The sequence below is a fragment of the Tetrao urogallus genome, assembly GCF_951394365.1.
Source record: "Tetrao urogallus genome assembly, chromosome: 15".
NCBI lineage: Eukaryota > Metazoa > Chordata > Aves > Galliformes > Phasianidae > Tetrao > Tetrao urogallus.
Window position 1 is genome coordinate 3,184,671 of NC_136828.1, and position 72,089 is coordinate 3,256,759.

General features: G+C 42.8%; 1 protein-coding gene across 1 annotated transcript; it reads right to left on the reverse strand.

Annotated features, from left to right (window-relative positions):
- Window positions 1-18,071: 18,071 nt before the first annotated feature.
- Window positions 18,072-57,981, reverse strand: GSG1L (GSG1 like; the record flags this gene model as incomplete). Its single annotated transcript, XM_079543080.1, has 5 exons — window positions 18,072-18,351; window positions 21,813-21,924; window positions 24,731-24,883; window positions 40,791-40,838; window positions 57,681-57,981. The coding sequence occupies 5 exons, from the start codon at window positions 57,979-57,981 to the stop codon at window positions 18,072-18,074; spliced, it is 894 nt and encodes a 297-aa protein (XP_079399206.1).
- Window positions 57,982-72,089: the final 14,108 nt, after the last annotated feature.

The following is a 72,089-nucleotide window of genomic DNA, read 5'->3' on the forward strand; positions in this document are numbered from 1 at the left end:
TCTAGAGTTAAGAAAGGACAGAAAAATTATTTGGTTCAGTATTGGCTCTTCAGACTTGAAAGAATGTACTAAATGAAAAAGAATGTTACATAGTTTAATGGAGAAGAGGGTGAAGCACAACGGGTTTACAGACTGATTTCTCCCTGTGTGTCTGATTGCCTTTTCTGTCTCTCTCTGCAGGCGGAGGTGACAAAATTTTGGAGAGAAGGCTTATTCAAACAAAGGACCAAGGTAGGCACAGTGCAGATCAGGATGAGTTGTCCAAAAAGAACAATGGATGATTATTTTTTAACTCTTGGAGTAATTACACAGTCCTGTTGCTTATCTGACTGAGTGCAAGGCAGTGAGACCTAAAGTCTTAAGGCCTGTAGCAGGACACTTTTCAGGTGAGGGTAGGATGTTAGGAGTGAAAGCCAACAACTGCTTTCAGGCCCATGCACTTAAGATACTGCTATCTTATTTTTATTGTGCTGACTCAGTTCTGTTACCCTCCAAAGAGGACTCTTTCTGCAGGTGTAGGCACTTGGCCCTCACCCTTCTGTTGTGTTAGGAGTGGGTGGCCAGAGAGAAAATAAAGGAGATGCTGAAAATTTCATGTGGGAGGATAGCTGTGCTTGTCTCCCCAGAGAGGCCAGGTAAGCACAGCCAGCAAGCATGCCTCTCTCCAGCAAAACTTAGGCACACCTTGCAAGGAAAGCTCATGGCTGCTCACCGAGTTTAACTTCCAGACGTCATCTGCTTTATCCTAACCCACAGGTTCTTGCACTTTTCCCTTTTCAGTTCTTTTCGCCCCTCCCTATGGGATGTGAGAGATGATGCTCTGTGGCCCAAGCAGTGCTGCTGGTACATTGTTGAAGTAGGCCATGTAGAAATAGGATTTGTTTCCAGGTAAGCAATAGCTCCAGACTAAGTTTATGGTCTTGGGGCATGTTAGAGTCCCCATGGTCAAATACAGCGAAGCAGAAAATTAAAGCCACATCTGAAGAAGGGCAGAAGAGGGAGAGCTTGTGTAGTAGGTAGATGCTGCCCAGTTAAATTTGATTTATTCTAAAGAATGGACGAAATGCAGAAAAATGAGCTGGGAATGGTTGGGGCTTCCCTCAGCCACCTATTCTTCCTACCTTCATCAGCTGGGTCAGTGTTGCGAGCAGGCTCACAGTGTGCTTGTGAGGTTTTTGAGGTTCTGAATGGAAGGCCTTGAAGAGTATAGGATGGGAAGAAGGAATGAAAGGCAGTGTGATGGCAGGGGTACATCTCAGTGGGTGAGCTCAGAGCCACCTTTTATGTGTGTAACATTTAGTCGTGAGATGGGGCTCTTAGGGCATCCTGTGAAGCCACAGCCTGGAAGGTTGGCAAGAATGCAGAATTATTAGAAGAAAGTGGAAAGCCCCTTGTTCCCCTTGTTTGTTTTAGCAAGGATTTATGGAGCATATGTGCTCCTTCTTCAGTCAAGGCCATCCAATTCGAATCTGAAACAGCTTTTTCAATACACAATTTGTTGTTCATACGCAGCAGTGAGAGTTAGTGTTGTTATACTGCATGTTGAGAATTATGAAAGCAGAAGAACTGGACTGCAGTCAAGCTACTCTTGTTCCCAAGTGTCACTGCCCCTGATCTCACACAAATGTCTACTATCCTTCATAAAATACAAGGTCCTGGGCTTGTGTCACAGGTGCTGGATTGCTATATGGCAAATGGCATGGGCAACCAGCACCAAGTAGGGAAGATGCACACCAGAGATGCATCACTGCCATGTGAAGGCAAAGCAGAGTTGTGAACTATTTGCGCAGTGCCGTTGTCAGAGGGTGAGAAAATAGAGGTCACAGGCTCCTAGCTTCACCTGTTTTGCTAGTGGATTGTTTTTCTACCATGCATGAACTGACATAAGGACTTTCTGCACACTTTTATGTTTTGGCTTACCAATTAACTATAGTGGGGACCGGGTTGCTGTGCCTGGGCTTTCTTCCCATGTAACCCCAGGATGCTGCTGCACATGGGAGGTGGTGCTACGTGGCTCATGTTCCATACCAGTATGTATTCAAATGGTGATTGATTTTGATACGCAAAATATTTTTAGACAAAAAAAAAAAAAAAAAAAAAAAAAAGACAAACACAATTTTCTAACAAGTAATGTCATTTAATGAATGGTGTAGTCTAGAAAATAGAAACTACCCAGATGCTGGTTGGTTGGTAGGTCTGTTTGGGGTTGGGGAGGCCCTTGCTTGAGCACACGATGCCTTGTTTCAATTCTTTTGGCAGCATTTGTAGTTGCTGGAAACAAGGAAACATCCAAATATTGAAAGATAGAAAGAGACACTAAGGGGGCATTTTTCTCTAAAATGTGGTAAGTATGCAGAATGTCTTCCCACCCTGTCTCATCAGGTGATGCGAAGGGCTCAGAGCTCACCAAGGTGTTATGATGATTTGTTCCTAGAAGGGATAGACTCAACCAGCAGTACACGCCACAGTCCACTGCTCAAAAGTCATAAGGGACTTCTCACTTTGCAGAAGGTTTTGTGGGCTCTGATGTTATTGCGCTTCTTTCTGGGTGCTTTTCTGCACGTGTTGTGTCTGTTCCCTCAAGGTCTGGCTGCTAATTCCAGGGAATATGCTTTTCAGAATGTCACAATAGACTGTGTACAACTCTGGGTCTATTTGGGGCCTGGGCAGAGATCTGGCGTTGCTTGCCTGTTCGGTGGCCGAGTGCTGCAGCAAGTACACATCACTGAAGAGTGCAGTCAGGATTTTGTGTGCAGCTTTGTAAGGATCTTCCTCAGATTGCACCATTGCCTTGAGCTCTGTCAGGGTGTAGCCGTTGTAGCGCTTGCTGTCTTCTGCCAGGGGCTGCACAGTCTCACCAATGTGTCTCACTTTCCACTTCAAGCATTTCAGTTCATCTTTTACATCTTCTAGTTCTTTCTCCATGGCTTGGAATTCCTCTGTGGTTACAAATCTCCTGCCAAGAGAAGTGGTGGACACAGTGTGGAACTCAGAGGCTCAGTAGGGTGAACTCAGTCTGACTCGCAGGGGGCCAGAGTATGGAACCTGAGGTTTGGGATGGGAGGCAGCTACCATGTCACTGATTGCCATCTCCAGCCCTTATTTCTCAGACTTCCTAAGAGCAGTATATTTTCTATGCTGCTGCAGGGGTCGAGGTCCTGATCATGTAATTTAAAATGAGAGGTAATGGCCTCAAATAGCACTAGGGTGAGGCTCAGGTTGGATATAAAGGACAATTTCTTCTAAGAAACAGCAGTGATGCGCTGGCACTGCTGCCCAGAGAGATGGGGGAGTCGCTGTCCCTGGAGGTACTCCAGAAATGCTGGGATGTGGCACTGAGGGATGTGGTCAGTGAGCATGGTAGGGAGGGCTGGGGTTGGATATGGTGAGCTGAGAAGTCTTTTCCTACCTTAATGATTCTATGGCTCAACTGTAATGATGCTGAGCTGTGCTGTGGTAGTTTTGCTTGCTAGGTGGCTGTGAAGAATGTGGGGAGAGATGATTTCTCACTTGAAAGGAGACGAGGGCCGCGTTTAAACAGCCCTGTGCAAAGACCTGGCTTGGGTGTGATCACATCCAAAACCACTGGAAACATGTAAATATAAAAGATATTTAAATTGTTTGATAATCATTTGAGGGCTTAAATGTGTGTAGTCTGGATACATACCTTTCATGATCAGGATCTTCCAGATGTGATTGAAACCCCTTTCCTATAGTTCTTAATCCAGTCTTAAAAGAGCCAGGAGATTGGGAACTATCTTCAGGAGTCGTTGTTGGAGGCCTTGTGCTTTTCCTGGTTGGGGTCAATGTATAATCTGATGCTGAAGCTTCCAAGCTGTGTGCTGTTTGAGGACAGAGGGCATAGAAGGAAGCAGCATTGGTCCCTGGACTGGCCTGAGAGGAGTCCGAGTATTGCCGAGGCTTGGCTGAGCTGGGTGTTAGACTGAGCCTGGGGCTGGCTGGGCAAGATGCTGGAGGAGTCCTTGTACTGAGTTGGCTAGAACATGATATTGCTAAGCTTTTTTTTCTTTGCTCAAATGGTTGAGGGCTTGGTGATTCTCCTGGGGCCAACCTAGAGATGGAAACAATGTCCAGCTGGGCTTGATCCTGAACCGTGGAGATCTGGCATGTTGGTTCTGATGAAAGTGAAGAGCTGCTTGATATGTTGCTAGAAGAGCTTGACATAGCAAATGGGGGTATTTTCTGAGTATTATGGTCACTCCTGTTCCTCTGTGTGCTAGTGACATTTAGAGCTGGGTGTTGTGAAGCCCTGAGGAAAGACAAAAACACACTTTTTCATCTAGACAGGGCTAATCGCTTAGAGCAATTTCAGTTCTATTCTGAGACAATCTTAGGTCTATTTCTCATAACCACGTTTTCCCATAGCCTGATTTGCTTCTCATCTCAGTATAAAATCCTTTGTTTCGGATAACCAAGAGTTTTGAGAATATTTAAGAATAAGGCACATAAATTGAGGACCAGTTCCTCCTGGGTGCCAGCTAAGCTATCGTCAGCTATCATCAGTAATCACTGGCACATCAGTGTTCTCCATTTCAGAGTCGTACAGCTCTGTGAGAAGCAAGCATTTGGTATTTGGGAAAGGACAAGGAAGGCAGAAAGTTGCTGGGATGTTGATTGTGACAAATTCCATAAGAATGCAAGGGGATGAAGCTGGCTTGCAGGTTGCCACATTGCCTGCCCTTGATCATCCTTACAAAGAGTGAAGAGAGGCCTTCACCTTGGTCCTGTGTGCTTTACGCTCCTGCTAGCTCCGCATGGTTGCCCAGTGAATTACAGGATGAATAAACAGAGAAGATAAAAATAGAAGAACTGCACCGAGTGACATCGTTGTTCCTGTAGTGACGTTATAGGACACTTACAGAGCACGGAGTGCTAAGAACTTGTCTCTCCACCCTGAACTGTACACTGTATGTTGGGCTTTCAGGCGCTTGAAATGCCAATGGCATGGGATGCCAGACCTCCTCTCCTGAATGTTGTTTCCTGCTCTTCCCTCCTGGCTGCTGTGAAGAAGTCTTTTTTTGCTAGTACCAGTGGTCTGAACTGTGTGCTCACTTCTGCCTACACCTTTCTCAGGGTTGGATGCAATTGAACTCCAACTTCTAAGACCCTACAGAGCGCACCTCACACCTACTGGCTTCACTAGGGCTACTGAAACAAGACATTTGCTAGATCAGAGCATAATAACAATTTTAAATCAAATTCAGATTTTTTATAACTGGAACAGCAGAGGATAATAGAGCAACTAAACAAAAACAGAGCCCTCCAAAAGGCAGAATAATGTGACTTGTATAAAAAGCATGGGAGAAAAATAGACTGCTCATGTCAGGAGAAGCATCCTTCTGCAGAAGTCTTTGCTTTCAAAAACTGGCTGAGCAGGGGTTGGAAAGATGTTCTCAGCGGGGTAATTAAAGATGCTGAAGACACAAAATGGCAGCAGCTGGGTGGTACAGCAGGATCCTTCCTGCCAGGACCAGCTCTCATCCAGCACAGCAGAGGAGAGGGTGGTGGGAACTCCTGCTGCACATGAGTGCCCATTCAGATGTCAATGGAGAACGTGGCATGCCCGGAACAAGGTGCTGGAGGTGAACTGGCAAAGCTCTGAATGGGCCACAGATGTCAGGAAAAAAAAGAAGCCTTGATGTAGCTGGAAGAAACACGAATCTGGGGAAGCATGGATGTTTTTTGCAGGCTCACTGCTCCCCACCCACCACTGTCCTACCCCTTCATGTATTCCCCATGACCCCTTTCCTTGTATAAAATATTTTCTGGTTGGCTAACAGAGTATTTTTTCTGGGGCTAGCTCCTGCCCACAAGCTGTATATAGCATAAAAGGGCTGGAATCCTTAGTAGAGAAGGCTCAGCCAGTGGCCTAGGGCTGAAATCAGTCCCGGGGTCTTGCCATTACTTAGGCATCATCAATGACATCATTCCTTTTATCGAAGAAATTACGACTTAGGTAAAATGGAGACACCAGCTTTTCCTGTTCTTGTGATTGATGCACCGTCATAAACGGGCAGACACTTTAAACAGCTTCAAAACTGTATTCTCCAAAACCAAACCCAGAGAGGAAGGCTTCCCAGCTTCACAGGTGGGTTCCAATGCTTAGTTCCTCCTTTCTACTTGTCGTGTATCTTTTTTGAGACAGCCCAGGATGTCCCTCTAAGTTCCTTACTCACGTGCAAACACGTTTTACAAGTGCTGTAATAGATAATTCCTAAAAGTGACCACCTTTTACCAATTCTAAAGTTGGGGTTTATTTGCTATCGAAGTTAAAGCATTTTTAGTAGTTGGACTTGCTTGAACAAATTCTCTTCAGGGCAGCGTTAAAGAGAATATATTATTTCTGGCCTTCAGTGTTTGGGTGTTCTGAATAGCTCCATCCTTAAACAATTATCTGAGGATCTGAAATGTCTCAGAAAAGTGAAACCTTATCAGGTGCTTTTGAAGAACCCTGGATTTTTCTATACTGCTCTACTGCTCATTTTCTGATGGGGCTGAAGGAGACATTTCTTCAGATCTCCCAACTTTGGAGTTAATACTTTCGTTCTTTATTCAGCTGGAAAGGTATCTGCAGCTGAAATGCAGTATGATACACAGCAACTCTGACAATCCTGTGAATTCAAAGGATAATTCCAGTCATTTTACAGAATAAACTCCAGGACAGGTTTTTCAAATGTGTTGACTCATGGCTTTGATTCAGGTCACTGGCACTTTACTTTCTTCACTACAAAACCCCATGATCAGAAAATACGTTTTGCTGTGGAAAAGTGAAAGAAACTTATTCTGAAAATAGCAAACGTTGTTTTAAGCCAACTGAGATATGTGGTGCAGCTTTCTTTGTTGTGCATTTGTCCTCAAATATGGTGTAAAACTGTCTGAACATGAAATGAACCTTTGCCTACATATTATGAGAAATGCAACACACACTGCAGTTGAAATACTGTTTGGGTGCCTATATGGTTTGAAGTACTTACTATTATTAGCAGTATTAGGTAGGGCTGATTGGACCTTATGCATCCCTTCCAACTTGGGGTATACTCTGATTTTATCACTGGTTTTTCTTTTGCTTTGTTTCATTTTGGTTTGGATTTTTTTTTTTCTTAAGTCCTGCATTAACTGTAGGAGATGGCATGGTTATGGAAAGATATTTACTAGAGTGATAGAAAGCAAGTTTTGTAACTGATTTCATGGATTTTTCTACAAGAAACTATCTCCTTTCACTGGAGCACTGCAGGAAAGAACAGGTATGACAAACTATCCCTTAGTTTTACTTTGACATCCTTCAATTTCCCCTGGCCCAGTGCTGAACACGGGACTGAATTTGCATTTACTATCGTGCTGATCATGGAAACAGAATCATGGCCTAGGAAGAAATCTGAAGTTTGTTATAGCAAAATGTCAGTCTGAATTTTGGCAGAGGCAAATGAAGACACAACTGAGACCTCTTACTTGGAGCTTCCTAGTGCACACGGGTTTGTCTGAAGACAGGAGTGAAATCCCCTTTGCTTTCAGCGTAGCAAGCCCAAATCATAGCTCTATAACCACAGTGCTTTATCAGAGGGGATTTTTTTTCATGTAGTGAATCACTATGAACTGAATAAATTACAGGAACAATTGCAGGACTCAGAGCTGAAATCAATGCTGACATGAAATAGGAGGGTGATTGCAGCTGTCATGTGCCTCCACAAGGATAATCCTTGACTCAACTTTGAGCAACATTTCAAACGCATCAAGCCCTTGTTGTCTGCCTTCTCCCAGCCCTGTGCTGCTCAGCATATCAAGCATGTTCCCTGTTGTTAGAGTGACCTTGCCTGCCGTCTGTGCCTTGCCCTCTCCAGCTGAGCTTGTGCAATGTACTTTTTGCAGCACTGAATTTGGAAATGTACCGAAGTTTCCTGCAAACCCAGCACTATCTTCCTCCTGTGGCTCTTGCAACTAAGAAAAAGCAAAAGATTTGTGTGAATCATTTCCACCATATTTTAAATTTAGAGTTGTGGTAGCCTTATTTAATTAGAAAAAAAAAACCAAAACGCTGTTTTATGGTGAAGCTGGTTGTGCAAAGCTAATTGTAGACAGGCAGGGGTGGGAGGATGGTAGAAGAGCTGTGGGGTGGACCCTGGGAACGCAGGGTGGTGGTAGGAGAACAAACTGCTTTTTTTCAAGGCCTTCTATCAGTCAGGTGACCCTCTTAAAAACGCCCACACTGCCATAACAGTGACTAGATTGTATTTTTTTTAATGCCAATTTGATTTTGAACAGGCTTTCAGTTTTCTACAAGAAAAGGTACTGTTCTGGGCCCTGGGTTAATCTGCCTCAAATAACAGCCAAGGCTTTCAATCACAAACAGTGAGCAGTAAAATGGAAAATATTCTCCCTCCTGCTAAGCTCGTGGCTTTTCTGAGCTACCTGACTCTTCTCCAGCTCTGCCAGCATACAGACCCCCTCCTTGTCCTCTGTGACATTTCTCCAGCCTCTTCCTGTTCCATGTCCTACCTCTGCTCTCTGTACCTCGCCTGCCTTTCCTGCAGACCCTGAGCAGCAGGCTTGTTGTTTTAATGCCCAGTGATTTGGGGGGAGGCTGAAGGAGAGAGTGGAAGTGGAGTGAACATAGAGATGTCACAAATCGGATATAGGGGATGCCTGGAGTGTAATAACTGAGCATTTTTTGGTGACAACTGCAGGACAACAACAAAATATTCTGATTTCTTTTTTGTATAGTGACTGTGCATCTGACAGGGAAAGTTGGGGCTTGGAAGGTCCAAATGGACAGCAAATAGGGGACTAAGAGCGTATAGACATTTGCAGTAGAAAGAGTAAGTCTGTTATGAGCAAGATATGACTGGGGATACTTAGATGAGTAAGTGCCAGCGCTGAATGTTTGCAGAGGAAGCAGATCTGGGAAGAACAGAGGATACCAGCTTATGGATCAACTCCCCAGCTCTGGAAAGCTTAAACCCTGTTAAGGGAAACTTACAGTGTAGTGCTGGACGTTACATGGTTTAATGTGTCGTTTTCAAGACTGGCTATTGCACTAGCCTGATCAAGGCTTCTCTGAGCTTCTGAGAGATGAATAGCTGATGGCCACTTTCCAAAACTTCCAGCCCCACCGGCAGGGCAGCCTGAGCTCTTGCTGCAGCCTGGGCTGCCAGAAGCCCTTTGTGCTACTGCACTGCTCGTGGGCTGCTCTCAGCCCTTAATATTTCTCTTCTGAAGTTTCCTGTCCGGTGGCTGTTTGTCTTCTGCAGCTGCTCAGCCTTGTGCTTTCAATTTTTTATGTATATGCTCTAGTGTTTTGCTCTACAGTGGCACTCAGTAAAAGCCCTTATCTCTCAAGAAGGACCAAATGTTTTATTTTGTCATCATGGAAGGACAGGAGAAAGAATGGGACCTGAGAATGTGTGAATGTTAATATGCTGTTTGGTCCAAATAAGAACATCCTTGGAGCACTTCTAAGTGAGGCCAGCTGGCAAGTCCTCCAGGGAATGCCAGGTGAAGGAAACAGCAGGAAATAACTCCTGGTTCTACCTCTTTCTGTCCTACTGGGACAGGACAACCTTTGTGTCAAGAGCTGGAATATCAGATGTTGCTGACATTTCCTCTGCTAGTGCGATGCAGGTTGTCCTGTGCAGAAGACTTGGTCATAATGAAATGTCCTCTTCCTAAATAGAGGCAGGCCTCTGTGGCTGGTGTGGCTTTAGCAAGGCACTTCTTGTGCTGTGCTCCTGACATTAACGTTCTCTGCTGGTCCGGAGTCCTTTGCAATGCTGCCTTCTCACCAAAGCAACAGGCCTGTCCTTGGAGCCCCTTGCCACTGCCACAAGACAAATGCATCAGAATCAGTACAAATATTAGAAGGTAATGTTAGCAATAAATACTCATTCTCCTGTTTTCTCTCTTATTTTGTGACTTGACTGCCTACCTCTGGATTTAGTGCTTCCTTGTTCACAAAGTACATACAAAGTTAGATTTTTTTTCAAGTGCAGAACCTGTCCCCAGGCTGCACTTCAGAAACTCAAATTCCACGATAGCCCACTTACCAAGACTAAAGAAGAGTGCCTAGAAAGGTAAGTGTGATGCTGGGGTATCTCCTGTTTGTGACACTGGAGATGTCATCTCATTGCTGTCTGTCTATCTATCAGTAGAAATTATGATGCTTGCCTATCTCAAGGGGGTTGCAAGCCTCACCACTGATTCTCTTGCTGCAGTGCTGCATGGTACCTCTTATGCAGCTAATATAATGAGCTTGATTGGATATCTGCAACTCATTAGTAACCAGAAGGATGCACTTTAGAGAGGGAAAAAAAACAAACAAACACTCTTGCCAGGCAAAGGAAGGAGTGAGTCTGAAGTTTATCCTGCAGTATCCCTCAAAAACAGGGAACTGGGATATTTTGGGGAAATACTGGAGGGTAAGGTAGCAGGAGGAAAGAAAGGGAACTTTTAGTGGCTTGGGAATGATGTTGGATTTGTATCTACTCCTATATTAGCAGGGTGTGATGATGGGCAAAAGAAGAGAATTTCTGACTGGATTTTGTATCAACTTTTCTGTCAGGGTTTTGCTCTATTCTGTGTCTCTTTTCACTGAAATGCTGTGATGATCTTTACAAATCAGAGCAAAGCGTTGCCTGGTTAGCTGATAGGGTTTTTTTGTTTTTTTTTTTTTAGCATTTTGTATAATGTTACCTTTGAAGTACTAAGCCATAATAGCAGCAGTAAATGTAATTTTCCATGTTTGCTGTCAGTAGTAATTGGCTGTAGTTCAGGACACTGGCATGATCACACGGAGTGAAGCACAACCGATGATTGAGGTACCTGACTTCTCATCTACATTTTGCTTTTAGAGGGCAGTCAGTACACCTACTGAGGCAGCTGTGTGTACTGTGAGGGAAGCACCGGGGCAGGGCTGGGCATAGAACCAGTTGGTTCTATTCTTTGGAAAACCTAATGAGATCAAGGGTTGTTATTTGTTCTTCATAAAAATCAAAACTGGAAACAAAACCAACCCACCTTTGGACAATCTCCTTAATGAAATAAGCACATTTGAGCACTAGTTGGTAGCTTGGTAGGTAGAGAATTTTCTTAAGAAATATGACTTGTCAATTCCATACCAATGGATTTTTTCAGGCCAGTGAAAATGAAGGATGTGGATCTGCCTAAGGAAAGGTTTACAAATGCCATGGAATCTTAAGGAGCAAGAGTTACCAACTGTGCTGATGGCAAAACAAGCTTGAGAGAAGTGCTAATGTGAGCCTGTGTGGAGACCACCGGAGAGCAGTTCCAGCAGGTCTGATACAAAGCAGCACCATCAATTTCTAGGCTTGTGAACACCTGACTTCTGTATGTGGCTGAGATGAGCATCTCAGAAAGCCAAGAGCAACAAAATGCCATGAGGTTTCCAATTTTTATTGGTGCACAGTTAATCTTAGAGCTCTGCTAAGCAAGTCATTTTCCCAACTCGCCTCCTGCTGTATGAAGAATCGCTTGCTTTCTTTGCAAGGAAATTGATGGAGACACAACACATCTTTCCTGGAGAGTAAAGGCAAAATATAATATTCAGAGTAGGACAGGAACCATCCACCAATATTGCTCCGTGCATTGAACGAACCATTGATTCCTGGAGCTTAAAGTAAGATTACTTTTTTGTGAATGCTGGATAAAAGCATAACAATCTTCAGAGTAAAGATTAATAGAAGTGGAAAAAAAAAAAAAAAAGGCATTTATTATACTAGTGCTATTGTCTATTAAAGCTGCCTTCAGTCACTTTTATATTCAGTAGCATGCATCATCATGAATTTGTGATAAATATAGATGAAGAAGGGTAGTGATAATGAAACCTATACAGGTGTAAATTATAGCATATCTTTAAACTACTATGAAATCACAGCTTCTTGAGACAGCATAAAATTATAGGGTATAGATACATCTTCCATTGAATCCTTGAGAATTTTGTACTGTTCACATACTAGTTGATTATCATTTGGGCAGCACTGTCTGGGAAAGTTACGAACCTCTGCTTACAGAGCTTCCTACTCCAAACCTTGTTCTCAACCCCAAGAAACCGGTTGTGGGGACAGTACAAGCCATTGTGCATCGGGTGTATCCAGAGCCATGGTCACTTACTATTTGGGGAGCAGCTATGGAGGCACTGTAACCTCAGGTCCCCAGCCTCAGCCCTCTCCTCCTCAGTCCTGGAAAAGAGAATATAGAAGTAGCACCTTTAACAGAAACAAAGGCTGCTCCCAAATTTACAGAAATGGAAGGAATGGAAGGGTCAAAATAAATAAGGGGACAACATACCTGGGCTCCTCCATCTATAGCCAGCCAGGCCCACTATGGAGATTGTAATGGTCTCAGGAAGGACTCAGTTCCATCAGCTTTGCCCCTCTATGGGGAAAGCTATGTAAAGAGGCCATGGGGAATAGAAATGAGGGGCTCAGGGCTGCTTCTCTCCCATTCTTTTACTTTTTAGGATGCATCAGGGGCTAACAACATTGTGTTGTGCACATGTGTGTTGAAGTGGATAGGTTGCTAGTTCTACACCATTTAAATGCTAGTCTGGGTAATTTTCCAGAGGGAACAGCTCTGCGGATGAACCTTTTTGTGCTGCAGAATAAAGTGCAGTGTAAATCTAAGGCAGAATGTTACACTTATCCTTGTGTGCTAATCAAAGGTGAATAGCTAGATTTGAAATTCTTATTGGTGTCCGTAACAGAAGATACTGACAATGTAAAGGGGAGGTGCTGTAGGTCAGTAGCTTAAAACTTGTTGAAATATATAGGTGAACCAGTTAGAAATCAGAGCAAGAAGTGAGTGTATCTTTGGACAGCATTTTTATGTGAATACAATGAAGTGAGAGGAAGAAAGGTCTGATTAAGGTGCATGAAAGAAATGAACAAAAGGGAAAAAATAGCACCTATAAATGATGAGTGGACGAGTTCTGATTCTCAGAGCTAGGAACAGTCCTGATTTATTACTTCTGCAGTAGTACTTTTGGTTCTGGCATCTGTTTCAAACTACTCCCAGTATTTCAAAACTGCATTTTCTAGCCCTGCAGAGACAAGATTTCTGCACTGGAATCAGTGTCTGTTTGTGCTCTGCTCAAGTTAGAATGTCACCAGCAGCATCTGCCTGAAGTTTCAGTGGTTTTGCAGATCAGAATAAGGTCTCAGATAGCAAGGAAAACACTGTGAGACCAGCTGAGTGCCACAGAGGGTGTAGATGGACAGCTGCAAGTTGGCAGTTACAGTGCTATGGATGAATTCACTGTGGAAGGCTGAACTTTCCCGATTTACTCGATAAATTTGTATGTTGGCTTAGGTCATTTGTAAGTGAGATTTACAATGCTTCACGGGAGCAGAAGTTGGATGTCAGACTGGGGCCTTTCTGCTACGGTGCCAGGATGGCTGACTCTGCAGTGGCTGCACTGCCAGTGGGACTCAGCACCTCTCCCACAGCCTGACCAGGCCTGGATGTGTTTCAAAAGCTGCTCCTCTTCCTCCTCGTGTCAACAGTAGAAGAGGTCAGTGGCTCATTCATGTTTATTCATATCATTTCAGTAACCTCTTATTCCTTATTTTGGGTAGTGCTTGTCCTGCTCCATGCAGAACCCACCTGAATGTGGTTTCCACCCTTTCAGCCCCCCCATCCTTCACCCTAGGCTCCAATTCTTCCATACTCTCATCTAAAAGCCTCTACTGTTCCTTTGCCTCTGATCTTCCTCCCTGGAGCTTTAAAGGTCTGCGTTGTGTTCACCATAGCTGAGGTGGATCAGGTGTCAGGGCTGGGAGCCATGTGTCGATGTGTCTTATCCCCTGTGTGGGGGAGAATGTGTGCATGCTTCTTGAGTTAGGAGCTCTCAAGGGAACATCACAGCTCTTTCATCTAACGTGTGGCTGGTGATTCTTCTGGTGGTATTTTAGGGGGTCCTCTTGAGAAGGTAATGCAGTTATATGTGGTAAAAATCAAATGCAATACAGTGGTGCTGTGATTGACAAAGCACATTGGAAGATCAGTGCTGTTTTGTTGTCAATTATCTTTTGTAATACAGACTTCTTCATATGTGGGAGCAGGGGCCTACAAACATGTGTTCCAACGAATCATCATAGAATGGCTTGGGTTGAAAGGGACCCCAAGCCAAAATGGGGGTAACTCTTTTTTTTTTTTTCCCCCTGTCTCCCAAAATGATGAATTGCAGCTAACATTAAGACTTTAACTTTCACAAAAAAATAATTTCCTCTTAGAAAACTGTCCATTGCACTGAGTCATTTCAATGTGGGGGCTAACTGTGTGTGTATGTTGGGTGCTGAATGTGAACTGAGGCAGAGAAACATGCAAGGAAGAGGGAAGTGATATGCAGAAATGCAAGGGAGAAGGGCTGGAGGGCTTTATTTATAAGGTTTGAAAAGGAACGTGGAGATGCAGGAGTAGGAGGGAAGGAAAAATATGCCTGGATATATGCCCAGGAAGGAAGGAGAATCTAAGTTAATTTCTGTTCGTGCAAAGGAAGATCAAAGCCAGAGGAAGTCACGTCCTTGCTGGAGCCGCCAGCACTTCCCTGGTGACACAAAGAATCCAGAAACACTGTGCTGCTAATTGGTGCTGCAGCACTGCTGCATTCACAGTACACCCTGATCACAGTGCTGGTGCTCGCTGAAAGTGCTCTAGCATTTAAAAAACAAACAAACAAATGCCTGTATTGCTGCCCAGCTCTAGATCTCTTCCATGGTAATGCTGTCTCTGCACTTCTTGTTACATATTCAGACACAACAGATATAATGCAAAAAAAAAAAACCACAACAAAACAACACCCAAACATCGTAATCACGAAGCACATTAGTTGACAGGGAATCTGAGCTCAAGTATCAACAACTTGCTAATTAAAAACATTGCAAGAATGCTGTAATTACCAGTACAGAAATGTGAGGCATTGGCAGCTGAGATGGGTTTGCGGAGGGGTCTGTGAGATTTCACTGCAGTGTGAGTGGGGATGTGGCAGAGATGCTCATTCTGCATGAGAGGTGACAGCTGGACTGAGGGCTGCATGTGTGGTCAGGGCATGTGTGTCTCCCTGCATGGGTGGGAAGAGGATGGATGCCATGCATGTGTGTGTTTGGCTATATTATGAGAAGAAGCAGCTTCATTTCGGGGGTCCATTGAGGGACCTTCAGTTGTCTGCTGCAGCTGTTATATGCATGTGGTGTGATCTCCCTTTGGAAACAGGCCGTGCTTGGGCTGTGTTTGCCACACGTGTGCAAAGAAGAATGGAGGATGAGCAACAAGTGAATTGTTCACACAGACTCAAAATGAGCAAAGAAGCCAGAAGGAGTGAACAAAATATACAGTCCTGCCATAGAGCAAGTGGTAGAGACAAAAAACATGAAATTCAGAGCATCCCTGACCAGTACACAGAGCATTCACAAGGAACAGACTGTTCCTACATGTGTTGCCTAGTATGGAGCTCGTTTTGAGTGACATATATGTAAAAGAAGAGTTAACAAACATGAATTTATACTGGCTAAGGTATCACCTCTCTCTTTTTTTCTTGGCCATGTGTGTTAAATACCCTACTAGTAGCATAGGCAAAATGAAACCTTGCTCCCAAGAGGAGTGAGACAAACCTGTAGTGCTGCATTCAGCTTACTGCTACTATGGACTAAGACCTGCTCGTCTGGTGTGTTGGTGTGAATGCAGGAAGAATCCAAGTCAAACCACACAGTGCAGGTGTGGGATGAAAAGGGTTACAGTCCTCTCTTCAGTTAATGTTTAGTTCCTGTTCTAGAAATGGCAGTGGTGATATTTTATCAAGTTTCCTTAGCACCTCTCAATGTGACAAAATACACTTTGTTGCTTACGATCCTGCTGGTCTCCCATCTGTAATTCTCAGTTCAGTAATTCTGCTGACCGTTCTCCCCTCACTTGGTGTTCCCCAAAGGCACAGGGTGATCCCTTCCCCTTCCCTGTGTATATTCATTTCATGTGAAGAGTTTTTAAAAGTTAATTGCCATCTCTAAATGCAAAATTAAGAAAGTCACGGTTGGTTGGGTCATTTCTATGGTCCTTCCAAGATTGTTTGAAAGGTAGAGTGAAAACTCAAGATCTGACAGAGGAACAATTGTATCAGCACGGACTATTTAAGGTCAACTAACCAAAGCAATGTTATAAGCAGCAAGTTCTCTCATTCTTCCTGCTCAGGAGAACTCCTCAATTTGCTACTGAGATGTCTGATCCTGCCAGCTTTCCTGTCTCCTCAAAGCTTCCCAGCCATGTTCTTCCACCTCTGAGAACCTGCTGCTTTGGTCAGAAGAACAAATGCTCATTAGGTATGTTTTACCCAAAATACTTCTATGTTGATTCCAGCAACAGGCTTTTGGTGAGGATTCTCTGAACTTAGCAGCTCCTTGTTCCATGGAGGTCCCCTAAGGAGCCTCTCTCACCTTCCCTGTTGTCTGAGATCAGTGTTTTTGTATTCTTCACATTCTGCTGCTTTAAGTAAAGCCTTAAGCTTCTTGTCAAAGAAGGACAGCAAGTATCTCAGTGCAGCCGCTTCAGCTAAGAAGAAAGTTACAGAACTCACAGTAAATTAGCCTACTTTCTAACATACCTATGCCCTAGTTGTGAACCCCCAGTGCCCTTCAGAGGGATCCTACAAAGTTTAAGGTCTTTTCTATGCTTTTTCTCGAATAATTATTGCACGAGCAATAAACTAAGTTATGTGACATATGTCAGCACCCTCAGAGCGGTTGATCTGCTTCCAGCAAGTGGAATTGCTCCAATGGCTCACATGGGCTGTGTTCTCAGGCACAACCCCACCAGTGACAAGCACAAGGTGTGACTGACTGCACTGGTAAAAGCAAGAAAAGCAAGCTGGCTAACAGCGGTCAGGGCACAGGGCTTGGCTGACAGTAGACTGACCACAGTGTTCTTTGGAAAGGAGAATGACATTTAACACAGATGGTTGTGATGAGCAAGCAGTGAGGTGAAGGTTGCTGCTGATAGGTGTGTATATGTGTATGGGGAAAGTCTTTGTGTATCTAGAAGTGCAGGGGAAGTGAAAGGGAAGGCATGGACCAGTGTGTCATGGACCAAACATGGAATCACACAGGAGGCCAAAGAGTGTGTGAGAGGCCAGTCGTGCATGAGAAGGGAAGAGCAGTGCATATGCCAAGATTGAACATAGACTGTGTTTGTACCTCTGCCCTGTAGCCCTCTCACTGCTGGGGAGGAGGTGGCACTACTATGCAGCAGGAATATACAGGGGTGAAATGCAGAGCAGAGTGATAGATCTCATCGGAAGGACTGGAAGTAACTCTTAAGAAGTGGAAAATACCTGTGAGAGGTGTTGCTGGTAGCACTCCTCTTGTCATACTGATCAAGAAAAGAGCTGAATACGGAACTTAGATCTTTGTGGTCAGGACCAGCTGGTTACTGAGCAGTTGGCTCTAAAGAGCCACCCAGGTCTGCAGATGTGTGCACTGCGTGCCGATGGGCCGTTAATGATGATGGGCTCAGTGTGCAAGGACAGCAGCTGTGGGGTGGGAAGTACACAGGGACAGGCTGTGCTCGGGGGCAGAGCAAAGGAGCATTTGTGGGTTTTCAGAGCCCAGCCAAGATCTGAAGTGAATCCAGGACCTTGGCAGCAGTGTGGGTGGAAATGTGGGTGTGTATGCAGAGGAGCATAGCACTGCAATGTGACAGATGCACGATTTTGTGAGGAGGAGTTCAGGATGAGTTGTAGCATGTGAGTGTGGAAGATGGCAATGCCAGTGGTGATTGGAATATATCTCAGCAGTTATTAGGGATTTTAAGTCATTACCTATTACACACTCTGAGAAAGGACAGCTGTAACATTTTCTATACCCCCCCAGTTTCACCTCATTCAGGGAAAGAATATCTGCTTGCATTTGCAATACAGCTTCGTATGAATTTCTGTGAATTAGATGCATAAGGACTGGTCAGCCTTGTGTCTTAATGAGTAGAGGAGAACAAGCAGGCACTGGGACATCACAAAATTTAAGAAAAAAAAAATGGACCACGTAGGATCTTTTGTCTCTTTAACACGCATCTTCACCAGGTATCTCCGGGACTTTCCCCACGTGCCTGGATTTTCTGAGACTAGCAGAGTCCATGAAAACCTCCACTGACCGAGAGGCTGTCTGCACTGACCTTTCTCTGAAGTACTTGATGGCTTCCTGGTCTAGGAAGTTCTGTTCTTCTCGAAAGCCCTGCTCAAAGATTTTGCGCTTGTGTCTGAACTCAATGACAGTCTTAGTGTAAGAGTTCAAGGTAGTAACGGAGGCCGCCATGCAGCAGGTGAAAGAACCCCATGCCAGACTGTGGAGAGAGAAACCAGCAGACAGCTGGGTTAAGACAGTAGCTCATGTTATGATTCTGAAGCCAAGAGACACACACACACACAGGATGCGACCGGGCAGGTAAGTCAGCAGTGACAAACCCATTCTCCTCATCTTACCTCCAGCGACCTCTGGCACATACTCAGTCACGCTGGCAGGATGCTGAGCTAAGGGCTGGGCACAGCTTCGATCCCATCGGGAACCATATGGAAGAGTGCTAATCTTAACACTCTTGGGCACTCTGACAAAATTCCAGCGTGTCTTGATTTCTCTTTGCAGTGTTTCAGATACTAGCAGGCAAGTGCTAAATGCAGTATGGAATTCCTGGAAGGAGCTGTGCAGAAAACTATAATTCCTCAGAGAGCATGGACACTAACTCCCAACACAACTTGACGGGTGGTTTCTACTCCATTTTACTTTCATCAGGTTAATATCTTTATGCTGTTCCTGCTTCAGGGTCATTTCTAGCATTTCCGGCTTACATCCAGTCTCCAAAAGCCCAACCAGAGCAGAAGACAACAGTTGCATTTTGGAGAGAGCCCCAACCTAAGGGCCGTGACCCAAGCATGCAGGCGGTGCTAGTCAGCCTTGGGCAGCCCATGGTGTGCATATGCAAGTGACAACCAGGAACACGGGGAGACAGCAGGAGAAGGAAGTGGAAATAAAGTGACCGTGGCGGTGCCAGGCTGGATCAGCAATGTTAGCATGGGGCTCCTAGCATGAAGAACTCCTTTTGTTTGCAGAAATTATCCATATTCAGGCTCCCCTGGACATTGCATTCAGCCCATCAGCTCCAGGTATGTGTTGTTCACATTGAATTTTTAACAAACTTAGATTAACTTAATTATCTGTCAGCTACACGTTTAACCTGCTCCTTTCTTTCATCTTTTCTATAACCAATTTTAACACTGTTATAAATTATGCAGGAAAGAAAAAACAGCACAATAGCATTACCTCATAAATAAACATTATAAACAGAGCCCTCAGCATGAACTGTTTTCCCATTCTGCATATGTTCTGCAGACAAGGAAACAGTTCTTCGTTAAAAATTAAGCGAAGAACACGTATTCATGAACTGCAAAATCTGGGGGAAAAAATGGTTCAAGTAAACAGAAATGTCTCATTTCAGTGACTCCAAAATTCAGTGCATAACAACAGTCCTTTAGGGACTCCCGTGGCAATGAAGTGTGTAGAGGCAGCTTTTTCCTTGGGATTTTTGAACCTGTCCGCCAGATGCAACCAGATGAGATAGAAGTGCAGGGACTCCTAAGGGGATGAAGCTTTGTTAGGGTTCTCGTGGTTGTGTTGAGAAGCGGGAAGGAAACTTGTGCTGTGTGTGTCCAGAATCGCAGGCACAGGGAAGCCTTGCAAGTGGCTTCAAACAGTGTGTGGAGAATTTCCAACATCCCCAAATATTTCCAGCTGGTCTCCTAATTGATTTCAAGGAAGAAGCCAGCTGAAACCACACGCTTCACTGTGCCTGCTTAGTGCCTGGTGAATAATATATGGAGACACTTATTTTTTCTTGAAGGCTTGTGATAATTCCTAATTATTAACTCAGAAATACTGAAAGGTTCAGAGAAGGAAATGCAGAACAAAGACTCTGGTTGTGACCTCAGGTTTGGCATTTAGCAAATCATCATCACAAGACAATTATGACTGATATGTTTTAGCTTGTATGGACCCTGGTTAAATTTAAATGTGAAGGGTGCCGAGTTGCATCCTACCTTAGCAGAGACCTCTTTAGCAGCAGTGCCTCCATGCCAGCCGTGGATCAAGTGTAGTGGGACTGCATCTGCACTGCCTCTGGTGGCTCAGCTTAGGGCTGTGCTTGGTTTGTGGCTCAAACAGCTCCAACTTGTGCATTTGTTTAGTTTCTGGAGGGGCCATGCTTGGACATCCATTGATCCTCTGGCCTGCTGAAATTCGCTGCCTGCAGGACATCCTGCTCCACTCCTGACTTGTGCCTTTGTCAAGGGCTTGGGAAAATGAGGTAAGGTAACATGGACCAAAGGCCACACTGCGAACCCTGTGACACAAGCAACTATTCCTCACTTTGGGAAGTGTAATTATCATTCCCATTTGATAGAGCAGAAATAAAGTTACGGGAGAAATAGTTTTCCCATTGTTACATGGAAAGTGAACGACAGCCTGGATCTCCATTCGTGCCCTCTGATTCTTAGCCATGGCTCCTTCCAGTGCTGTTGCAATTCTGTGTGCTCTAGCAGGTGGTTTACCAGGATGCCATACAGGACCTATGAGCCTCTGATGGCATGGTGCCTCTTGTCTTGCATGGGATGAATGAGAATACTCTGACTGATTTGTCATGCAAGATGTTTAGCAACAGTCTGAATGTTTAGTTCTCTCATGATTACTAAAAACAGATAGCAAGCATTACTATTTAATTACAATAATAAATATACAATGATTATTATTATATATGTTATAAACACTTATAATAATTTTATAAGCTCATTATTGTATGCAATAATGAATATTTACCATTAATGCAGATAATAAGGTGCGCTTTTAAAAAAATGTTGTTTATATTTAATGATACGTTACTAAAATGTTTATAAGTCCTCTCATGAAACATGGTCTACTGAGGAGAGGAGAGACTAATAACTCCCTGCAGTGCTGTGCCTAAGATGTATTTGTATTCATTTATTGGTGTTTGCAAAGATTGTTGTCTGAGCTTTGAGGTGGAATTAAAATGATGCAATATATTCAGAAATGAAAGAAAAACTCAAGTATTTTCCCCATTAGCCATACAAAGAGGATGATGCTTCTGAGGGATGTGAATGTTGTCTGCAGTGTTTGTCTTTTTACTCTCTGCATTCTCCTTTTCTTATCAAGCTTCTTAGAAACTTGCAAATGATGTAATGCAGTTGGTACATCTTGACCAAACTATTTTTATGTAATTTTCAAAGATAATGGGAAAGTTTCAAATATATATAAAACAACAATTCTCCTAAATGTCTATTGTTCCAAACCTCCCATGACTCACAGGGAATGACCATGGTGCTAGGAGTGCTATGCATTCCTCTGCAGCTGTGTCAAAAATTGCACTGTAGGGTTCAACAAAGACATTAATTATAACAACAACAAAACCCCCCTAAAACTCTTTGAAATGCCACGGTAATTATGTACCTAAATTGAACTTTAATGAGAGTGCTCAATCTGCATTGGTAATTGTGGCTGCTATTTATTTAGAAATGCTATGTACCTGCTGATATGCACAGCTGCTGCTGCACAGTTACTGATAACTGTCCTCTAGCACTTCAATGATAGTATGGCCATGGTGGAGTTTTGCTCGTAGTGTTTTGGCAGCTGGAAATTCACATGCATGTTCCTGGCAATTTGAGATGATATGTACTGTCACCCAACAGGTTGATGGACCAACTCAGAAATGAAAAGATACTAAGAGGTGGTGACACTTACCAGAAGGACCATCCATAGTCCCATGAATGTGGCCTCCAGTCCTCTGGCCCGAGGCTGACTGTCACTTGGAACACTTGAGTATACATCATGTGTGCCACCATCCCCAAGAGACCTGAGAAGCAGAGAGCAGAACAGCTGAATTTTTTTTTACAGTTCTTGAGACAGCTGCTGCTGGAAGTGCTCTGAAAGCTCCGCCGCAGGCTTTGCTGTATTTTCATGTCTCCTGTTCTCCTGCGGAGGTGCGTGCAGAGGAAAGGTGTGACTGAGAGCTCGCTATTTTACATCGTAATGAAACCTCAATTAAGAGAAAAGTTAAAGAAAACCACTGAAGGAAATATGGCACAACCAACATCACCACCAACCTTGCTGCTGCAAAACAGGGGATTGCCACCCAGAAGGCATCTCACAGCCTGACCCAGACAGGCCTCAGGTGAGAGAAAGAGAAGAGACGCTTTTGTAGACAATGCTAGGGTGGATGTGTCAGTTCCAAACAGAACTATATTTCGGCTGAATAATTGATAGATATGTAAATTTGTGCACTTATAAAACGCTTGGATGTTACACAGGAAAGTTAACAGCATTCTTAGTAATGTATGATGAGACAATCATAGGAATACTTTTAATGATGCTTGCATTGTGGCGCAACTGTATTTTGCTGAGAGAAGTGCAGCTGGAAGATCACGCAGTGTATTACAGGCATTGTGCTCCCGTGATGCTAAAGAGCAGAGCTGCAGGCAAGTCACAGGGTACATTACCACCAGCATGGCTCTTCAGCAGAAAAATCTGCCTGTATTTTTTACATCTAGACATCCCACTGAGGAAAAGCAAACGTCACTTTTCAAGAACTGGTGGCAAAAAGCAGCTCTGATGCTTGGAGAACTTTCTAGCTACAATAGCTAGAGATACAGCTGCTTAAGTACTGAGCAGTGCAGCTGAGCTCACCAAAAGCATAAGGTCAAGCAGTTAGCTGAGAGTAAGGCAGGACCGTCCATTTTCCTACAGATGTTACAAAGCACCCCATGCTGCAGCAACAGCTCCAGACACTTTGAAATATGGATGTTCTGCCCCAGCAGGGTGTATTACACTTTGCCCCTTAGTTGAAATCACCTGATGTCTCAGACCATTCATGTTTTTTCACTGTGCCCTTCCTCCAGGTGGCAGATCCCAATTTTCTCTCCCCTAGACCCAAATTTTGGCTCTTCTAAACTTGACTCCTGCTTACTTCCAGAATCAAAAGCACTTCATTAGTCTCACATCACACATGTGGAATGATGTAGGGCAATTCTGGGGGAGGCAGCCAGGGGAATTATGTGTTTCTGTTGCAGGTATGTTAAGCAGGACCTTCAGCAAGACAAAATTTATATTTGCTACAAACTGCTGCACAGGCTGAACGAAGATATTTTATTACAGAAAACTGCAGGGAATTGCTCAGCTGCTTCATGTCAGTGTGACACACTGGGTAGTCAGGAGGAGGAAAGAGCAGATCCCACAGGCAGAACTGGGATTTCAGCAGGGTGGGAGGCCTCGCAGGAGCACAGCATGCTGCTGCACACCTTCCCTGTCTCTGGCTACATTTAATTTCCAGAATTCATTGGGAGCTTGCTGTACTTCTTAAGTAAATGGATTTTTCTCCAGCTGATAGGTATGATATTGATGTTAAAAATTGGTGCTTTGCTGTTCCTATAATTTCTGCCAGTAACTTTTCAACTTTGATAAAATATTACAGACTACCCTGAGGCATGTCACTGTCACTCAGTCACCAGGAGGTTTGGCACAGCCAGGACTAACTACAGCAAGGCTGTTCTGTTCTTTTCTTTCCTACAGAACTTAGATGGATGTTTCAGCAATGTTCAGCCCGTTTGCTGAGTGGGAGGCCAAGATGACAGTCCATTGACTCAGGTGAGTAGGAGGTCGTGAACAAGGGCTGCTGGAACACAGGGATCAAATTGAAGCTGGCACTTATTACTTCTTCTGCCTAATGGGAAGAGGGTTGGGAGTGACATCTGAACCAGAAAATTATGCTTTGGCAGTTTTTAGCAGACTTTTTTTTTGTCCTCTCAGATTCGCTTCTGATCCAAGTTTTATATCACTAACTGCATTTCAGTTTGAGGCGGTCCTGAAGATTGACACTCCTTCACAGAAATGTGCATTGCATGTTATGATGTCTTTCAGCTTGAAACACACCAAAACAAATTCTCTTAATTCAGATGTTCTATCTGCCAGAGAAGTGCATCCAGGTGTGCTCACAAAAGCCAGCTGTGGCTAGTTGCTTGTATAAATCCTGGGAAGCAGAGCTCTGAGCCAGTGTAGAAGTGAAGTGGTCCTTCATTACGTGGTTAGATCTGATAACTTTTAGACAAGTGAACTCCTTAAGTTCATACATTGAAAGGCTCCAGGCACAGACAGAGCACGAAAACAGTCTGAACCAGTTGTTCTGAATGATATACTTGTCCCAAACTTACTCTTGGGATTTCTCCTAAGTGTGATTACTGGAATCCTTTTCATTCTCAGTTTTGCCGATGAACAAGATAAACATCTTTCTTTGGTTTGGAGTGTCAAGCCCTCATATGCTCTTAGGATTAACAGAAAAAAGAATTTTCAACACAATATATTTCTCATTTCTTATCGCATTATCAAAATGATGTTGCTGAAAAAGGAGGCTGAGACCCTGGTAGTGGCTGGGCAGGGTATGGGAGAGGCTAATTACTGCATTGCCATTGTGAAATCAGAGCTGTGCTTTTTTACTTCTTCCTGGCAAGAGGTGAATTTATTATGCTGCTCCAGCTCCCAGTTCACAGTGGCAGTGTGATAGTTCAGAGCAGATAAGAGTCTTGTAGCCCCCAGTTTTTATCCCTTCAGAGTTTTAGCATTTTGATTTGTCCTGTTCTTATGGCAAAAAGGGAAAGGAACACTCATACCTGAAAGCACGGTGAAGACAGCAGCAAAGGCATTTAACTTGAGCCCATCTATTACACTGCTTGAATGAAAGAGCTCGAGGCACATAAGGCTGAATCCGACGACTAACAGCATGATGTATAACACCTCAGATACTACTGACAACCATAGGACACCTGCAATATACAAGAGAAGCAACTGGTCACTTAAATGCTAAATACTTCCATGGTAGTCAAAGTAGGTCAAAGGTAGTAAAAATGATTAGGAAATCAGAAACAGCAGTAATTGGATATTCAAAAAGCTTAAATTTAGTAGACAACCACCTAAACTCTGAGAAATAGAAAAGGTGATGAATGAAGATCTGAAGAATAGAAGTGTGATAAAGATATTAGAGAAAGAACAAGCTGTTGCTTAGGATCCCAGCTTGGCTAGAGAACCTCTTTTTGAGAACCTAGAGCATCTTGACTCCTGTGACCCAAAGCATAGGATATGGAGTCTATTTTCCCCCCGGTATGCCATGACTTAAATAAGCAGAATCTAGCATGCATGGTGGTGATGGCACACATAATTTAAGAGTGTGGTTGGTGGGAGATGTCCATTTTTAGATATTTCTTTTTGGCAAGGCTGTTCAAAGAAAATACTTCCTGTCCAGGTTTGAAATACATAATACTTGGGCTTTATTCTTAGAAATTCCCTTTCACAGAAGTTAGCGTTTTGCAGAATGATTGTGGGTTTTTGGAGATCCAATCATGTATCTGCTGCTGGGATGAATATGAAAGATGCCACAATACTGGTGGGGTGGAGCCAAGTATTTATAATCAGTTGAAAAGCTGCAGGTAAAAAAAAATAATAATGTGCAGCATTCTGTGTCCTCAGCCCCTAGGTACAATTCCTCAGGTGAAGGGAAGAGTTGATGTGCCCCATTTGAACCTTGTTTTGTAGCTCTTTGGGGTTGGCCACAGATACGTGGTTCTGGCTGCATTTTGGTTGTGGCCATGTGAGGCTGGTGCATTTGTTGTAGATGTTACATTTGGACATTTCAGCACAAAGCCTCTAGCAGGATCTGCTGCGTCTTTGAAAGTCAGCAAGCCATGGGGTAAATTTGAGAGGATGGTAACAGATAACAGATGATAATAGTAAGTCCCTGCCAGATTCCCAATTACTGTTTCAGCATTAAGGACCTGCTAGAATTCTTCCTTACATTTGCTAGTGTAACTGCTAGAGAATTCACCTGGAAACAACAGGCAGTGATGGAAAATTTCATCCTAAGCAATTGAAACATGGAAAATTAAGCATTTGAAGACAATGGTGTATATTAGAAAAATATAACCATAGTTGTAACCATAGAGACTATTACAGAATTCACTGATAAATATACATTCTCTCCCCACTGTAAGAACATGTATGATAATGTACGTAGTTGAGCTCAGTAAATCAGATACCCAGTCTCACTTTTATCAAATATTTGAGTCTTATCAGTGACCAGGATGATCCCGGTTCATATTTTGTCTGAGAAACTGCATCTGATTAATGTGTGTGATTAATTGTCACCATATCTGATTTTTTGAGTTCTTAAGCAGTGCTACAAAGATAGCTGTAAACAAGCCTTTTAATTTCTTACACTGACTTTGTGTAATATTGCATCTATCAACAGCAAACAGCTGCTTTTTTCACGTTTATTAGTCAATTTGGTATCAAGGCAACTGGCAACGCTTCTCTGAAAAGAAATAGGAGAGAGAGAGCCGAGGTATTGTTCTGAGATACAGCAGGATTAAGGAGAGATTTTACCTCATTTTCTTAAAACCATAAGTTTCTATAGTGAGAAAATGATGAAATGCTTTGAGTTGGAATGAATCAGGTTATGTAAACCTGATTGTAACCTGAGGCAGCTGGAAGCCCTGACTAGTTCAAATTCATAAATTCCTCCACCCAACCTTGATAGAATAACACAAAGCATGTCTGCCCCAATGCTTGTTTATTCCCCATTTCAACTTCTGGGGATACTCACTGCTGGTCCCACCAGGGTGGTACTGTAGCAGTGACTGCAGTTCAAGGCTGTGGTGTGGCTCTGTCCTCTACTTCACTGGATGTGTAATCTATCCTCTGTTTCAATCCCTCTTCTTGCAAGGTTTCCTTTGTCTCCTCCTGACCCATGCACGTGACCCCTACCCTCACCCTGCACAGACTCATGTCTCTCAAATAATCATGTGCATGCATTTGCTCTGATCATCTCCAGCATCTTTCCAGGGCATCAAAGGTAAATCTCCTCGGGCTGTGCAGAACAGTGCTGAGCACAGCATTGCAGTGCACAGCATCTCCTAGCACCACTGTAATATTAGTGTTTACTGGTATTGGTAACATGGACATTTCTAAGAAAAGTGCTTCAATCTGCCTCGCATGCACTATAACAATCTCTGGCTTGCTTCCAAATTAAATGCGGATTTGAGATTTGGTATTCTGGGAATTGAAGAGGCCTCAATACTAAGTCCTGATGCTGAAGATTGTTTGATGTAAGCTTATAAAGTAATCATGATTCATTTTCTGAGCAGATGAAAAAGTTATTTTCACCTGAGAGCTAGAGCTAGATTTATTTGGTAAATAAAACATGTCAACCATTGTCTGTTTTGTTCAGTTACATACAACCAAAAATACTAACTTCACCTTCAAAGTTCTGGTGATTCTTTTTGCTCTGTCTCTCTCCAGCCTGATTACTATTGCTTCCTCCCCAGCTTCTAGTGCAAAGCTTATCAACCTCAACACCCTGTTCCAAATGATGAACTGCAGTTGTCATTCATTCACCTTTCAGTTTGTAAATTTCGTTTTGCCCAAAGAAACCCAAGAGCTTGGAGATTTTCTAAGTTTCCAAAAGCACAGGCAATTCATTAATATTTGTACACTGTCACTGTCTTCCATCATCACACTACTAAATAAGCGATCCGATGCAGTTTATAAGGAGTAGGAGAGAAAGGCAAGTTCAATGTAAATGTCATCAAGAAGTAATCTAAGCCAATTGCTTTAAGAAGTTAGGAAAGCCAGTGTGGTTTTACTGACCATCTCAGGATTCCTACATTTTGGCTTCTGGAGTTTACTTCAAGTATGTAAACTGCATGTAAGCTACCTATTGCCCACCTAGGAACAGGTGCTTGAAACTGGATGCTGTAGACACAGCTGTAATGAGTTTGAGAAATGCTGGGAAACTACAGAGATGCACAGTTTGTCTCTATAGAAGGGCCCAGCAGGCAAAGCTGCAGCTCCCAGAGCCTAGCACATGGGGACACAGCATTTAGTACAGCACTAAGAGCCACAGAGACAGAAGGGGGAGCAGAAATTCTGCTCAGGTCAGTGTGGTACTGCTTGGGACTGTATGTTGATTCATTGAAAGGATTGTGACAGAGCTGGAAATGAGGGTAGTGATTATCAGAGACTGTCCTCTATAGGGGATGGAGATGCTTATCTATCAACATGACTTGCTGTTTTGCATTGTTTACTGTATGCCAGGGGCTGTGATGCTGCAGAGGACTTGCCTAGGCTCATCTAGCCCTCACACTATTGTGTCTTGCAGCTCATGCATTATGTGGAATACTGCTAGAAGTAGCCTTGATCATATTCAGAGTGACTGTAGAGGTCTGGGAGGTAAGAGTGAAGGGCAAAGGAGCCCTGTTGGTCAAAGAGAAAGTGACAGGAGGAAGAAACACAGTGACTGTTGTTGGTGTCACAGGAAGTTTGAGTTCTCTAACAGTAGGTCTCTGAGTAATGAGAGCAGTAAGTGCTGCTGAGAGAAATAGGATCCACCCGGTCAAACAGGATGAGAAACTTTATTCCAGTATGATAGTTTCAGAGGTAGTTTCTTGTGGAAGGTATGGACACTTCTTCCTTCTTTGAGTCCTGGTCCTACCCAGAAGGACAGGATCAGGACCCTCGCATCTTACTTCATATTGTAAGTTGAATATTTGCTTTGTACCTTTTAAAAAGTATCCTTAATACAGGGAGAAGGTAAGTCACACATACAGCATTTACACAGTTGTCTGTCCTTTCCTGCCTTTTTTGAGTTTGAATCTCATCTGAAAGAATAACGTCCTGCAAATGCAAGCTGTATCTGCATTCTGCATCTTCAGGTAGAAGATGATCAGAAGCAGAACAGTTCTTCATTCTTGAGAGAATGTCTCCTGGCTCAGTGCTTATGTTGAAGTGATCTCCCAATGTTCTGCTCCCGACTTGAGATTCATCAGGCAGTCCCTTGCTAGGATTTAACTCCACTTCCAGCCTCAAAAGCCTCCTTCTTGCAAAGCAAAGAGCTCCATCTCTAGGGGAGACCTCAGTTGTTCCATATGACAGGCAAGAAGCTCTCTTGAGGGTTTTTCTCTTCTTTCTTTGTCTTCTCTTGTTGCCTTTACTGTCTCAGTACCCATCAGCCTCTGTCCTCTGCCACCGTGGTTTGTCTGACTTAACTCAGCCTTTAATTATTTCCTTCAGAGTGGTCAGCACTTGGTTCACTAGGAGTCTCCCACCTGGATGGCCTTCACCTCCAAGGATCTGTATTCTTCCTTTCAACATTTGGTCTTTGTCCTGTGTATGCTTTCGGCTTGCTTCTTCACTAAATTAACTGTTATCTGAGAACAGAGCATTGCCACGAGCTCATGTGCAGAGCTCGAGATGTGTGTTAAGCCAAGGACATTCCTTGTAAGTGCGGAGAGGTTCCAGCTCCTGACTGCCTCTTCCTCACAGTGTGCAGCATTAGTCAGGCAGTGTGTCATCCCTGCTCACCTTGCAGTGCTGTGGCAGCAACGTAAGACTTCCTAACAAAGAATGGCCTTCTACTTCAAAACAAAGCAAAACTGCTTCCCTTGCACTCCCATATGTGCATTCTCACAAACAAAATATATTCAGACAATATTTTCAGGATTCCCTGAAATGATATTGGGTGAGAGGGATGCTGCCTGTCAAGTCCACCTCACACCTCCTGAGCTTTTAGCAGGCTATCAGCAATGTGCTATGTTCTTGTCTCAGACAGGAGCTGACAGCAATCTGTCTCACTGTTACATCTCTATTACACATCACAATTTACCTGCTGTCCTGTGTCTCTCAGCATGGTGTCATGAGAAGGTACATGTAGATAGGAGGATTTTGATGACTTAGTAATCTCATTACCATCAACACCTGCTGTTCTGATATCTTGCCATTTCTTCCCTAGGTGTCTCTACACTAACCAGCCTGTCACATCCTCAACAGTCTAGTTGGGAATGATAGAAATCGGTGTATTGTGGATCACTTTGGCTCTTTGCTCCTGTTCTGTGAGTGTTCTGTGGGGATATGTTGCAGGTGGGATTGTTCTGGAGCTGAACACCACAAATTGTGAGCTGCTCCTGGAGGGAATGGGTTTTAATCTTTAGGACAACCCTGTGGAAAAGCTAAAGCCCTGTAAGTATGTGACCTGGAATGAGTTACTGCGAACCTGGGATGATGGAGCTGGGGCAAACTGAAAAAGTCCGTGTATGTTGACTTACATCATAGGATTCCTCCTTCAGAACGCCCTTTTTCTAGTCTGATTTCAAGGCAGATTGCCCTCTGATAACACTCTCTGCCTAAGATGAAAATATAGTGCTGCTGAAAGCATATTTTTTCTTTCTTCTGTTGTTTAGAGAGTATTAGATCAACAAGTTAGCCAGGACATTAATGAATTTCTTTGCATCCCTGAGCATTGCACTACTGTTGTTTCTTTAACAGTGTGTCATCTTTGAGGAGTTTCCATGCAAACCATCAGTGCTGCCTCTTCACAGAACTGAATTCTACCTCTCAGATCGCTCCAGGAAAGGACTCAGCCTCTGAATCAGCAGTATTGGATGCAAAGGAAATGTATTTCCCTGCAACCATGAACAAAGTGAACGTATTGCTCATTGTGACTGAAAAGATAATTGTTATTCACAGGATTGCTGAAACTTGAGGAACTTAAGTGCATCATAACCATCTGACAAGATCAGTCCCTTGTTTTCTGGCAGATAGTGGAGGACAACATCAGATTCATAGATACTAAGCGCGTATCTTTGAAACTGGTGATCGTGTGGAGTGCAACTGCTGCACAGTGACAACATGCTAACAAAAGGATGCTGCAGGCAATTCTGGAATGGAAAAATGAGGCAAGCAGAATTTATTTTTGACAATGAGATAAAGAGGCTTTACCTCCGCCTGTAATGAGACTCAAGAATGAAAAATTCTTCTCTAAACTTGAATTTATTCAAGTATGTCAACCCTGAGCATCTGGCAAGGCACTGTAAATGAACACACTGTTACCTCTCAGCAAGGAGCATCCGGAATCAGAAGTTTTCGATGCTGAGTTTCCTTTGAAAAAGGAATCCTGAAAGATGTCACAGAAATTATACTTAAAGGAACTCCAGGCATCATGCCACGTTTTGATGAATTCCTGATTAAGCAGTCCAAAGAGCAGTGTGGTTAATGACTTCTAGAAGTTTTGAGCAGGTTTAGGCTGTACAGTACCCAACTGAAGAAGTATAAATACGAAACTGCAATGACTGCTGCTGTCTTTGTAGGGTATTCTGCTGGTTTGCATCTCTGGCCTTTTTCATTTGGAGAAAGAAAAAAGGGCTGTTCAGAGTGCTCTGAGCAGAAGTACAAATCAAAGCACCAAGTACTCTTTGTTCAAACCCACTGCAATTTCCTGTCCTGAAAAATAAGTAACAGTTGTGACCGCACCTTTTATATGAGAGAGAGCTCTGGTTAAATTGACCTCAAGAATGGGAAAAAATTATCGATATGAGCTTCAGTGTTTTTTCCTTACAAGATGCAGAGACGATTCCTGGCTGTGTTGTGTTAGTAAAGCTATTCCCAGGCTTGTTTGCAATTGGAGCTGAAATAGCCAGAATTCAATGCTGTCTGAATGAGACCATGCTGATAAAGAAGCCTTTGCCTCTGTTTATGGAACCACAAAGCTCCGTAACTTCATCTACTCCTGTGCTTCTGAGAGCAACGCAGCTGACAAACCAGTTCTAGAGAATATAAGAACACATCCATGCCTTCTATCACATGCATATACAACCACGCCCAGTGTGTATGATTACATGGTTGTTGGAAATTCAGAAAGTTGGTTTGTGATGCCAGCTCCCTGTGCCAACAGTTTCCGACGCCAGATTGTAAGGCCTGTCTCCAGATGAAGTAACGAGATTGAAATCCCATCCTGGCTTGTTTCTCCAGGTGGTCAGGTCATGAAATTGACTGTCAAAGATCCAGTATTAGTGCTTGTTCTCAAGGCAGCACTGAAGGGGCGGCTGACAGTGGAATTGCTGTTAAGAGTTCAAAGCATTTTTAATCCATAAACATGAGCTGTTTGCTCATAAAGAATCTCTTCTGGGAAAATCGTGGCGCTATTCCTGAAGGAGACTGCTGAGTCATGTTAACTGTGTTATGAGTGGTGCAGGCAGGAACTGTGTGCATGGAGATATTAGTCATACATTGTGGCTGGTGGCTTGAAAATGTGTGCTACCTGCCAAAGCAGTGACACTGCTTCCTGAATGCCCTGCTATTCCGTGAGCGATGCGCATGGAGCCATGGGCCGGAGTCTGTATTGATTCCTGTGGGCCTTTTCCAACAGAAATACAGGTTCCCTGTTATGGTAAACTTATATTCAGAATATCGCAGTGGGATTTTATCCTCCTTGGAAACAGCTTCTGCCTCTGTCTGTGCTCCCCACTGAAGGTGGGATGTGATTACTGCTCACCAGCTGTTCTAATGGTAGAAGTGCCCTCCTGGCTGATGGATTCAAGGATCTGACCAAAGCAGCCTCATTTCAGCCGTGCCACTGTGCCACGCTGTCCCTGTGCAAGTCATAATACTGGGCCAGTGTTAGGACAGCTAAAGAGATTTCAAAAAGCTCTATACTTGCCAGGTTCCTCGTAATTCACTGCTAAATATCTGCTCTGACAGTCTGAAGGAATTATGAGCTATGATGTGACATCATCTTAAATCACTCCTCTGTCAACTCAAACTTGATCTCTGGAAGTTTCTGATACAAGCAGAATGTTTTTGAAATTTCATATGACAAAAAGTCTCTATGTGATAGAAACAGTGGGACTGAGCAATGTGCCTGCCACATCAGTGGAAATCTAGTTATTTCTTTAACATTATTTTCTTTAATATTCCATTCCAGAACTAGTAGAATAATGCTGCTAGTGCACTGACAGTTCCTTCAATGTTCGTAGAATAGATCCTGCTTTTTCTGGTGAGTGCTACATAAACTAAATGGATGTATGGTTTTCTTGCTCTACTGATTTTTAAGATGATAAGTGACGTTTTCTCTGCATTTCTGGTCCTCTTCCTCTTGTTTCTTCTGATTTGGGTTTTCTTCCCCCTATGTTTCTAAGCACTCCGTCAGAGCTCTGCTTTTCCAGACTTGTCTTCTGTGTTGGAACTGACACCTGGATCTCACATTAATTGCTCCACTTCACATTCATTGGAAGAGAAAAGAGAGGAAAAATATACAAACAGGAACACATTGTGAAATGTTGTACATCTTGTTTGGGAAAAGCATTAACGTAATCTTAAATCAGACGTGTAAATCTCATGCTTTCTCTTCCAGTTGCTTTCTGATGATTTGAGTCGTTTTCTCACGTCTGCTGCTTCAAGACTGGAATTAAAAGCCAGAAATGTTGGAATGATCAATAAAAATTGGTGAAAGGAATAAACCTTGAGCATGCTGTTGTGGCTGGCATAGGGACTCAGCTCTGAGCAGTCAGTCCATCTGTTGGTTAATGCAGTCTCATAATATCAGACCATCTGCCTGCTCCTCTTGTGCTGCAGTGTAGAAAAAGTGGAATGAGAGAGACAGGCTACAGAACTAAGTAAAACTTCCCTCTAAAGCAGAGAAAGCTTCATAATCCTAAGAGCCATTGGAAATGTCTAAAACTATCTGCTCTTGCAGAACAACTAAGGCAAAAAAGCTCCCAGAGAAGAGACTGCAATCTCAGAACATGAAAGATCATTTGACAAATATAATCGCCAGGATCTGTGTAGCTGATAGAAGAAATGCCAGCCGTTTTGTTTAGCTGTAGTTCTTCGTGGGTTTCTGTGTTTTGAAAGGCAAGGTTGAGCTGTGAGCTAAACAAAAAGATTCTCTTTGCCATGCTGATGTGGTTTCTGTATCTTTATGTGGTTTTGGCTTTGTACTTGGTTCTGAATTTAATCCTGTGTGTGACATTGAACAGACTGAGGAATACCTTGGTTCTGTATTCTTTTTCCTACTGTGTGTTCAGTTGAGTAACATAACATGAAAGATCATGAAAAATACTCTAAATCAGGACTGTCCCATAAGCATTAGTGAATATATTTTGGCTAGATGTTCCCTCTGTAGAGCTGCAGTTCAGCCTTGGTCATGTACTTCCTCAGTACTGGGCTGAGGGATGAATTATACTCAGACCTTGCAGCTAGCATTCCCCACAGCAGAGAAGCAATATTCTCCAGACCTTTTGCATTATCAGCATGAAAAGCAAGCTTACTGCTTGCAAATTTCGCTGGAATTCTGCTCTTAGCACAATTTCTTCTTTGTATATTTGCCTGGCTTTTAAAAATAACTTATGATTCATAACAGGTGTGTACAAAAAACAAACAAAAAACACACAAAAAACCCAAAAGCAAACAAACAAAAAAAGTAAAAATCCCCACGGGTCAAAGTTAAGTAAGGAAGTAAGTAACATTTTGTTTCCTCCATTGTGTACTTAACTCTCCTAATACAAATGCACAGGTACTGGTCTGCACGAGTGTATACATTTATACATATATTCTCTTACAGTGCTATTAAACCTAATGTAAGCAAAATGTAAAATATATCAGAAGACAGTGGGAACTGTTTGGAAAAGTATACAATTCCTGAAGGAGAACCAATCATTTCTTTTCACTGGATGGAGATCTCTAGGCAGTTGAAGCCCTTTTAGAAAAGCGACCCTCTTTTTCTTCAGTTACGCAGTACATAACCAAGAAGTTGTGTTGGTTTTTTATTGTATCTTGGCTATTTTGAATTTCATTTCTCTGTTTTCCAGCCTGAAATCTGCTTGGTGTTGTCCCTCCCATGCAAAAGAGCATTCCCTGTCTTTGAGTAGAACCATCATTCTCCTCTCTGTCTCTTTAAATATTATTATATCCTTTTTGAGCTGGGGGTGGCAAGGGAGGGATGAGAAGTGCTCGCAGTGCTGTGGGTGGGTGCACCATGAATACAAGTGGTGTTATGGAGGTTTTTTTTTTGTTTTCTTCTTTATTTTCTGCAATGATCCTAATATTTCTTTTCATCTTTTCTTAAGCTCTGCAAAGCAGTGAATTGATGTTTCCACAGAAGTGTCTGTCACCACCCCAAGAACTCTATCCTGAGTGGTTAAAACTAATTCAGTACCCATCACTATATACATAAAGGTAGGATTATTTGCATTTATCCACATAGAATATTGTCTGTTGATTTCTTTCTCAGTAATTACAATCACAATTTCCCGCAATTCCTTTTTCTTTCAGTGCCATGAACAGCCCATTATCAGCAATAAGCTGTTTGTCCATTTTTTTGTTGTTGTTTTCAAGCAGTTTTGACTGTGTGGGAGAGCACAGGCCCTGTGCTGTTGCCTGTGGAGAGGTTTTAGCTGAGCCGTTGGTTTCTTTTCATCAGCTTTTGTTTTTGTTACATCCCCTCCTTCCCAAGGTTTTTTTGACTTACTGCTTTTGCAAGGATGCTAAATGTGTATTTATTAGTCACAGATGTGAAGCATCTCCTGGTAACACTTTGAACCACGCTCTCTACTCAGGAAAAAGTGAAGAACAACAAATTTCTCAACTCATTTCTCCATGTTCATTAAGTTTCTTCAAATTTTAGTCTCTGCATCATACCTAGAGTGATGTTTTCTCAGCCTGTGTGCAGAGTTTTGAAGTTTTCTCCTGATATTTTCTTTCTTGTCCTCATACCATCCCTGCTCCTAGATTTGACCATGCTGTTGATAGCCAACCCAATGGGTGATCACTTCTTTAATTCTGTATTTGTCTGAGGATGGAATCGTCTGAGACTGTGTTGTTTGTTAATGATGTTACTCTGTTGTTCTTGTTCAACTTCAGTACAAGACACCTGTTTTGACTTTCAGTGCAATCAGTGCCATGACGTTACTGTCCTTCTAGTTATCTTTCGCTTGTCAAATTTCTGATACACCCGTTATGTCAGTACCCATTAAAATCAGGCATCTTGTTTTCCTTCTCATTACCTGCTATTGTAGCGCTGGCTTAAAAGCATGCATAGATTTGGCTAAGTTTTCTCTTCTTTCTGTGCTTTGTTTAGGTGAGACTTTATTTATTTCTTGTTTGTCATCCTAGTTTTGCCAGCTACTTTTCAGACAGCGCAGATTTTTATTTTCATCTCTACAGGATGCATCATCACGAGCTGTGTAGAGGACATACAGGAGTCATTTTCTATCTCTGCCAGTGCAGTCTATAATTTAAAAAGTCCCCTGTAACATTTTTGAGCGTTAAATACTCACCAGCAATGAACATTTTCCTTCTGTAAGATTTTATGTTGCCTCAATTTTCATGGTGTCTAAAAGGTCTTGTTTATTTTATGCATGTGAATTTCCCTGTGAATCAGTAAAAAGCAGTGCTGTGCAGACAGTTGCTGATGACCTGCCGTTCTGTTATTTTTTGTGGTATTGTTCCATAAATTTGACTGTTGAAGCAAGTGAGGTCTTACAGAACACTAGAGTAGTTCAAATTGTACCATCCTCGTAAAGAGATTGTCCTGTGAATCCTATATGTGAATCTTGCCCTCTGTTGCTGCAACAATCTCAGTTTTGAGTGAACAATGATCTTTCAGTTTGCTTCTGAAGCAACTTCCCAACAGGACTCCTCAGGTCAGAGCACCTCATTCTCCTTCTGCCCTCACTGTTGTTGTGATTAACAGCTGATGTTTATATCTTTTAGAGAAGGATGGGGAAGTTCAAACTTCCACGCTGTTCTGTGCATGGGGAAGTACAGGCCTGTATTTGTGTATAATTGTCATTCATCAGGTCACTTTTTGGAACTTACTGCCACCTTTTGTTTTACACCGTGGTGCCACAGTTTCCAGACATAATATTCAGCCTCGGTTTCTTCCACGTGAATGCATCCTCCTTGGCCCTGTGGATGTCCTCTTGGGCACAAATCTGCAGGGATGGGTGAGCCCAGAAGGGCTGGTGACAGAGGGAGGATTATAGAGCATATTGCAGCCCAGTGTGCTGGGTGGACACTGCGGCAAGCGCCTGATGGAAAGAAAGCTGCGTTGAACAAGCGAGGTCTTGAGCAGCCCATAGGCAGAGGAAGATGCATTAAAAGATGTACCAAGTAGTTAAAAACTGGATGTGCTTTTCAGATCGGCACCCCTTACTAAACCAGCTACCCTTTTCTGATGTCAAAATAATCAGCAAGAATGAAATTTTAATTTGCTTTGTTGAGAAAATCCCAGGGACAACTCAGAACTTGAAGATCAGGTGGCAGCTTTCTTCCAGCTCCTTTTGGAAATACTTGCTATCTTATTACTCACTTCTGTAATGAGAATTAGAAAATAGAAGGCTGCACGGGACCCAAAACCAACTGCTCCTTGAGAGCCCTCTAAAAGTCTTGGCCAAAGTAACCTTGTTAGTAGCCTATTATCCTACCTTCCTTCACCATTAGTGAATGAATAATGTCATAATAAATGTGGACACGGGACGTATTTTTTTCTCATTATATCTACCATCACAAAGCTGATTTTGCTAAGCAGATTTAGCACTAACAACCAGCAATAGCTAATAAATTCAATGTTAGGCTTACAGGCTTCTGACAGATTGTTGGCAGCTGTCTTAAGAGCAGGGAAGGGCTCTCCAAGTGTAGGTTGGAAGTGTTTATTTATACCACACTGTGGGTCTGTTTGCCCCAAATCCTGCTGCTCAGATCTGCCTCCTTTTAGTAGGTGGCATTGGTGCAATGTATACAAAAGCTGTAATAGCTGAACAGAAATACAATATCCAGATCAGCATAAGTGGACTAAAGATAGGGAGCTCAAAATCGTAGATCCCTATGCTTTAACAGTGAAAATAAGAAGCAGGTTTTCATTTATGAAGGTAAGGATGCACCTAGGCCTCACCATGTATTTTTAAGATTTTCCTGTAAATGTTTGTGATCAACTTTTCTCTATTAAAAAAAGTTTTTAAATATTCTGATGGGGTTTTACTCTGATTTGTTGCTGATTGGTGATGGACTGTAAAAGAACTTGTTACACGAGACTAAGTCTGTGCTTAGGCTTCCTTCTAGCATGCCTTCAGAGTGAGAGATGATGTGCTTGGAAGTATTTTGACAGTCTCCAACAACCTGTCCTTAGCTGAGAAGTTGGTGAGACACAGGTCTGATTTGGAGCAGAGAAAGCCAACTTGAAAGAAAACTCTGGAAAGCCGAGTCCCCAGCTGCAATAATTGAGCATGCATACCTAGAGGCATTTTGGGTATTAAAAAAACCTTGAACAACCACTTTTTAGTGGTAATTCATGCTAAGAATGTGTATAGAAAATGAGTGAGCAGAAGTCTCATTGTAAAGACAAGTTGTGTTCCCAGTTACAGAATGTTCTGTGAAAACCAAAGCATGGTAGTACAACTGAGCTCAGAAAAAGGCCCTCGGTTTTTATGTATTTGCTGCATTTTTATCCTATCTCATTTACTTGGAAGGGGAATCAAGTATCTGGCCCAGCACCAGGTGCTACTGAATAGCTGCAAGCTTCTGCCCAGTGTGCATGCCCAGCCAACGCCACAGGAATCTGGAGGTGTACGCAGGTTTCTCAGGGCTTCAGAAGAGGGGAAATCTGTCTCCTGCCCCTTGCCAGCAGCTGAGCACAGTTATCCAGCTACACACCTTTCCTAAATAGGTTTTCACTTTGGAATTTGCATGACCCTCTGCAGTCATCTGCTCTGAATACCTTCATTGCTCTGCTTGAGAAATACATGTTAAAATGCTGATTTCTCTGATTTCTTTAGGAATATTACTACAGCACAAGGGATACTTGTAAAGTCAATGCTGAGTGACAGAATGAAGAAATTAAAGAAGTTGGAAGTTCTTCCTATTTACAAAAGAACAGAATAGATCTACAAGTTAAATAATTTGCAGTGAAAGAAAGCTGGGCATCATTGTCACAGCTTTCTTTTCACATGTGATGGAAGTATCTCAGGATGGTACAAGGCTGATGGTGAAGAAATCAGGTTGGCCATGTTCAGTTGATATGCAATTGCAGAATCTTTTCTGTTTTTCTTTGTAAGTCAGGTAGTTGGTATTTTCTATCTTCAGCTGAGCATTCCCCTCACTTTCTGTGATCATGTCATACAACTGCACGGAAAAGCTTCAGAAATAGAAATAATTTTGTTCACTAAAACAGAAGAGCTTGACTTCTTCGAAAAGAAAAAATAAAATAGCATAGAAATATATACTGATACCATGCAGCAACTCTAAAAGTGCTATGGAAAAAAAATACTGACAGCATTTAGCACCACCAAAAAAACGAATACTGAAAGTACTAAGTGCTGTTTTGGAATGAGCGTGGGTGATGCATTATGAACCCTAATGAACTTGTACAGAAAATGGATGAACAAAACCATCCCCGTGCCTTTCTAACAGACACGCTGTGCTTGTCTTGAGTCCTTCTCAAATCATGCAATGTCTGCTTGGCCTTGTGTTGCCTTTTTTGCTCCTTTTACATCTTTATCAATGTCCTTTATATCTCCTTTCACATTTTTCTCCTTCAGGCTAAAGAATCTTAGTCTTTCTTGTACAGAACCTTCTAGAACTCTGAATACCCTTGCTGCCTTTCTGTGAACCAGACTAGAAGGGAAAAAAAATACCACTGTGTATTCTGTATACAGGAGAGGCTCTTGGTCATTACAGTCATTCTGCAACAGGATGCTCTCTGCTCTGTTCTCAGGCCCTTTCCTTGGGATTCCTAAAATCCAGTTTGCTTTTTGCCCTCTGAATGAAGAGCTTGTGGTTTCAAATCTGTTCAGTCCCAAGGTCAGATTTCTGTACGTAAGGTTTAGCTCACAGCTCATCAGTGTTAGTAATCCCAGGATTGTTTTTCCCTTATGTGCGTAATATCTTCAAGTTTGCTTACAATGACCTTCATAGAGACTGCTAGTATTTCTCCCACTGAATACCCCACTAGTTTATTAACAGTAATCATCTTTCTCTTTCAAGCTGCCCAGCTGATCAGCAATTCAGACTGAGAACAATTGTTCCTTACACCACTCACTGCCTGTGTCAGACTTCATGGAGGTACCATTTGCTCAAAAAGCTTTGGGACTGTCTCACGTGATCTAAAAAATGGTGTCTCTGTACAAAAGTGAGTTTTCACATTGTTTGGATTCTCCAGAAGTTCATTATGAGCATGGAGGGCAGCACAAGGATCGTGTGCCTCTGTGATTGTGGGCAGAGTGCTCGGTCTTCAGCTGGAAGCAGGATGTGCTCAGCTGCCCAACTTGATAGTTAATTGAATTCTACCTTTTATTTTATATTTCTGATGGTGAATACTATTGAGAAATATGGACTAAATTGCTATGGGGGATGTGCACCTCTAGTACAGGGGTAAAGGAAAGCTTTGCAGCCTGCTGTATTTCTTTGCACCTGATTATTTTCCCTCTCTTCTTTCCTTGATGTTAGGTCACACAAGCAGTTACATGATTTCCCCTCACAAAGAGACATTTGGGACCTGAAATAAGTGTCACTGCAATTTTCTGAGTATAAATGGCTCCATGGCCTGAGGAAACTGTGCAGTGTCCTTCCTTACTAAAGGAGGCAGGGAAATGTCTGTATTACAAAATAAATCTTAATTTACTTGGAAAAAAAGCCCACCAAACAGCTGAATGAAAAAGGAACACATCAGAGAAATGACAGGTCTGCAGAATCTGAGTAAACAGCTGTCTTAACCCTTCAGCTGAAAGTAATCTGGATGACACTTAAGTTCTTGTATGCTTAGGAAGTAATGTTTCCCCTGGCACTGAAGTATGACAAGAAACAGTACTGGTGCAATTTGTAAAAAGGGAAGAAGCCTTAAATGTGTTGTCTTACCTTTTTCAGAAGCCGGAGCAAGGTCAATAAAACTTCGACATTTCTCACCTTTAAAAGAAAAGGATTATTTTAGGAGACAGAAGGTGTTTGGTTTGCTCTGCCTCCTCCTTCTGCTGGTGCTCCTGCCCTCGCTCCCACCTGAGACTCTATGGGACCACCTCATGTTCTCAGCCACAGAGCAGATGTTTACTGGGCCTCCTTCCTAGACAAATGATCCTCACAAGGCAAGAGTCACCTTCAACCAAGGGCTTGATAAAGCCCATCTAGGTTCTGGTTCCTGTGCCTCTTATCAGGAGAAAACAACTTGATAGCAGAGAAGGAGCCACATAACGCACAGCTCACCAACACTGGACTGTCATTTACAAGCATGGGTGAGGAGGACTCCACAGATTCTGCATATGATAGGTATCTGTTATGTAAAAATAATTAGTTTTATAATGCTTATCTAAAGCTGTCTATTAAAAAAAAACAACCCAAAACAGTAACAGCAAGTTTTGAGTCCCAGTCATAGTATTTTTAGCTAAGACTGCAGCCAAACAGCCAGAATCCCATATAATTACTCAAGGATAAAGAAAGTTATTCAAAATTCGAATTCATTTGAACAACTTTTCTGTGCTACATTTTGAAGAGTTTTGATGGATTTGATTCTGACCAACTTGAGGGCCCTTGAGGGGACACTCACTTGGCTCACTTGAATGGGTCCAATATTCTAGCTGCAGCTGCACTTTCTCAGTGCCCCAAGCAACATATTCTTCTCTGAAGGGAGAATGTGAGTGAGCCAGGGAATGGTTGACTTCATTTTATAGGGCATAGCATGAAAGCATATTCTCAGGGAACAGACTAAGCAGAATAAACATCATGCTGATCCTACTTGTAGACATTACTAGACTCACGTTGTCAGCAGACTGTCATTAAAAACTCTGAGAATCAATGTGGAATTCCAGTTGGGCACTTGATACTACAGCAGAAAGCAAAGAAGCAGTCATTTTCTACAAGAATCTGACATTTAGTACTGCTCACTGGAGAGATGGAGAACTTCATCTTTCTGGAAGGGCTGAACAAAGGGATTTGTCCATCTCTGGCTACCTGGGTGCAGACGTCAAGGCTTCACTCACCCCAGTTTTCCAAATGGGATGTGTCAGGCCCCGATTTAGGTATGAAATGTGGCTATGAAAGACAAAAGCTGAAGTACAAAGCAAGCTAAAAAAATTGCATAGCATTTTCAAGTCTTTTGAAGCCCACTGTTACAAAGCAGGCTAATGTGCTGCTGTGACAGTCGCACAGCCCTGTGTCACTCCCTCTGCCTTGTGGCTGCTACATCTTTTTATCACTGTAAATTAAAGCTTTTCTCTTTTAGGACTCTGCCTCAGCAAATGTAACCAAAGCAGCAAATGTATCTTAAAGATGGATGCTTTGACTTTTGTACTTCTTCAGGCAATTGAAGAAACTATAAAATAATTCCTGTGTTTAGGTGCATCTGTCCAATGAATACATGTGGTTTTTACAATAAGTTACAGTACGAAGTGGCCAACAGCTTCTCTGCTCTGCCCTGAGTAATCAGAGCATGGCATGCCTTCCTCAGGTAATGGTGGAGAATCCATTTTGCCCATTAAGACTTGAATTTGTGGAAGAGCAGCTGAAGTTTTTATTAGTTTTCTTTAATTATCTTTGCACAGTCAAAAGATTTATTTAGAAAATGTGAGCCATTGAAAAAGAATACATGGTGAAATACAGAAGAGATGTTGAAGTCTGCATTTTTTTTTTGTTCTTAAAAGCAATTAATTATATGTACAAATCCTTGTTTACCACAGGGGAGTCAGACTAAGATGGCCATCAGAGGTCCCTTCTAACTCCAAGGATTCCATGATTCCATGATCACTATATAATGTTAATCCTTTTGATGTCTTTGGTAGGATTGAGATAAAAGAAATCATTCATAACAGATTGCTAATATTACTTTTTATTTGCTACATATGCTACAAAGTGCTGTGTATGTAATCTATGTATAAATTGCTATAAAAGTTGCACTTGGTATTGAAACGAACGTTTCTGTAACCCCATGTCTGAGCAAAGGACTTGTCCTCTGAATTCAGGCATTATGAGGACATTTTAGAAAAGAAAACAAGTTATCAAAGCATCATCTCTATTTCCAAAAGAGGTCCGTATCTGAGCAGAGGGAACGTCAGGCGAACAAATGTTGCTGTGAGACAGACTGAAAGATACTTGGTGGTGTATGCAGAAACAACAGCATCTCAGAAGCTCTGTGTTGACAGGACCTTGCTGGTCTCTTTTCAGCCTTGTGCTCAGAGTAGGACTATTGCTGGGGCCTGATCAGGTCACCTGTGACTTTACCAAGTCTTGTGATACCTGATGGATGGTGATGCCCTTTCTGTAGTGCCTCCCAAGGCTGCACCCACTTCTGGAGAAGTGCTTCTGACTAGAACTTCTGTAGCTGCTCTTTGTAGCCATTCTTCCTATATTTGCAGGGACATGAGCAAGGCCAGCCACCTTTTTTTCACATGTGGTTTTCTTAGGGACCTGATCAAGAAATTCAGGCGAGCAGGTGGGCTATAAAAGATACTGTGCTGTAAGTAGGAATCATTCTCAGCCAGATTGCATTATAAGGCATGACGTCTGTCAGGAATGCACTGATATCAAGTTAATATAAGGAGAGTGACCTTTAGATTTGAATTTGATATAAGCAGATTAAGCTGGATTTTTCATTTTAGCCATATGGATCTGCATTTTTTGTTTGTTTTCAGACGTAATCTATTAATTTTATCTCACTTATCTTAACCTCACTTCTCAGAGTCATGTTTCCCCCATGGCTGCAGTGAACCTGAAGTCATATTATTGGAAACCTTTAAAAATTGCCTAATTCTTCCCCGTGTTATCCCAAGAAAGCTAACAATGAATGGCATTTGCTATTAGAGAAATGACATCTGTCATTCTGAGAGCTGGAGATGCACAGTGCCTCTCAGATACATGGTAAAGTACTGACAAAGCCATTCCAGTTCATCTGGGTCCTGATGAAGCTCATGTTTGGCTCTAGATGCTTTGTCCAGAGGACAAATGTAGAGAGGGTGATCGCATACTGCTTGGAAGAATGTGCATCCCCATACCTTCCATTTAATCAGCTTGCCCAGTGTTGTCTCTCCCAGGAAAGCTCTCTGTGACAAGGCCTCCAGCTTAAATAACAAGGACAGAAAATGCTGGAGTGACCAGAAAAAGGCCTTGTGGGGCCATGATGCAAAGATTGGTTGCAGACTGGGGACCGAGGAAAAGAAAAGCATGGAGGGTGAGATCACCTTCAGCTGCTGTCTTCCAGATTGTGATGGCCTTAGTGCTAAAGGTTCTGCTCAGAACTACGTAAGAAGTTCTTGATGAAGGACTCTTCCCTCTGTTGTTTCTGCCCCTGGACATTGCAGTTTCTTCCTCTGTTTTCAGAGGTAACCAATGTTGGCATTTATAGACCGTGTTTGTACTTGGACATGCAGACATGCATCTCTCTGAGAACTGAAGATGTCAGCAGTGTTTTCGCTGCTCCTCTTAGGATTTATTCTAAGTTATTTTTGGATATCTTGTATAACCGATCTCTTAAGCCCTCTTAAGTTTAATTTTAGACTTTGCAGAGTTTATCCTGCTGTGCCGCCCTTTTCCAGATGCATCGTCACCTAATAACTAGGTCCTGCAGAGTCTTTGGAGAATACAGAAAAGGCTGTCATTTCGTGCTGCAACAAGAACAGTGTCTTAGGTTCCTTCCCTTGATAGTCCTCACCCACTTGTCTCACTGATTCTAACAGAGGAGAAAGCCAAGGAGTGGTCTCTCCTGTACATAACTCTCTTGTATAGACAGAGGAGGTACAACCTGGCTTCAAAACTGCTGCATGGTGTGCAGAGCTCTCTGGAGCTCAGCAGCATCAGGGAGTTGCTGCAGGTTGAGGAGAAGGGACTGACTACCCAAACATCAACAGGAGGAAACTACATGGTGCCAACTCCTTCTAGGGCTTCCCAAGGATGAGGCAGAAATCTGTGACGCCATCTGTGCAAACCCTGGCAAATGCATTCCATCCTAAGCATGTTGGCTGTGCACAGGCTCACTTGTGTCTCACTGGACTTCCTTAGAAGGTCATAGTGACCTACAGGTCTAGGTACCAGCGACTGAAAACACTGAAATTTGTGTTTTTTCTCCAGTTAATATTACTTAATTGTGTAGATCTGCATGTATTTGTAATTTAGTATGGATCTTCAGACTGAACCAGCCAGAGACTAGAAGGCATATCTGGAAATACTCATGGTCTGAGCTATTGCCTGGGTCTTGGTATGGACAACAGACCTAGAGCCCATGATAGTATCTGAGACCAATGGTGCGATGTTGTGCATCTACAGAGAGAAGAAGTGGGCAGTTTATCACTGGTGACCTTGACACTTACTCAGATGGAGAGGAAGAGGAGCTGGTGGGGTGCTGCTGGTGTCTCTTTGGGTGCTGCTACAGGCACAGCTCTCTACATTGATCTGTGTGGCCAACAGGTAAGTGTCACAGAGGCATCTGTGTGCATGTACACGACTGTGTGCGCCTGCATCTTGAGTACGTGCTCAGGCTGAACTGGGAAGCAGCACACAGGCAAGAGAGGAGAAATCCCCTGGGTCTTAAAGTCCCTTGGGCTCAGCTTCTGTTCCCAAGAGCACACACAGCATTTTCTCACACAGGCTCATCGGAACTTTTCCCATTTCACGGCTCTATTGCTGTGCAAGCACCCGTAGCACAGAAGTCAAATGACTGCCAGCTCCTCAGTGGTTTCTACTGTGGAAAGCTTGGCTTTGGGCTTCTGTTCTGAGGAAACGGTGTATGGTAAGAAGTGCTGGACTCAGGGAATGAGGGAGAGTTGTGGCAGCATTCTGTGATCTCTGTCTAACTTGCAGGGTGAAGGCTATGATCTTTCCACTGTTCTTTGCCTTCTCCTGCTCCTAATGCAGTCAGAATTCCTGAGTTTCCAGCAAATAATTGTCATCAAGATTTTCTCATGTCTGAGAAATCAAATCACTTCAGAAAAAAGGGAAAGTGGCCATTCCAAATCCAAAAAATTCAACCCTGCCAGAGAATTCAGAAAAACAAGGCCCTACAGAGCCATCAGGGCTGCATCATATATCAGCTTCATTGCAGTGAGCTGCTTTTCCCTTAGCGCTGTGCACATCTTGTCACTGGCACAGTGCAACAGCTCAGGTTGAGATCCTTTTGTGGGGAAGTTGTAGACACTAGAAAGCGAGTGCACAGCTACATAAAACAGCTGGAGATGCAGCTGTGCACATAGACTGCATCTAAACTATAGCATACAGATGTACTTTTTCTTCTATGAGTTCTCTAAAATGTGTGGTTTGTTCATTCCTTTCCCAGTCCACAGATGGAGAATTCAGATTTCTCCCCTCCCCCTGGAACATTTTCAATTGCTGTCTTCAGGACAATACAACAGTGGCTGAGCTGGTCCAGAATACACCTCAGAATATAAACTGGTGGTTTGGGCTAGAAATCAGGAAGAGGGCAGAAAACACACAAAAAAAGTAAAGGCTTTAAGACAACATGCTAATGGGAATAACACACCTGTTGCAATAGCAAGGACCAGGAGCTGCTGTCACGTTTATTGGTCCTGTGTTCCTTCTTTAGAGGCTAGTGCTAAATGTCTCATTAACAATTAAGGCAAGAAAATAAAAGGTAACTTTAAGAAAAACGTAGTAGTTCTGAGTGAAAGGAGGAGCTCCATTGTAACTCTGTTTTTCATCTTGGGGGGGGAAAAAAAAGAAAGAAAAAGCTATCAGTGTTCACTTACCCTGCATAAAATTTCATGAGTTCAGAAGGACAGTTCTGTTATATGATTAAATTTCATTTAAACAGCATTCCCTTTTAGAAACACACTGTCTCCCAGCCTATGAAAGACATGGTCCCTTTTTTCCCCAATGCACCCTAGCAGGTCTTTGTCTCTCCAACTATGTCTGGAACCATGTGATTCTAATGAGATTCCATGTCATCTACAGAAAGTAAAATCATTGTGTGTATCTGAAAAAACTGTATAACCCTCCAGGGGTCTGAAGGAGTGGATGAGGATTGAATCACCACTTCCATGAATTAAAATACTGCATGAGGAAAAATACAGGTTAATGACTTCGTGCAAACTGAGTTTATCAGGTTAATTAACAAGTGAAACATTCCACTTTTGATTAAACTTATCCCAGACAAGGCACTTAACTGATTTTTTTCCCCTAATGAAAATAAAGCCTTAATCTCCAAACAAAACCAACTGTTGAAAGTGTTGATTTCGCTGGAACAATATTTTCTGCTGGAAAACAAACCAGTTTTTACAGAGTTACACTCAAATATGTATTAAGCTATGCAAATAACTGTTTTCTATCACTCCAACAGCTTTCATTTATAGCTGCTGCCCATCAACATTTCTCTTGCTTCCAAGTAAAGTAAGAGTTTGCTCCAATTCTCATTTCTCTCTGTTTCTTTCAGTGGACTCAAACTCTTAAACCTCTCTACATTTTAAAGCAGAAGGCCACTTCTTTAAGCTCTCCTCTTTTTTCATTTCAGTCATGCATTTTTTCCTCAATTCACATACTTAAAATGAAATGCTAGTAGTCTTATCGGAGAGGGGATGTGCACACTGCAAAGTTTCCCTTTTGCTTCCTCGGAGCAGCAGATAGCTGTGGAGGGGCACTGGGTGCAGGCAGAGAGAGGAACGTGCAGCGTGCTGTGCTAAGTCAGACTGTGTGCCATGGCAACTGTGTTCTCTGCACCAAAACTCGGACTGGTGAGAAAATCCTTCGCAGTCACTGGAAGCAAACTTCTTCACACTCACTAATTGTCTAATTGAAACACACAAAGACACAAGACTCATCTGACTATCTTTGTAAGGCCCAATGGGTTGACAGGCCCTTTGTGTACGCACATGTAGATGGGCATACATTTGAGGAGATGGAGAACAGAATTGAGAGAACAATGGTGCTGAGAGAGGCTTTCAGTGACTCAGATGTCAAATTAGATCAGACGGAAAATGTGAAATCGGGCACAGTTTTGATTAAGCACTTCAAATAATGGAATGGAAAGATGAGAATTTGTACCTGTCCATTGCAGAGGTGACAGCTTTGACCCACTGTGCTTACTTTGTGGTCAGCTTTGTAGTCAGAAACACTGCTCTTTGCTTGAAGCCTTACCAGCTCTACAAAACTCATCTCTTTCCAGATGCCAAGGTGCCATTCCAGACAGCTGATGGGAAGGCAGAGTTGTTTCCGCCATTTTGTCCATTCCCATTTGCTGTCATTTGTGACTAAGTGCTGTAAAAAGAAGAGTCATCTTGCTAATGTAAATATGCCAAACATGCTAGTTATCACGGGGTCCATTATCTGTGGGACTATCAGGTTTCCAGGAAACCATGAAAGACCAGAAATAATGCTTCTGACAGAATATGTAGTTGATATATACCTCGCTGTATATATATGCATGATGTCTTCTACAGTTTCTCATGTGACTGCATTAGCAGTTCCCTTCAGGCTGGTGATTAGCAAAGATCAAAGGAGTATCTTCCACTCTTTCCAATTAGTAGCTGTGGGTCAGCATGGATCCTCTTTTAACCATGCCAGCACTTCTCTCCAGATAACGCCCAACCAGAGTATTCGTATTGGATCTGTGCCCTAGCTGCAGAAATACATAAGCATAGCAAGCAGAGATGAAAGTCTCTGAGAGCAAAGAAAGAAACTCTTTTTCACGGTTCGGATTACTCCAGAAAATGAAAACATCAAAAGCTAATGTGCGCTAAAAATGGAGGAAAGGACAAATTCAGAGCAGAGCATTACTACAATGGCATGGCATGTTCCTGTGAACGTGAGTCACTGAAAAGAACCAAAGAAGATCCTAATTTGGAAGGGACCCATGCTTGGAGATTGCCCAGCCCTCACTTTTGTCAAGATCTCTCTACAAGGCCTCTCTATCCTTGAGGGAGTCATGTTCTCCTTCTTGAACTTGGCATACGCTTGAGTCCTGCATCTAGACACCATCTGCAGATCAAGCCTTTCTTTGACAGATTAATTATTTGATATTGTAGGGAGAGTTGTGATTTAAAAAGCTTAAAATACATCACTCTTTTGGCTAACTTGCTTTCTAAATTTCTGAAATATCTACTAAAAGCATAGGAACCTTAAACTTCCAGCCATGGATGTTTAAACAAAGAGAAGAACAGTAAAACTGCTCTTACTGGAAAATAAATAAATAAATAAATAAATAATTAAAAAAAAAAAATATTCCAGTGTTTGAAATAAGGTGGAAAAAATGTATTTATTTTTGTGAACCTTATTCCCAAGATTGAACTCTGCAACAAAGTCTCACTTTTCTTTGGTCTGGTCAGATAATGCAGAACGAAATCAGTCTGAATGACAGTATGATATGGTGTTTTTGTCTCCAAATCTCATGAATCTGAACGTTGTGGAGTGAACTTGATTCCCAGCAAACATGGCTCATATCCTTCCCTCCCCCTGTCCCATGAGGCAGCCAAGTCCAAGGTGGAACAGCATAAAGCAAATTTTTGTTTGACTGTGACTGTTCATACACGCCTTGTGATTCCATAGTAATAACATCTGCTTCTCATTATTTACTACCATCTGTAGTCTTAAAGTCATTGGCAAGTTAGATCAGTGAAGATTTATATTACCATTTAGATTACCAACAAGAATACTGAATAACATTACAGAAAAGCATGATTAACAGAGGATCATGCTAGAAGTGACTCTACTCCCTGATAATCCCTTATTTTGAGATTTGTCAGGTAAGTCAATTTTTAATTTTATCTATTTTAGCTCTGCTAATTCCACGTAAAGGAAAACTTAAAATCAGGAATAAGTATGGTGTAATATGAATCCAGGAGGATAGTCTGATGATTTATATTCCATCCTATCTGTAGTCCTGACTGCATCTGATCATATTTTGCAGTAAGTGGCACTGAGGTAACAGTCTCAATTATCCATCGGATGATCAATTTCATCCCTTTGCAATACAGGACCTATGTGTTCTACTTCTTTGAAGTTCCTTCCATCTACAAGCAACCAGGAAAGCCCTTCAGACAGCTTCTTCAAGACTGCTGGGTTAAGTGGCTGAGGATGGACTCATCCAAAGAGAAAGCGATGTAGTTTTGTAGTTTTTGTTTGTGAGATGGAGAAATTTGGCAAGGAAGGAGTGATGCCTCGCCTTGTCCCTTTGCTCTGTTATCAGTCTCAGTCTCACCATCCCAGTCTCATCTTTATATTCGCAATTTATGATGCATGTTCATACAGCTATCCTGTGTCTAGCAGGATCAGGAGGACCTCAAATCCAGAATTCCCAGTGCATCACGGACACAAAACATCCCCATTACTCTACAGAGCCCTGAAGGTCTTTAATAAACCAATGACCACAGAAATTACAGCTGTCATGTACCACAGGAGAAGAAGAACAAGAATTGTTGCGAGGACTCCTGTTACATTGGTTAAATTCCTATCACCAGGACTATCCTATCTTACAAGCAAAACCTCAGGATTTGTTATGAGGAATCACAGTTGCTTTCCTGAAATGGACCTTTCCCCTTGTTCTAAAAGAAGGCAAAAATCCATTACCATCCTTGTTATCTAACCTGGAGGAGGTTTCTCTTCTGATCACAAATTAGATCATCAATTTAATGTTCAGTGCATGAACAGACATACCAATTAGATTCTGAGAAGCTGTAATAATGTGGAGAGCAGCAAAGCACCCTTGCACAGTCTCCATCTGTAGCCAATTTCTGATGCTTTAGAGAAGGCATAAAACCCTTCAGAAAATACGACGTGCATCAAGCCAGCAGCTATTTTTTCTTGGCTCCTATCAATGACCACTGGAAACCCTGAAGCATGGATTCTATGTAATTTAATACAATATAAACATGGTGTGACAAAAGGCAGTCAGACCAAGATGGCTTCTTTCAGACCTCCTCAAGATACCAACAAATCAGTTATGCAGGATTCAGTCCAAGCTTCCTCGTGCCAGAAACCTTGCTCTTTTGTCATACGGCTCATTCTGCGAATTTGAAACTATCAGTATTTCAGTCATTTCCTTTGCTCACACTGCCCTCTGTGGCGGTGAATTCCAGGCATTCTGAGAACCCCTCCTTTTGTCTTCATTTTCCTTCTCAGTGATAAGTAACTTAAATAATGTTCTTTATTTGAATATATATGTATGTGTGTGTGTATGGTACTATTGTAGCCCCTCTTGATATTTGATCTGTTCTACTTTTTTCTTTTCTTTTCTTGTCTTGAAGGAAATTCTCTCCTCCTCAACTACCTTAGAAATCCCAGTGCATCTATTTTGCCCTCCCTTTTTCTTACCCTATCTATTCATGATGGTGCTAGCTAAATGCACAGTGGTGCTGATTCATCCACAGAATAACACTTTTCCTTTCTATTGCAGCACTCTGGCAACTGGCAGTCACCTCACAGACAAATGCTGGCCCACATCTTGTTTCTTATCTTTTGCCTACCATTGAGTACTTGTGACCTCACAGAATTGCCTTTATTATTATGCTTTTAAATTTATTTATTTCAGTAGTATTCTTACTGCTCTGTGATGTCAGCTCACGTTTTCACTTATGGAGATAAATCTTTACTGTGTAACAGTAATATTTCCATTTCCAGCATACGTAAGGAGTGCATTCAAAGTAAGATTCTTCTCTTCAAATTAAGATTCCCGTGTTAGAATGCCAACTCCATGGACAGATTCATTTTCTGGCCAACGAGGGGAACAGGTCATCACAGGGCTTTGTTTATTCCACTCCAGGAAGACTGTAACCTCCCCTCAAAGTATTCATTACTCTCTACTGACTGTAATGATGATGTTGATCAGTAGAGGCACATACATTTGCTTTCTCAATGTCCACTGGTTTGCTGTGGGTTTTGCATTGGTTTTGATTTTTTTTTTTTTTTTTTTTAATTTTAATTTTATTTAAAGAAACTGGATAATGTTAATTGTGTCTCTGGTTCTCTTTTTGTAGATTGCTAATCTCAGCTATAATCAAATCAGTCCCAAGACCAAACCTGAGGACTGCTGGATATATCTGATCTCCACTGTGTTCTTTACTCTTTTTATATTAATTGCCTCAGTCTCATTGTAAGACTGTTCTTTAATCAGCTTGCAGCCTCTCCATTTATCCCAATAATAATAAATAATGTAATGTAAAATCTGCACCAGTTTCCAGCAAAATTTCTACCTACTTCATTATCTTTGTATCATCATAAATAACTGATATTTAGGGAAGACGTGTGTATGCAGTAGAGTGATTCTGCTCCTGTGATATCAGTACTGCATCATTAGTCTGGGGACTTCCTGGTCAGAGGCTGCTCTCAAATCATTGTGTCAGTGATGGATATTTCCTTCCTGGATACATGCAGTCCTCAGTTTTCACCTTCACTTCATTCTATGGCACGGAACTCTTTAGGAGGAAATATTTCTATTTATCTGTTATGCCTCTTGTTCTTAAATTGTAGAAGAAGTCAACGATATTTTTTGTTTGAACCCTGTCATTCCCCATCAATGTCACTGTCACAGTTCTCTGTGCTTTGTGCCTTTTTTCCAGTTCGAAGAGGCTCTGGCTCACTGTGGAAATATGTGGATACCTAGCAACCTGCTGTTACCATTCCCTCTGCAGTCCGCAGTTCTGTGAAGAATTTTCAGTGGGACATTCCATCAGATGCTTTGTGACAATACACAGAGACTTGGTCTAATGCATTACTCTTGTCTAGTTCTACCTTTGATAAAGCTCTACCTTTGATAGTATCCAGTTGCTGCCCTATACTGACTGCTTTCACTAAAACCTGTCCTAATGTTCCTGGGTCAAGCGGTCTCTATTATTTTTACCCATCTTCCTCTCTGAATACAGAAATGTGAAGATTCATGAAAGACTCTTGTTACCAAAACTGCATTTTCATGTGCCAATTATTTCAGCATTCTCGGATGGAAACTATCTATGCCCCCTGAGTTCAGTTCCTCTATCGCTGGAAATGATCTCTTTAATACAAAGCTAAACCTCCTCAATTTCTTTTACCCTCTCTTTCCTTCCTAAGCAATTTGTAACTAGCAATTTTTACGTTGCAGTTGTGAATAAACCCACCAGGTTTCAGTTACGCCAATTACATTACATTTTTCATAATGCAATAAGATTTCCCAATTCCTCTTGCTTGTTAATTATTTATTCCACAGGTGCTTCTGCCCTGTCCCTCTCCCTGGACAGCTGCCTATGGTGAGTCACATGTTCTTATTATCACGTTGTTGGAGGGAGAAGGGTGAGGCAGTGCAGTTTCTATACTTCATACTGCAAAATATATATATATAGTAATATAATGAAGCTTTTGTCTTCATATGCTAGAGATTTATTCAATACTGCAGGATGCACCTCTCTAGTTCTCTGGCTCCTTCTGCAGATGTGCTTTTAGTGCCTATATTTGTGGTCCTTTGGTGCATCTTTGCATATCAGGTTCTACTCTCCCATGCTCCAGCCCTGGAGGAGTTCAAGGCTAGGCTGGATGGGGTCCCAGACAGCCTGATCTCATGTCTTATAGACATAAGCACCCCTATTCGTGGCAGTGGGGTTAAAATTAGGTGATCCCAAGCCATTCGATGATTTACTCCTTGAAGAGTGCTAATGAATGCGTGGTGGCACAGAGAATATAGAGATACCTTGCTTTCAAAATAGAATTCCAATAATGCAAAACGAGCCTAGATGTACAGTTTTCTTATTTATCTGGCTTTTGTGGACAGTGGTGAGCAACACGAAAAAGCTCTTTTTTTTTTTTATTGAAAGGGACAGTACTCTTAAAGTGCATCTATACAAGAGCTGCTTTTCTCTTAAAGTGCATCTATACAAGAGCTGCTTTTCTCTCTGAAATGCCGATCTGATTACCAATACTGCCTGCTCATTAGCCACTTAAACAAGACCCGAGTTATGGTTTGTTTCTATTAAAATCAAATAAATGCTTTAACGTGCAAAAATGGCTAAGATTTTATCGCTGCCCAGTTCTGCAAAAGGACAAGGTGGGCTGCCTTACCTACTTCATGTGTTGATTGTTTTTTTAATCTTATGTTCTTGAGTCAGAAAATCCACCAATCAGTTTATTGCTGGATCTTTTCCATCTGTGATGCTGTTAGCATATCACTAGTTTAGTATCTTGTGACATATCCAGCAGTGGACCAAGCACAGACTTAGACAGCAGGTATGAAATAAGATATGCATGCAAGGTCATACTCAAAAACAAATAAAATGATAGGCAGCTCTGCTCTGAGTCACCTGGCTATAGCCAAGAAATTCACAACCTGGAACGAGGCAGCAAGCACTTTGTGCTGTGCCTAAGTGCAGAACAGGACTTGTGACCAGCATGAACTACAGAGCTCATAAAGTATGCTTTAGATTCATGCTCTTTGGGAAGTGAGATGTATTGCTCTTATGGTTGGTTCCTTCACCTGTTTGGTATCCAAAGCATTGAAACTACTCTGGAAAAGAGAGCCTCCATCCTCCTTCAAGCAGGTTGGAATTCAGCATACCTTTGAGTCAGAAGCTGTGCTAACTGGTTACAGGATTCAACTACAGAAGGAATGTATATGCTCAAGTGCCTCTTTTCCCAGAGGGAATTCAAAATTTTATTTCTCAGATGCAAAATATTTTTCAGATTCTTTAGCAGACCTAGGCACGCTGGATAAAAATAAACTTCAGATGCAGCAAATATTTCAGAAATAATCACGACATTCAACATCTGTTAGAGACGTTAGTGAAATCTTGGAACAAGAGGAGGGCTCACTTTGCTGGTCTCCATACAGTGCATGGTGTGTCTTTGCACCCCTGCACCTGAGATTTCAGCAGATGTTTCAAATAGGCAGTGGAAAGAAACTCAAGGCATTTTTGTTTTGACAGCATCACGACAACACAGACAATTAACAATTACTGGCACTGCCGCTGAGATTCGTTCAGACATCTGCAGTGAGTGTTGAGGGAAAGGTCAGGAACTGTAGGAATGGGGCTCCCTGTTGTCTGTGGCCATATGTACTGGTCATACGTACTATATGCTGACTAGTGTAAAGTTATGGAGTGGTTACTGAAAGGACTCTGCCTAGATGATGGCTGTGGATGCCATCAGGTATGGGCCAAAAGAAGACTGTTAAGCAAGCACTATGTTTATGAGAATGTCCTGTATGTGTTCTTTAGAACAGTGCTTTGTGTATGGAGTATGTGGTATTGAGACCCAGGACGAGGGGTCTCCAAAACATTGTTAGCAGCACAGTAGGTTTACAAGAACTGCTAGGAACAGCACTTCGGCTAACTGAAATGACTGAATGCTGGTAATTATGCATTCAGTATGCAGATTGTGAGAGAATCTTGGACATCTCGCCATTCAGAAAGACCCATGATTGGATGGAGAACTGAGTGGAGATGAACTTTCTGATGTTCAACACGGGCAAGTACAGAATCCTACACCTGGGGAGGAATAACCTCGTGCATTAGTATAGGTTAGGGGCTGAGAGAGTTCTGCTGGAGAGGAGCTCTGCAGAGAAGGACTTGGGTTTACTGGTAGACAGCAGGTTGACCATGAGTCAACAGTGTGCTCTTGTGTCCAAGAAGGCCAATGATATCCTAGGGTGCATTAAAAAGAGCGTGGCCAGCAGATCCTCCCCCTCTACTCTGCCCCGGTGAGGCCATATTGGAGCACTGTGTCCTAGGTTCTTCAGTTCAAGAAAGTCAGGGATCTTTCAGAGACAGTCCAGCAGAGGACCTCAAAGATGATTAGGGGCTGATAAGTTTCCTATACGGTCATTTTCAGTATTGTATTTGTTAAGCTTCAAAAAAAGTATGCGGTGCCTTTTAGGTACTGGTTTTGATGGATTTAATACTCTACTTTCTGTATGCTAAGTGGTATATTCTTGGCATTCTCCTGGCATCCTAGGATGTTTATTAATGACATGGTGACCATATGACTTGCAATACTTAGATAATTGTGGTCAATAAATGTACTGTAAGCAGTGCAATAAGCCTATGAATTGCAGATGCATTGAGCAGAAGGGCTGCATGTATAAGCAATGACCACAGGCCAAGACCATGTGCTCACAAACCACTAAGTCTGGATGAAGACCTTTCATGTGTTGACACTCTCACGAGCCAAATTCAGATCTGTGTTCATTACACCATTCCTGTCCTTATCAGAAAATTTATTGTAAAACCCAAACAAAGCAACTGTCTGTCTGAGCCAGTATAACCTTATACCTGGCGGGATTCTAAAGGTTGGCTGCTCCTTATCTGCTAATTGAAAAGTTCTTTTCACCAAGTTAGTGTTCTAAGATAAAACACATATGATGAGGCTGCTATGGTGACATGCTGGAGAGGAGTAACAACCCTCTCTCCTGCTTTCACCACAACTTTCTAAAGCTGGCTTTCAGCCACCTCCTGAAAACACTACAGCATGGCTTTGTTTACTCAGCACAGAACTGATCACCATATTTCTCTTTGATAATTCAGGTTTCAGATTAGAGCCACACAGTCACAAGTTATGCTAAACATAAAGCTTGGCTTGGAAAGCTTGCAATATCTGCAAGGAATCTTCAGGCACGTTTATGCCAATCCCAAATAAGATGCTTATAGTGTTGGAGGGCCTTAAACTACTCACTTAGTCTGCTGTGGCCTGAGTTTATTTCCAAATCAATAAGAAAAGTATTCCTTTTTCTACTTCCCCCCTCTCTAATGTCAGGAGTGTTACTCTGGTTGCATGGGGCCACTTGTCATTCCGAAGGCTAGAGTTCATCAGCTTCTCTTTTCTTACATCAAATTGAATTGTAATGACCAACTTGAAGCACTATTCCCCAAATTACCAGTGAGTGTGCACCCCACCTAGGGATGGACTATGAGCTGTTCACTAAGTTTGCCCCACTTTATAGCACATGTACACAGGGTAGTTAAACAAATTCTGTGAACTTCTCCCTACCAGGGGGGTGGTGTCCTAGGAGACACAACACATAGGATGATCAGCTGTCCTCCTCTGCCCACAGTGCTGAGCAGCCCTTGATTCACTCGTTGGCAATGGCAGGACAGCTCTTTCACATCCGAGTTGGGATGTGAGCTCTGTTTGACAACTCTGGAAGCAGGACTGCCTTCCATCCATCCTCCGTTGTTTTATTTGTTGGTAAATTCCAGGGTACAGAAGGAAATGAATTCACTGATAAACTGAAGCGGTCTTCTCTAGTGGTCCTCAGTAAGTAAATGGCTGAGCAGGGAACACAAATGAGCTTTCCTGTGCTCAGTTCTGCCCTTTAACTACCTTTTCTCTACTCCAGTATATACCACGTATAATCTAGCCACCAGAAAGCATTTGAGCGCTCATTTACTTAGAAAAGAGGAACTCTAGGCTACAGCCTGATAAAAATCGTGAGCGCTGCGCTTTTCCCGTCATTCACACCACTGCCCTTTGGGTTATTTAGGGGGCAATCGCAATCCGACAGGGTAAATGTCAGAATCTCCATAACAACTAACAGCCAGTGCCTTTTGTGCGCTGCATGGAGCAGCTCTGGGAGGCGAAGCGCCGAGCAGTGCCCAGCTGCAGTGCCCGCTGAGGGGTAGCACACACCGCTTAGCCGGGGTTCGGCTGCCTTCAGAGCACAGACCCTGCATCAGCCAGCAGGTAAACAAGCAAATTTCTGCTCTCGTTGGGAACAGGTTGTGTTTCAACGAACAACTGTTAAAATTCTGCCTCTCTCTGCAGGGCAAATCCGCGTTAGCTACAGCACAGAACAGCCTGTCTGTGTGTTCACTACGCTGAGCCAAACACAAAACAACACAAGCTGGAAGGAAGTTGTTTTACACTTACCAGCAGCATTGATATTTTCCTCACAGGAGTACCAGATCCCAGTGTGGAAATACCTGAAAAGGAAGCGGTCATCTCCCGTCTCCCAGCTGTAATGAACCACATTCTGGTTTGTCTCATTGGCAGTCTCATTCCCACTGTAGTTGAGGCAGTTTGTCTTCTTCTCTTTCCCACAGCTCGGCTTGGGGACCCTCTGCGTGCCCTCACACCAGTGGGTCGTGATAAAAGCTGTTGTAGAGAAGAGGAGAGCCATCAGATTCAGACTCACTGCTAGCAGGGCTCTGCATCTTCGATTTGTCTTCATGGTAAATCCGCCCTCCCTCCCCCTCCTGCTGAGAGAAGAAGTCAAAGGTTTTTGTTTTATTTGGGGGGCGGGGGTGGTGTTTCAAAGCCTCTCACGATTCAGAATCCAGTTTTCCAGGCACCAAAACTCTCAGCTTCTTCCAATCTGCTGTTGTAGCAGTGAAGGAAACGCTGCAGCCAGACTCCCATTCTTCTCTTCACTTGAAATCCTGCCTTTGTATGTTAAAGGAGCAGCTGCAGGCGCGGGAGTGCGGCCGTCCTCTTGCAGGCGGTGAGAGGATCAGAGAGGGTCTGTCTCACCAAGAGCACCAAGAGCAAGTCAACATCTGCTCGGGTACCACACATGATCCCCAGGGGCTCTGCAGCTTCCTCTGCTGGGAGACACCTGCAGGCTGCAGGACTCGCTGTTCTCTCCCAGCACGGAGAGACAGGAGAGGCTCGGCAGGAGCCGGGCGACGGGGAGAGCTGCTGTGCCACCGCGCTCCTGAGCAGCCCTCGGAGGCGCCTGCATCATGCTGACGGCTGAGCGGGACTGGGGCAGAGTCACACCTTCCTCCCCAAAGGGATCAGTGTGGCTGCGAAATGCGTTGGTCTCGTACCAGCGGTCAGGGATGTGACCAGGAGAAGGAGGGATGGAATAATGCTTCAGCTTTTCTATTCTGAGCTCACGAGGAGCAAACCGAAGGGCTGGTTTTGCTATCGCTACAGCAGTGTAGTTCTCTGTCTGCAAGGGTTTGCTCTGGAGGTCGGCAAAGCCCCAGAGGAATTCAAATTTTAAGGTCTGTAATAAGTGGAACCGATGTCTGTCACAATACCTAGTGAAGTGGGTCTGTAGGGCACTGCTGGGTGGTGTGCTGCGAGGGATAGTGCTGACAGCACGGTCTGTATGCGGAGCTGCTGTGTGTGCAGGGTACAGACTGTGTACCTGAGCACTGGCGATGTTTGTCACACAGTGGTTGCGTACTTCACAGACGAGCACAGTTTTCTGTGGTAAGTTGCATTTGCTTGCTGGGCTTTGGACTGAGTGACCGTTTATTCCTTCCACCCTGCAAGGACCCTGGGGCCACCTGCAGCCCCTCAGAGCGGTCTGAGCGGAGGGAGCAAAGCGAGCCCTGGAAACAGCCGCACAGGCTCACAGTGACAGAGGGGCTTTCACCCTGTGCTCTGCTAAATCAACACGCTGGCCAACATAAAAACTCACTCCGTGCCTCACTGCCCACAGCCAGGGAATACGGCCATACTTCTCCAGCTCCTCCAAGAAAGGAATTGCTGGTGGAGCTTCTCCTTGGTAAGCACCGCAGCAGAATGAAGGGCCCCAGCCCTGCCTCCCTCACAGGCAGCTGTGGGAATCCGTTGTGCTCCTTGCCAATGTCCGGCCTACACACCTGCTTCCAATTATCTGTGAGGTTTTCCACTATTTATACAGAGTCACTTGGCTATAGCCTTGTTCCTTTAAAAATAATTTAGGAAGTCCTTAAGAGATGCTGCTCTGTGAGAACAGTTACGGCATCAAATCTGCAAAGGTAATGCTTGGTAGAGCAGATAATTCCCTGCATTCGTGGACTTCACTTTGCCCTCTCTTGCTATCTTGTCATCTACAACTGCCTCCTCAGCATCAGATTTTTTTTTCAGTGGCCTGTGGTGGGGGAATTGCTTCTGTGCAGCAATAATTTTGGGCCCTTGACTGCAAGAAAGACATTGAGGCCCTGGAGTGTGTCCACAGACGGGCAATGGAGCTGTGAGGGGCCTGAAGCACAAGTGTGATGGGGAGAAGCTGAGGGAATGGGACTGTTCAGTCTGCAGGGGGCTCAGCAGAGACCTTATTGCTCCCTACAACTCCTGAAAGGAGGCTGTGGTGAGGTGGGGGTTGGTCTGTGCTCCTGGGTCACTGGTAGGGTGAGAGGTGATAGCCTTAAGTTGTGCCCAGGGTGGTGGTGGAGTCATCGTCCCTGGAGGTGTTCAAGAAGAGGATAAGTGTGTGGCACTGAGGGACGTGGTGGGCTGGGGTTGGTCTTAGTTTATTCCTTCCTTGGTCTTTTCCAACCTTAACAGCTCTGTGATTTATGATAATTGCACTGTGCCCCTCCAGCCCTTTGAGATCGTCATTGCAAAGCCAAATAATCAACATTGTTGGTTTTAACTGCGTGTAAGAAATACAAGTGATGGTTACTTAGATGACCACAGGATTATCACTTCAGTTATTTTTATATTGCAGGGCATTTCCTTTAGCAATGGATTTAGATGTTTCTGTGTTCTGAGGCATGCCAGCTGCTTAGAGAAATAGACAGCGTACTTCAAACTTTAACAGCACACCTTCATGGGATCGCTAGTGCTGCAGGATTATATATAATCTGCAGGATTATATAATTATAATCTGCAGGATTATCTTCCAAGTAGTGGAAGACTGACTCATCACACTTTTCCAGGTGTGAACACACATCTTTACAGACCTTTTCTCACCAATCTCCTCTGTCTGCTGCTCTATCACTTGTGTTTTCTGATCCCAGCACCAACTTTTGGATGCTATTTCTTTTCCCAGGGAGCTGGGCATCCAAGAGTTTGGTTTATTGTGGTAACTTTGTTCTAAATGCTTTTAAGATTTTGTTTTTACTCCTAATCCTAACAGATATTTCTGTTTCTGTCCTTATCTTTATTCTTGTTTTTTGGGCTGACAGGTGTGTTGAGAACAAACATAGCAGCAACATGAAGAAAAAAAGAAAGCAAAATAAAGAAGAGGTTTGGTTTCTTTTGTGATCTGCGATAGAGAGCTTTTAAAGCCTTGAGAATTTAAAGTATTCAGCACAAAGTAAAGCATGCTCAAAGTCAGGGCATCTTCTAGCATGATTTTTCTTTTTCCTAACAGAAGTTAGAAGTCAGTTTCTCACTAATTGTTAGACTCCACTGGATGTTAGGATCACCTAAAAAAGGGGAAAACAATCTCTGCTATACTCGTGTGGTAAAGCTCAAATGATTCCTCTTTATATAATCTCTGTTTATCAGATCTGGTGTGTATAAAAATGGAAAGGTCATACATATGTTACAGAAAGCAGTTCAGATGCCTGGATTAAATTGTATTTATGTGGTATTATCTTGCATAGTAAAGCAGAAGGGTTTGAATGCTATGGAGAAGTAGTTTTCATATTGTGGCTACAAGAACTTTAAAAATCCTTTTTGCAGCAATAGCTCTTATCAGATGTAAAAAAACTACCTTTGTGAGTTATGGATATCCTCCTTTTGCTTCACTGTTTCCTACAGAATCAGTGCAAATTATTATTGCTTAGTATTTTCTTGAGCACAAAAAAGAATTTTGCAGAGAAAATTTAAATTAATTATAGTGTTTTCAAAGGAAATCTTTCAGTGAGGGTATGTTTTTCACTAGCTGAAAGCAAAAGAAACATTCAATAAAATGAGAGGACTTTTGGGTGTCCTAATGAAGGGGGCAGGCTTGATGTGCTTAGTTTAGTTGTTTAGTTGACCAGCAGTGTCAGCTGCATAGGATTATATGCAGTTTTTAAATCAAAAGTTAAAAAAAGCTATAGCTTTTCATCAAATTCTCATTTCTTACAAGTCCGTCCTTCTGAGCTTTCCCATGTGTTTGTAAATGTCTTTTTCAGCAGTCACTGGACTGGGCTTCTCAGTTCCTCTTTCCACCCTGGGATGGAGCCCAGTTAGTGGCTGATCTCCTTTCCTGTGGGTCAATTTCCTTCCTTTAGCACAGATATCAGCATAACTCATCTTTTTCCTGCTCTTTTGATGTGGCAAAAAGTGTAATCTTAATCTTCAGTTTGACTTTTGACTTTTCACTTAGGATGTGTCTCTCATGCACTTTGGGGTACTGAGTCAAGCCTAATAAGGCTGCTCAGGAACTTTATGACGATAAAACTGATCTGACCAGGTAAAAATCATTTCTGACTGTACGGTAGCAAAGACTTTCAGTAGACTCGACGGAAAGGTCTCATAAAAAAACAAACAGCATAATCAACAGGTTTGCTTTTAATTGCTTTCCAACTGCAATTACCTTGATCCAGTGTCACTGGTTGGCAGACAAGACATACCTAAGTACCAGTTTCAGAGTAGCCAGTCTGGATGTTTTAACCAGCTTTGACTGTAGCTCATCCTTTCTTGGATACCAGGTGCCACTCTAAGACTGGATCTAAAGGCACTCTTTCTCCTGAAAAAATGGAGTCCTCAGTGAGAAGAGGACCATTATCATATGGAATGTCTTGGCACCGTTTTCCCCAGAGAAACTCTCCTTCAGGTCAGAGAGTAGATGATACTTCCTATCCTCTTTCATTGGAGGATGATGTGTTTGCATGGCAGCACATCCACTTTGCCATTTCATAATGTGCTTCTGCTTGTGTTTCAGGCTTAGAAGAGGTAGACTATGCACAAAGACATCAGCACACAATGACATAGCAATGCAAATCATGCTGCATTTGGTTGAACAGGACAGGTTTACCAGCATCTGTCCCAAAGCCAGGGCAGCCAGACACCACGTAGGAGCATGCTGGGAAATAGGAGGGCTGAAGCTTCTGTATTCCCCAGAGCAAGCAGCTTTCACATTACTGAGCAGTTTGGCAGAAAACAGGCTGGGCAGCCTCAGGTTGTGGTTTTGCAGGTGGCACAAGCAGAGCTACAACAGAGTAGTGTCAATGCAGCTGTAGTGATTATCTGTTCCAAGTGCTTTTGTTATGGCATAGAGTAGAGCTGAAAGTTGATGCCAACAGTTGCTTCATAAAAAGGGACTGGACGTGGCTGGGTTTGGGTTGGAGCTGTGACCAGGGTGAAATCCTCCAAAACAATCCAGTGCAAAGATGCACTCCTGCTCTATATCACACAGAGTAATTTTATATCCCTCCATTTCTTGTGTTGCACCTTTTGTTAAATTACTTTATAGATATTCTGATCTCATACTTTCTGGGTAAGAAGGAAGCCTTTCTTCATTCTCAGAAGAAATATTTCCAACATAAAGCATGCTTGCTTCCCAGCTACATCTTTCATTCTTTAACGTGCTGCAAGAGACTTTGGTATCCATTTCTGACCCTGAATTATAAATTCTTCTGTGTTTGAATTACAAGTATTGTTTCCTCACAACCAGGATGCTGGCAGTTAGGTTGGGTAAGATAAACGTTTCACTAATTTTTGTAACTTTTCCAATGCAAACTTTGCTCAGACATGTTTAAATTATTACAAGAAGTTACAGTTCACTTAAGTGGGACTCTTAAAGCAGAATTCATGTTCTTCACTGCTAAAATTAAAGAAGCATTCTTGCACATCCAGGCCTTATTGGTAGGTTTTAAGCCTTACAAAACCTAGACATCTGATTTCCAAATTCATAAAAAGTTCATACCCCCTGTGTCTTTGGAAGTGCCTAAAGCACTAAGTACCATAGAATCATAGAATGGCTTAGGTTGGAGGGCATCTTAAAGATGGTTCCAACAGCCTGCCGTTGGCAGGGTTGCCAGCCACTAGATCAGGCTGCTCAAGATCCCAACCATCCTGGCCATGAATGCCTCCAGAAATGGGCTTCAGCACCTCACTTCTCACTTGGGTAAAAAATTTCTTCCTAACAACTCACCTAAATCTCCCCTCTTTTAGTTGAAAGCAATCCCCCCTTGTCCTGCCACTAGCAGACCATGTAACATGTTGGTTCTCTCCTCCTGCTCGTAAGCTCCTTTCAAGTACTGGAAGGCTGCAATGAGGTCTCCCTGGAGCCTTCTCTTCCCCAGGCTGAACACCCCCAGCTCCCTCAGCCTGCCTCCATACACTCACTACAATAGTTCAGTAGTCTTTTGAAATTGAATAGATCTTATAAATGTTGCATGCTAGTCCTTGTAGCTAAACAATCAAATCTGAGATGGATTTAATGAGAATTTGACTTCTTCCTCAAACTAACTACTTTGGCTCAAACTATGAAATAGCATTTTAACTCCTGTCAGGAACCATCTTCCCTTTCTTGTTCCAGGTACATTTTTTTTTAAATTTTATTTATCAATATATTTTTATGGACAGAAAGTTTAAATGATGTTGCTTTCTGATTCTGTCTGGCACGTACATTTGGTAGCATTTGTGGGAAGAACAACAATGTTGTTTAATCATATGTCCTTGTATTTTACTGCAATAGCTAGGATTCCTCCATATGCCAACACCGTGATTGGTAGATGCAGGGGAGCTGTTAGGTCATGGCCTGAACTGATGATTGAGCACCTGATGAGGAGGGTGGCTGGCCCAGGGAGCACAGGTGTAATCAGTTTACCAGTGCTTCCTACCTGAGGGGAAGGGTCACCCTTCCCTGGGCCCATTTAAGGACTAGCCTCCAAAGCCTCTGTGCTCAGAATGTTTTCTGAGTGAAGGCTGTTTGCTGGGAAGGTTTTTTCTGCAGCTGGAAAGACACTTATTGCTGGTTGGTGAGTCGACTTTTCCTATGTATGTTTATTGATATTTCTGATGATGCTTTGCCTGATGTCTTTATCACAAAGATCTTATCAGAAGCAATTTTAGTGTTTCTAAGACCGGTGGTAGGATATGATTTGGTAATGAGATTTTAAAAGGACAAACTTCTTTGAAGAAGATTTGTACCTGAAATATATCAGTGGTACTTAACTGCTGCTTGTTACTGTGCACTGTAAAGAAGGGATTATGCTGTAGCATATGCACCTTCCTAGCTACTTATTGTGCTACTGTGCTTCTGTTGATGGGGGAAATGGGATTATGACTGTGCAGCTGTAATGAAGCCATGGAGGTGTGCAAACCAACTTTGTTCTATGAGTTGTTGAGGTGAAAAAGAAAATGGCTGGCAGAAAGTGTTTGTGACTAAAACCAGGTTCTTGTTTTGACTTTGGTGTGATTTAGGCATATCCTTCATATGATACAACACTAAGTCACTACTGGCTCATGATTCTGATGGAACATAAGGGCTATTCCAAACCAATGGATTGAGAGCCCTGAGGCTGTGGTCACGATCTCAAGTAGTCGTGCTGGTTCAGAGACAACTGGGAGCTGGGTAGTTATCCTGAAGCTAAGTGCCAAGCTTGGCAGCCACAGGAAGGCAGGATGGTCAGATTGGATGTAGAAGCTGAAGCTGGTTTTTGCAAAATACTGCATGTGGTTTACGTTGAGAGAGGAGCTGTAGAACGTAACAAACTTATTCGTATGGCAAGCAGATTTTAAATGCTTCAGTGCCAAATCTCAATTTGAGCACAAGTCTTTCCCTCTGGGAAGACAGAGGAAGGTAAAGAAACAAAAGGAAAAAGCAAGAGACTGGTAGTAAATGCAAAACAGAGAGAAAGATAAGACTTTGTGGAACAGTGATATAGTTGCATAACTGTTCCAAGTGGAAGGGAATAGGTCAATGGGAGGATGACAGACTGATGCACAGAAAGCTTGTGCCTGGCAGACAACAATATATCACAGTGCTTTGGAAGGAAAGCAAATGCCTGTGCAGTAGCGGCTATGAAAATGCCAAATTATATGAGTATGGGAAGCTGAGAAGGCTTGGGTAAGACTATTCCAACATAACATACAGTGATGGTGAGAGACATATGCTAAAATGGTTTAGTTTGGTACTATATTGGAAGTAGCATCAAACTCAGTGATATGATGAGAACAACGTGGAAATTAACAATAAAGAAGTACCAGGTGGCAGGAGAGAGAGTCAGGACCAGAACTTGGCAAAGAGAGGAAAAAATGTTAGCTATCCACCTGTCTGGACAGCAGCAGGAGGGATGAGATATAAGAGCAACCTGGAGGACAAACAGGATGCTATTTAAAAGAACGAAAGCACAGCAGGTAGAGGTTATACGTCTAAAAAGCAGGAGGTAGGATTGAAGACCACAATACGACGGAAAGCTATAGAGATAAAGCTAGTTTGTATCAAAGGCTGCTTTCGCAGGACTATGTGAACACTGACCTCAGCAGGGGTGCAAAATGAAAGAGCAATTGTTCAAAAGGAAAATGCATTAAATCTTCTGGGAACTTGAAGAGAGCGAAGCTTGCAGGGGAGGGAAAAAGCTCAGCAGTAGCAGAACTGTCTGTACAGCTTGGGATCCTGGGGTAGAATTTGCGGGCTTACAGTTGATTCCAAACAAGTTCTTTCTAACCTCTTCCTCCACTGGGGTTTGTATCAGGAAAATTCCTTTCTGTTCTGTTTCCTGGAATGCCTGAAGCAGGGTACAGGCTGCCTGTCTGCTTGGCCTCTAAGGGCACGTGCATTCTTGAAGAGATCCCCATTTCTCCACAGTGTGCTCTACTAGGAGGCTCTGCATTGTTCAGGTTTCAATGAAGTCTATTATTCTCCATTTGTTAATATAATTCCCATAAAACAAAGCAGGCTGCATAATTTGATATAGACATAAGAGCATTCCATTAAATTAGCTCTGCCAAAAGTGAATTGCAGAATATTTTTAATTGGAATGGGTCTCTGGAGGCCACCTAATCCAACCCTAAGCTCCCTGCTAACGTGGAGTTAAGTAAATATAGCTATCCCATAGTGAAACTAGTGGGCCTTGATAAGTTTAGTATTATGGCCAAAATAATGCAAGGGAGTTTCTGCCCAGATCTAAGGAGTCACTTTTTTTTTTTCCACTGAGGGGGCATGAAGGTGAGCACGTTGCTGAGGAAGGTTTTGCAGTCTGTATTTCTGGAGATTTCCAAGCCCAGAATGAATAAAGCCCTGAGCAGCTTGTGCTGACAGCAGTTGGCCCTGCTATGAGGTTGGATTGAAGACCTTCTGAGCTTTGTCACAGCCTAAATTCTCCTGGGATCACATGAAGAGCCATGCACCACAGCTAGTACTCAAATCTCCCGCCCACGTGCTGTAACTCCAGACTGAATACTATGATTATGTAATTTATTAATTTTCTTACTAATGAACAAACAATCCAAGCACGCCCACTTGTGAAAGGTAATCTTGTGTTTTCAGGCATACAGATTCCTCATAGAAGCCTTAATAAAATCCTTCACAGCAAAAAACTAAGTTGCTACAAGGTCCAGTTTCTTTGTCTGCTATTAAATGTGCTCTCAGCAGGAGGACCAGGGAAAATGTTTTCTGTTGATGAGAATGGTCAGCTTACAAATAGGGGCATAGACAAAGCAGAGATGTTTGGCTTCTTTGGCTCTGTCTTCAACACCAGCGATGGGCTCTGGGACCCCAGGTGCCCTGAGTTAGAGGGCAGTGACTGTGGTAAACTTCCAGCCAGTCCAAACTTGTGTGGGATTTGCTGCTCCACCTGGGCATGTATAAATCCATGGAGCCTGATGGGATTTGTTTCGGGATACTCGGACTTGGCTGATGTTGTTGTGAGACCTCTCTCAATTATTATCATAGAAAGGTCCTCTACTGAGAGGGTGGTTGATCTGGGCATGGAATGGTCTCCCCGTGGAATTGTGGCACTGTGTTTGCTGGAGTTAAAGAAGTATCTAGACAACGATCTCAGTCATAGATCTGATTTTTGAATGGTCCAGGATTTGGACTCTATGATCCTTATGGGTCCCTTCCAATTTGGGATAGTCTATGATTCTATTGCTCTAACTCCTCTGAGAGCTGCGTGGTATCACCACCATCTGTTGGCCCTGTAGACTACTTGGCAAGCATTCTGTTTCTAATGTAATTGGAAAAGGATTTATTATTAGTTCAGATGTTTTTAAGAAGTTGTATCTCAAATTCTTTTTGTCTTGATTTACTACGTGTTTACTTTCAATCAGAATGAAACTGTGATCCCTCTTTTTTTTTTTTTTTTTTCACACTTGGACATAACTTCAGGTTTCTGAAGGACGCCTTGTTGCTTCTATCATCTTCCCTGACCTTGCTATTTCACCATACCAAGTTTCTTCTGTTCTTAAGGTTTTCTTTTCTGACGGGTAGAATGCATTTTCTTTGTCTGTATCTTTAAAAGGGGCTCAATCTACTTGCTAAGATTTACCTTTTGTTTTTAATGAACTGCCTAATTTTCCTGTGATACCATTGCTTGAAGTCAACACAACATCTAATTTTTTTTTTTTTTTTTTGTCTTTATTGAGACTGTTTTTGTCCAGTTAGGATGCCATGCCTTGCAATTAGAGGTGGCTGGTGGTAGCAGTGTCACAGACCTGAGGCAAACCCCTGGTGAATGACGTGCGAGTTCATCCCAAACTGGTCAATCAGGGCAGTTCTCTTAGTTCTCTTGATTCTGATTTCTAGTGAATTAAAGGATATTGTAGAGATGTTTGGAAAAAAAATTAAAAAAAAAAAATAATAAAAAAATGCTGCTTGTGTCCCAAGGGAAAATGAAGTCTATAGCTTGCTTATAAAGGAGGCTAAGAACGCGTGGAATTCAGTAGATCACAGGTCTGTGACCAAAGCCAGCTCTGATGTGGTGCATCTATATTTCCTGTGGTCAGACTGCTGTGTGAGAGCTGCGATGAGGCTTATTACCATTCTCCCTCCTGCAGGAAACTATATTTGAGTTTGTGTTCTACCCTCATTCATTGCCATTGATTATTCCATGTGTCTGGCCCCAGTCACAGCCTCTTTCTCTTTTCTAGTGCACAGGTCAGAGGGGTCTGCCCCTTGCTGGGGGATGGCCCTGCTGCCCACAGCCGCCTCACAGAGCTGTGAGCTGTCACTCTCCTCCTGTCTCCACGCTAAGGAAACACCAACCAGTTGGATGTGCAGCAGGAGGAGGCACAGCAGGCTCTAGTGTGAGCCCAGCACCTCTCTGGTTGGCACACAGTTGGCTTTTACCACTGTGAAGTGCAGGTGCGCCAGGGAAGCTGGCAGGTTCTTAATTCCTCTACTTTATTCTAGCTCCCTGTCAGACTTTGCTCAGGGGCTAACATTTGTGAGGATGAGCAGGATGCCTACCTGCTGGCCTGTGCTGTGGGAGCACGTCCTCAGCTGTACGTGTAGGTCAGTGAATGAGGAGCACGCACTCTCAGAAATAGCCGCTTCTAAGCCAAGAGCTGACTTACAGCCCATATAATGAAGGAAACCAAATTAGAGCTACATGTGCAGTACTTATTTGGACAATTTCACTTAACCTTGCCATCTTTTAAGTCCACTTATACTTTGATTTAGAGATTTCTGAATACTTTTATAGTTCTGTTTATTGAGAAGCCCACAACAAGTCTGAATTGGGCTGTTTTCTGTTTCTGCAGTTGTGTTCTGATAGCAATAGACTTTTCTACGTAAGTCTTTAAATAATAAGCATCTTTATGTGCAACCTTTTAAATATTTTTGATCTTTGTAGCACTTCATTTGCAGTATATCACCTTCACAAGAAACTCAAATCAATTTATAGTCCTGAAAAAGCAGTGATCTTGGTTTCTTTTTTTTTCTTTTTTAAAGAAAATGACAGTATATCAAATTAAAGATCTCAAGGGGAGAATGAAATGCTGGGTTGTTTATTAATGTCAGCAGCCCTTAAAAATTGCCAGCAGTAATGTACTTCTAAGGAAATATACTTAGAGGAAAAATTAGACTGTATTCTAGCCAGTTATGGAACAGTGTTAGTGTTATGGAACAGGTAATTGAATTTCTCGCCTTCTTGTCAATTGAGTAATATCATGTAACCCTTTTAAAAGTTCATGTAATCAACACTTGATGCTGATCTGTGTTCCACGGACTGGGTGGTTTTTCTTTGAGAAAAGGTCTTACTGACATTTCTTCTGTTCTGCTCTTGGGAAGTCTGCAGGGAAAGGTTGTGCTGAGGAATTGCATCCCACAGGTTATACGCAGCTTAAGAATCAAATGCAGTGACAAGATGATGCAAGTTTGTACTCTATTTCCGTGTGACGCTTTATGAGGAAAGTAACAAAGAAATTTGTATTTAGAAAGAAATGGAGTCACTTACCACCACCCTAATGGAAATGAACAAAGTTCATTGTGGCTTTTTGCTGCGATTACTTGTCTGATCCTGTCTTTGAAATGTGGCATTATGGTCGTGGGAGCAAAATCAGTTATCAAAGGCAGCCGTTGCCATGACTGCTAAGGCACCATTAACTCTTTCAGTGCGTGGAAATGAACGGAAGGAGTGACTGACTGCAGCTCCCTAATGTGGTGCCACTGTGTTTCTACATGCAGGGATGGCAAATAATTGCTATTCTTCTACCCCCTAATTTTCAGGCGTAGCAAAATGCAGCGTGTTCTTCAAAGCTGGAAACTTTCCAGGCTCTTTCAGTCAGCATCTCAGATTTGGTTTCATGTCTCCACAGACACAAACGGGAATATCCTGATGTAAATGGAGCACAGTCTTGCTAAGATGGCAGCAACACGTAAACAATTCCCTCCTGTCTCTCTGCTGTCAGATTTTCTTTTTCTTCCAGATGTGACTTTTAAAATTGCCTGGGCATTATTGTGCAACTGTTAAACCACTTTATTGGCAGTGAAGAAGGTCATAAAATCTGCTATTGCAATGAGAAAGAAACACATTCACTATGCTTAATACGCTGCTGGAAAATATGCATTTAAATAATTTTCCAAAGCCATTCCTGTTCAAATTAATAAAGCCTTTTCCTGCTTTTTTCTGTTTCTTTGAGCAGTGGCTGACAGAGCTGTAATGCAACAGTGTTGGAGGGGAAAGAGATAGGAGGGAATGTTAAGGCTTTCCAGATAATAGCCGTGGGCTGGACAAGCAACAGGACAATTTCCTTTATGTGAATACCCTTGTAGAAACTAAAACACTGAACTTATCCGAACCCGTGGAAATAAAATCAGGACAGATGTGAAGCATGGGAGCTCACCAAACCACTGAGGTCACTGACTGTAAGACAGATCTGGGCAATGCTGTTCGAGGAGACATTTGACAAAGAGCCCATACCAGCTATGTGCTGACTTCCCTCCTTGCCCATAGCTTCCCACATCACCCAGCTGCTGTTGTCCCCTGCTGCAGCCCCCAGCTCAGCTCGAGCAGCAGGGACTTGCTGCAGCAGTTGTCTGGAGCTGCTATTATACGTGTGATTGTGGCTCACCATTTCCCAATTAATTAGTGATAACCTGAGCATCCACGCTGAGCCAGTGCTCAGGCTTGCGCAGATTTTCTTACCCTATATTCTGCTACAAACCCATCAGAGCCAAACTAATGGTTACTGAACTCCTAATGACTAGATTCTAGATTCTTGCGTTGTCCAGACAGAAGCTGGTAAGACAGGAAAGAAGCAAGCGACTGTGCGGCTCGGAGCGAGATGCCAGCCGGGCTGCGGGGGGGTTCGGAAGGGGCTGCCTCGGCGGGGGAGCGCACAGCTCTGCTCCGTCGGTTCTGCTGCCCTCGCGGTGCTTTGCTACCACCTGGCGGCCCCAGCTGACTTTGCAAGAATGAAAGTCGAGGCGCTTTCTGTGAGGAAAAGCTCTGCTGTGTTCCATTAGTTCCGCCGGTAGTTTTAAAAGCAGCTCTTCAGATCAAAGTTTTCCCGTGCCCTCCCAGCATAAGTCTCTGCTGAGCAGGTGTTAAATGACTTATCCTTGCAGCAACAGCCATCACTGCAGTACATGCAAAAGAACTATATCTTATTTCTCTGTAGCAGGACTTCTCTTTTTAGATTTCCTTCCTGAAGGCAGAAATGATAATAAGCTATCTGGAACAAAATGGTGTCATCAGGTCTAAAATGGGCTGTGATGTGGTCATGCTGGGATGCTTCACGCATCCTTCCTGATATTTCCCCTCTATATAAGCATTCCTGTTGATTTCCCCCCAGCCCTCCTGGCTGCAGAATCAGGCTTGCTGTTCACGATGCAGTCAGTAGCCTGCTTCGGTTGTAGCTGAACCATGGGGCTGCCCAGCATGCACCTCAGATGGCCCTGACTGCATGATCTACATATTTCTTCTTTCTGTTTCTTTCCACCGTTCTGGAGTCTACTTTTCCCCTGCTTTTTCAGCTCCAGTCACCTCCCCCTTCAACATCTCATCCTTAACAACCTTTTTCCTCTATGGCATCATGCATTGGTATCTGTCACATGGAACAAATTTTTATTTCATGTCCGGGGCCTGCAGCTCTGACAGCATTTTATCTCTGTTCGTTTCAGCTGTGTTAACCATGTAAGGAACTCTTACTGGCAGATTCATTTATTTAAAAAAAAAAATAAATAAATAAAAAATCTGAGGCAAAATTACTGACAGTGAAGTGGTTTGGGACTCA